This window comes from Cupressus sempervirens, chromosome 10 (assembly GCF_028749045.1).
Source record: "Cupressus sempervirens isolate cs-2001-9-10 chromosome 10, ASM2874904v1, whole genome shotgun sequence".
In the NCBI taxonomy this organism is placed as follows: Eukaryota; Viridiplantae; Streptophyta; class Pinopsida; order Cupressales; family Cupressaceae; genus Cupressus; species Cupressus sempervirens.
In genome coordinates, this window is record NC_143127.1 from 481,412,827 (window position 1) to 481,484,915 (window position 72,089).

Here is a 72,089-nt window from a genome sequence, read left to right on the forward strand (position 1 = left end):
GTGGTGCATCTATCAATTTGAAGAAACTCCCAAGGTACCCAAGTGACAAGTTGGTCCTAATGGAAATATCTTGGTAGATTGAGTCAGCTTATGAGAGGGTCAAAAGGCAACAAAGACCTTGCTAGGATTAGCCTTTTGTAATAGGAGCATATCAAGTGAAGAGAAAGCAGGATATCCTAACTTTTGAGTGGGAATGGGAGAACTACCCTCTTGAAGAGTATAACTCTCCTCCATCATTCTTTGACAATGTTGGTAAAGTGGAAAACTTGGTAAGAAAGGAGTTCTATCATGAGGATGCCATTGAAGATCATTGGGTGAACGCCACAAACAACTACGATGTCCACATCAGAGACTATTGTAGGATGACTTTGTATCTAGCAGAAAAGGCTCTCCATTTGACCTTCCTTGATGAGATAAGGCTACAGGACTCTAAGGAACTACTGGATCCCCTATTCAATGTAGATAAAGTTGTGAGAGAACCAGTCTCAATGTAGAAATTGATAGAGAGGAAGGAGATGATATTAATCATCGAGAAAGACATGTCATTCGAATGAAAAAGAGTTGGATCAAGAAAACCTTTCCACTTTATCTAGTTCCTAATACTGTAATCTTCCATGCACATGCTTTCCTAGAAATGGGTAAGGGAAGGAAAGTCACAGTTCCTATCTTTGTGCTCTAGTCTCCTATCATGCCTAAAATAGTCTACCAGCTTGATCATCCAATGGGATAATACCACCCTTCAAAGAGGAAGGGAAAGAGGAAGAGAGGCTCTCCTCAAAGGTCTCAGATAGAGAATGTTGAAGAATAGGTCCCTTCCTAGAAATAGGAATCAAGTCCCCAAGAGCCCCAAGATGGTGGAGCTTCTCATATCTAGGTTGAATTTCCATTACCTCTTGTTTTCTCAAGTCAAGAAGAAGAGGGAGAAATTCTAGAGACCTCCATTCCTTTGGTACACAAAGAGCCCACTTCTCCTATGGTTCTACCAAAAAAAGAGAGGATCAAGGTTAGAATGAACAAGAGGCAAAGAGTTCATAAAATATTAGTGCCTAATCCATCTATTCCTAAGACCATTCTAGAGGAAGAATCAGATGAGGAAGAAACAAAATTAGATGAGGAGGAGGAACAAGTACCCTTACAAAGTAGAACTTAGTTGGAAAAAGCCACAGAATTGGAGAAAAGGAAGAGTGACACAAATACCCTACCACCCACCCAAGCAGAACCTATAGAACTCTCTTCTTCAGAAGATGAAGTGAAGCGATGGGTGAATGAGCAAAGGGAGCAACATGAAGATATTCTCTCCATCTCAGATTTTGATTTCATGCCTATGGGTATGAAGTTAGTTGGAGATAAGATCAGAGACACCAATATAGGTGAACTTCAACAACAAGACTAGACACAAATGCCACTAGAAACACAAAGTCCTCATCTCACTCCTCCATCTCCACCATAGTTCACAATGGTAGATAAGGGTTCACTAACTCCTCCACCTCCAAATTTAGAAGAGGAACACGTTCAAAAGGAATCATCATTACAAGAGCAGCTAGAACCAAGGGTTACTAATGAGCCATCAAAAGAGGTAGATATAGTAGAATGTGTACAACAACCTTCTCAGTAAGTTGAGGATCAAACTACAAGATCTACAGAGACTAAGACAATAGAAGAAGAGTCCTCATAGCAAGAGACTCTGAGCAAGAGTGATAAAGGGTAGGAGGTAGTTGAACACATCCCCTCACCATCTAGAGCCAAGGCTATACAAAGACATATCCCAAGATGGTTTCAGAAATAAATAATGAGAAGTGCCAAGCATTCGTTCCATGCTTCAAAGGATGACATTTGTGATATTGTAGAGATTTTGAACAAGCTTGAGTCTCCATTACATGATGCAATGCCATTTGTGTTCATCACTACTACATAGAAATAGGACTTATTTGCACAAGAGGCTCACCCTCCTAATGGTACAAATAAAGAAGCTATTAGTCTTGAGGACTATGAAGTGAAACATATTATGTTACTAAAGCCTACATGGGATACATCTCAATAGATGATGACTATGGGAGTCAAAGAGGTTCTTAGCCACATGGAATAGGATGAGATTGAAAATAAAACACTTCAAAGGCAAGTCGAGATCCTAAAGGGATATCTAGCTGAATTTATTGGTCCTCTTGATTTTGAATGCCCTAAGGAGACTTTGAATACCATTCTTAGAGAAGGGGAAGGTGTATGGCTCAATCCATTTTTGAAAGCTTGTCAGGAATGACGGGATAGCCTTGAGGATAAAGGTGTCACTATAATCATAGGAAGTTTGAAGTTGTTGCATGCTACACAAGAGAATGTTGATAAGATCATGGCAATTTTGAGGTAGGACTTTAGTATCATGGATGAGGTATGGGCATGGAGCAAAGATTTACAAACTCTACAAGCCATAAAAGGGCAGAGGTCTACATTTTGATTGATGTATATACCAGAGAAGAGTTAGACATGATAGATGATTGGATAGAGAAGATTGCAGATGGAAATAAAGTGATGAAAACATTGCATGATGAGATACATAGGCTCAAGGACCAAGCCTGAGAGAAAATTTTGGAAGCAAAAAATTTGTACAATGATGCATGCTTGGACATCTTTGAGGATGAAGAACAAGAGAAGCTATTGTCAGTTGAGGTAGTCATGGAGAATTTCAAGAAGAATTTAGAGAAGGCATCTAGTTATGAAGACATCAGGCAAGCCTTCATGAAAAAGGAAGCACTGTTAGAGTTGGACACCAAACTTGGAGATTTTATAGAGACTTGAATTGAGGTGGAAAACTATAGACAGAAGGTCAAGGACAAGTATGAGGCTTTAGATCTTCTAGATGCAGCTAAGATTACTAATATGATAGAAAAATTCAAGGGAAAATATCCAAACATAGCTTTGAGGTGAAGATGAACAAAACCTAGATGCCAAAATTTCAATTTTGACACTTAGTAAAATTTTGAGATTTTGACCTAGTCGAGGTCCATAGGTCCATAGTTTTGTAGGTCCACAACTCCATAATTCAAAGGTGCACTGACAGTTGACTACCAGTTCTAAAAATAACACTTTCCATGCATTGGGAACGTGTTTTGATGGCAAGTTAACTCCAAAACATGTTGAGTGAAGGGCTAGCTTCTATTTTTGGCACATCCATGCACTTCTACTTCAACATATGGCTTCCTCCTACTTTCTTTCTCATGCTTTCATTGTTTTTGACATGTAAAGGGCTCATTCATTTAATTAATGAATAAAAGATGGATGGATTCCCTCTAAGCACCAGTTATATTGTCAGTTTGTATATATTTAGTTTGTTTAAATGTTTTAAAAGCATTTTATTGCATCAAGATATCTCTCACTGTCAACACAAATTGAGGAGATGTTTTTTTATAAATACCCCATTGTAAAATGTAATAAGGGCCACCGTTATTATGCAATAAAATTATGCTTTTGGTGCTAACATTCAGAGTGTAGTTATTCTTGCCTGAATGTGTCATTATTTTGTGTATTTTATTCATGGGATTGTGATTGAGCCAAAGGTTTATTTTGTTGTTTCTAATTGTGTGATCTTTTAGTTCTATTTTTTTCTACAGATATATGAATTCCACTGATGTAATGAGCTTGAGAAGAGATCACCTTATTGTGTCTACATAGCTTTTTGTCTTGCATGAGCACACTTTCCATGGCCTTACAATTTGATGAAGAGTGAAACATCATTCAATTTGTTAAAGATTCTCACAAACAATTGCATCAGTGGATTTTAGGAAGTGTTGCTCCTATTTTCATTAGTTTCCTACCAATTTCTTTGAAGGTTTAAATCGCAGCATGTTGTGTTCCATAGTTTATGTTCGTTTAGGAATTTCAATTTCAAGTTATTTCAATTTCATGATATTTTGAGACAGCAAACAAATTTACTTCAATTCCAAGATAAAAGAGTTTTAGAACTAGCAAAGGCCTCCTTGTGAACACTCACATTTATCTTCTATTGAGAAGATTTTGGTACGTGACAAGAAAAATACTAAACCTTGGAGTGGATCCTTAAAAAGATTTGCTTTTCAAGAGAGGAATTATGCAATGGATTCCTATCGTTGACTTCGTGCAAAATGAATGCCCAACAGATCCTAGTATATATCTTAAATGGAGATCACTAATATGGGAACAGGTAACTAATATCTTTTTAGTCAAGTTAAACATCACAACATTCCTAGCAATACCCCTTTATTACATTATGAGGGTGTGTGTGTTCTAGGGTTAATCCCTTAAGCCATTAGAATATTCCAAAATTATGTTGTCATGATTTAAAAATAATCCATGAATGGAATCATTTATGTTTTGTTGTTGTTATAATCTACATGCATTTTTATTTCTTACAAGAGGAAGTGTTAATTCATCTTTCCTAATTTGGCTAGTGAATCATTCTATGAATCCCTTGATCGAGTCCCTAGCTTGAACATATAGAGTTTTATTTTTATGTGATCTTATCTATTCAAGATAATGTTATTGAATGGGTATTACACTTATAATAGCTAGAATCTGCTTTAGTCTCTAAAATTATCTCATAGATCATTATTAGAAACAAAAAATTCAATCATAACCTAATTAACTCTTAATCATATTTATTTCATCAAGGTCTATAATAGGGTACTAGTGTGGGCCTTACAAATTTCTCTAATTTCCTTCATAATTTGCATCTTATCTTGGAAATAGATCAATATTTCCTTAGTTCCTTAGTTGGGATGATCCTCATTCTCCATTATCTTGATATCAATGCATTTAATGTCATTATACAAGATCTACTTGAGGCACTCCATTTCTTTTAAGATCTCTAATGGCACATTTAAGCCCTATTTAATAACCACATTCCTCCATTCCAAATTGGCCCTTTCCATAAATAGGAAATCAACAATAACACTAACATTTGGTTTTTCCATCAAGAATCTGGCCACACCATACTCTTGAAATTTATTGATATGGATGATAAATTCATCCCATTTGGCTTTCTCTCATTCCTAGACTTTTATATTATGCTCCAATTCAATAATCACCTTGTCTGCATGTGCCTTAAGTTTGGTGAAATTTGAAATACAATTTTCTCCATTGGCCATTACCAAGTATACCTAATTGTTGAATAGCCTAGAAATAAATATTTTTATATTACTTTGATGTAAAAAGCTCTAATTAGTAGGGGATGTGACATCTACTATAGAAGTAGCATTTGACAAGGATAATGCATCAAGATTTTGAAGGGAATGGATGTACTTTTCCATCAATCAGATGCATTACTTTAGGTCCCCCTTATCCTTCATATCTTTCCAAATCATATTTTCAATATTTTGATTGCTAGCATGGAAAAATTTCACATCTACTTCCCTAGTTGTGAGCCTAAGGTTAGTTCTTTTGATTGTATAATGTCATGTCAAGATATCATCCTAGCTCTTGTTACTAGATGACTTGTATACATTGGCCACCAAATATCCATTTTCTCATCTAACTTGAGAATATATTCAACTTTGGTCAATTTACTTTTTGGTGTTTTACCCAAACACTTGTTCACCATTTCTTCTATTAGAATAGTCACATGCACTATTCCACTCTTTTTAATTAATATAAAGGTCAAATAAATTAGGTGTGGTGTGTAATCACCCAAAAATGATGATCTAGACTATGAGCCCCTTTTCTAGAAAATTTTCATAATTTATCTAATGCTTATCCTTGGTCAAATCTCCAAAAATCCATTTATTTGATTTTATCCTATAGTTTGACCACTTTATCTAAGTTCATAATTAATTAAAAGAACATTCCCCCCTTTTAATTAAATAAAATTCCCCACTAATCTCTTAACCTAATTTGCACACACAAAAGTATTTCTCTTATTTAAAAATAAAAGAAAAGACACTTTTTTCCAACATGGGGGACAAAAGACAACTCTTCATCACAATTGTTGGAAATTCTTGTGCACATGGATCACTCCCACTTTCAAACTCAACCCTTGATCACATACATCTTTCCTCTTTAAAAGGGAGATCTCTCCCCTCAGTTCACAACTCTACTCTTTTACTAACATTATGCTATGGGATTGAAGTTCTCATACTTATTTAGCTCCTCTTCTTCTATCTTCTATTCTTCATATTTCATGCTTCTCATTCATTCTAGTTTCTCTCCATGCTTATTTCTTAAATCATCTAGTCTAAATAGAGGTTGTAATACTTATTTTCTAGTTTAGCTTGCATTCTACTTTCTCTCTTTTAGCTTTAATTTGTAGTGCATTCATTCTAGATTCTTGGCTATTGGCACTCTTGCCTCTACTCTTTGAATCTTCCATTCTATGGTGCACCTTGCAATGGTTTTCATAAATAGGTTCACTTGAGAGCCACCATCTCATAGCTTTTTCACATCATAGATAGGAAGATATAATCCACCTCTTGAGATTCTCTCATTCATGGGTATTCTCAAGAATAATAGTTTATATAAGTGTGTCTACATATTTCACACACATTTTTGGTGCCCACCGTGGGGCTAGAACCAATTTTTTAGCTCCATTTTCTCTTTTCATTTTTCATTTATGGTTTTTAATAGTAGCATATTGGATCTAATAAAGTGATTTTACAAGTTTCTCACTTTGGTTTTAATGCTAACCCTTGTGCAAATTCATTTGGAGGCCAAAATTCTAGATTTTTGAAGATTTTATCATATCTCTTAAACCTCTTAGATTTTGATTTTGAATTTTCTTTTGCAAGTTGATGATGCATTTGAGATATCTTAGTCCAATTTTCAGATTAGTTTGAGTTGATTTGCGTTAGTTATGATTTTTTCTTTAGTTTTCATAAAAATTCATTTTTGGTTACAAATCAACAAACTTTTTAGTACACTTTATATTTTTGGAAAGTTTTTAAATTCTACCAGGGCTTTTTTCTATGTGTTTTGAATTTCAAACTCATATTAGGGCTCAACAACTCAATTTATAAAACTTGCTATGTTTTGACAAAATGAGTCCCTAGGGCACAAATGAAGAGATATTGCTGAATTTGTTGCATTTTTGGAAAGCTCTCTAGTTTTTAGTAGGGGTATCTTCTTTTTAGTTTTATTTTTGGAGCTGATATAATATCAAAAAAATAAAATCTTATTGATTAGGTCAAAAACAAAAAGTAAAAAAGAGAGCATTTGTGACGAGCTTACACTATTTTCATATGCTTGATTGGAAGGAAACTTGAATTTTTGAGGCAACTAACCACTTTCTGTTGCAGGTCTTACTTAGTTTTGATGCCCTAACATTTGTTTTTGTAGGGGTTACACACTTAATTGACAAAATAAAACAAAAGAATGTGTGTCAAAACTTCAAATGCAAAAAGGCTACTAATGATTGTTTGCAAGGCTGCCTAAAAGCATAAAAACAAAATAAACAAGTGCAATTTCATTTCTCTTATTCTTTTGTGTGGATATATTACTAGTTCTTTGTTTTTTTAGAAACATAAAACTTCAAATTAGGGTTTTTTGGTAGTAGGAAAGTATGCTCTTTCCCCTTGTGAAATCTTGACCCACCCTTAGATTTTAAAAGTAAGTGGCATAATTGAGCTTCTTGGTGTGTTTGGGAGAAATTATTGGAATAGGAGAGTATGCTCTTCACCCTTGTGATGAATAAAATATATCAACCTCCAAAAGTGGATTTATTTTGTTTAGTCTAGAATCTTTTAGCGGGCCTACTCTTAAGAGATCAAGAGGAACAACCCAAGTGGGGAAAAGTGGACCCAAATCTTCCAACCTACTATAAACTCAATGCTATCAAGGACAAAAAACTTTGGTAGACATAGTGCTTTTCTTCATCTAGTGAGATTACTTGTGGGATTGAGATTGTGAGGAAATCACTAGATAAGAATCTTAATTTACTCTTTTGGTCATGAGGTTCGTTACTTATCATATGATAAGGTGTCCCATAGCTAGAGAAAGAGGAGTGCCATGAATAGAAGCTCTTTCTAAACATCATAGGATAAGAAACTACCCTCTTTTTCCACTCAACACCTTGGTGCAAGGATCGATCCTAGTGGATTACTTAGATCACGCCAATATTTTACACTCACCATTTATGTCCCTTTGGTTGTGTCATTGGAATTTCCATGAAAAATCCAACATCTATTGTGGGAAACCACTTTGTGTACAGCAAGGGGCATCAAGCGTGGGCCAAGTTGTTGAGTAATGAACGATTACCTTATGTAGTTTTTCTTGGAATGTGTCTTCACATGTGAAAAGACCCATGAAAATATCTTGAACATACATATGATGATAGTTCTAGGGCTTTCTTTTGAGACCTCACATATGATTGTATCATGCAATATTTCTTTCTCCCTTGATTGTTTGTTTGAAGAATACTCCATGTATCACTACCTTGCTTGAAAAAAATTCTATGCTATCACTTATTAAAAACTTTGTCAATCAAGTCTAAACATTTTTCTTGTGTTGCTTATTGGGGGATTTTCAACATTTGACTTTGATTTTGATCTATGTCTCTAGTGCTTGAACATGCTTAAAGTGGCTTTTGGTCTTTCCCACCTTCTTCATCTATGTCCTCTTTGTAGGACCCTCTTTTGCTAAAGTTTACCTTGATCTATTGACTACTCTCCTTGATTGGAATTATTTTTCACTTGTTTTTGCTTATCTATATACTTGGCTATTTGGGCTTCTTTCCTAGCTCTTGACTTGAGTCACTAGTGTTGTAATCTTCTTGGAAACTTTGCTTGATAAGTCACTCAATCGTTGCTACCTCTATTTGAAAAGTGAACACTCTACCTCTCTAGTTTGGACATCAAGTTATCTTGTGTCACCTTATTAGCTTCCTCTAGTCTCCTTCATGCTTGATTATCTATCTACCACTATGGCATTCAAATCTTGTGCTACCAAACCACAACCAAATCTAGATGATCATGATATCCTCCTTGCCACTAAATATTTTTGAGATCTATATGTTCAATAAAAAGAACTAGAAGAGACAAATTATCTTTCTTATCTTTATCTCTTTAAGTGCATGATAGAACTAAAGTCTAAAGTTGAGAAAAGGTTAGAAGAGAATATTGCATTCTTAAATTAATATCCCTCAAGAAATTTACATACACATGGGTCATCTTCTTCAAGGTCTACATATTCTACTCCAAGACATCAAATGTCTTCATCTTCTAGATCTTAAGACATCTTTAGAGAACAAACAAGTGATACCTCCTTTGAGCCTATGCCAAGCTTTCATGATGGACCTATCTTTGACCAAGATAGTGATGAAGACATGGATGAATTTTATTCACTTGAGAAACAAAAAAATGATTGTGGATATACTTTTGAACAAACTTTTACTCCATTGGAAAATTCTTGTGATAAAATATTACAAACACTTCTTCATAATGAATCCATCACATTACCAATCAACTCTAGACCTTATGAACCTAAAATCAAACCTCCATGGTGGAGAAATGGTTATTATTATCACTATCATAGAAACAAAGCTCATAAAATTAAAGATTTCATAGAGTTGAAACATAAAATCCAAGATCTTATTGATAATGGGATTTTTGATACCTCTAATGGCTCATATGGCGAGGATTCTTTTCATTAGAAAGAACATATTAATGAACCTATGTCTAGTGATGGTTTCCTTAATACCACCACTTCTTCCAACACTCATGCACCTCCCAAAACTTCAAAGCTTTCTAGCATGACTCCATCAAACAAAGTGCCTAATGATTTCCATATGGACTTTGTGTACCCTCTAGGGCTACCTCTAAATGAAACTCAAGACAACCTTCACTTGGATGCAAACCTTTTCAATGCTACTAAGGCTAAAGATCCTCAACCTTCATGCACTACTATGTCTACTCTGAGCTCTAATCCACTTCCTCTTCATTATCCATTGTCCTTAGAAGTGGCTCCATGTCAAGAGGACTCTCAAAAAGCTAAACCTTAAAGAAAGATCAAGCACCCTTTCATCTCCTTTAGAAGGTCATTCTTCCATATCCTTTATCTTACCACCTTCTAAGTATGATGAAGATACCACTTCTACTACTTCCTTTGAGCTTACTAAAAATCATGATAAAATCAGTATGCCTATGCTATCCAAAGGAACTTGTCAAGATAAAATAATATCCTCTTGTTCTACTTCTCCATACCCACTTCAAAATTGTTCTCAAGATTCAAATCATCCTATCAAATGTGTTTCTCCTATCAAAGCTACTCATGAGTTTATTGATGGCCTTCATCATGTTATTTACTCTAAAGATGTTGATATTTTTGAAAGAGGGAGATTGTTGAAAATATATTGACACAAGTATGATAAATGAGTTTTAATCATTGTTTTGTCAGTAATGTCAAACCTACTTTTTGTTAATAAAACAACTACTTATATGATTTAAGTACTATCAGTTGTTTGATTGATGAAGAGGACTTTATCAAAAATATGTAACAAAAGCACCTAGAGGAAAGGTTGAGTTATGATATAAAAGAGGAGTACAATAATTAGCTAAGACAATGATATCATAGTGCATTGATAGTCTACTTAAGATTGCAAAGGTTGGTTACACTAAGCAAGTTCAGAAGAACAAGTTAAACAAAGTTTGTCTGCCAAGCTTGACTAAATGTATAATAGGTGTCGAGAAAAGTTAGTACAAGCTAAGTAGAAAATTAGTTGGAGTTGAGTAAAAGTTCATTTTAGTATATGCTAAGAAAAATAGTGGATGCCTAGTAAAGTTTAGTAGATGCCAAACACTAGTAAAATTTAGTTCATGCTGAGTATTTTTTAGAGGATGTCGAGGAATGTAGTATATGTCAAGCATTAGAAAAAAGTTAATGTCAAGTGAAATCATTATTAGAAAGATCATGAATTTGATGGATTTGAGTCAAAAAGTTTATTTTCTTGGATTGTATGAACCAAGTGGAAGATAAGATTGATGAGCTGGTGGCATAAAATTCATAGTAAACCATTTTGAGTTGAGTTCAAAGAGGATAGAAAGAGAAGTTTCTAGAAGTGATATGGAATGAGGGGTAGATTCATTGAATCCTACCTAATCTATTCTAACCCTAAATTGGATGATAGAGAATGAACGACAAAAGACCTTCATTCTTTATTTATAGGGATAACTAGTTAGAAGCAAGGGTTGTCATGTGTGAGAATCTAAAGTAGACAAGGATTCAATGGTATTGCTTTATCAAGTGACCTAAGTGAAGATTCTATATTGGTATATTAAGAAAGAAGGCTTAAGGGTATAAATGATTGAAGGGTGAACAAGCTATTAGAGCTGAAATGTGTGAAAGCCAAGTAGAATGAAGAGTTGAAACAAAGATCTATAATCTACAAATGGAGTTATAAGTTGTTATCATATCAAAGCCTTATTATTACTCTATAATAATTATATTAGTCTAGGGTAAATTCTATAGATTAAGGTTGACCTAACAGTCATTTGTAAATCCTTTAATCAAGTGACATTCCAAGTGAATGGTCTAAAGTCCTCTAACAAGGTTCACTCCTAATAGGGTGATTGAAATCCTTTAATAGGGTCACATTTAATAGTGTGTATTGAAATCATTTAGTAGGGTCACATTTAGTAGTGTGTATTGTAACCTTTAATAGGGTTGGCCTTTCATAGGGCATCACTTCAAAAGAGTGAAAAAAAGTAGCATGTTACTAGTGGTTTTTTCCAAATTAGGTTTCCACATAAATTATTATGTCAAATTTATTGTTAAATCTATAATGTTTCATGTTTACATTTCTACAGTTTGATTTGACAGTAACGTACAAGTTTTAAGTGAATGCATAATCTCATCGATGCATGTATGATGACAAATGCATTATGGGTTCACTAAACTATGAATTTTTTTACTTATACATCTAGAACTTGTATAACTAATTCAACCACTCTTAGTTATTCTAAAGAATTTCAACAATTGGTATCTGAGCCAATTTCTGAATAAGACTAGTTTGAAAGTACTAGAAGCACAAAGATCAAGATGTCAAAAAGAGATTTTCCCAAGCTTAATAGAGATAACTTTCCTACATGGAAAATTTTAATGAAGTTATGCCTTGGAGGACTTGGAGATCATGCACAATCTACCATTACTACTGAACATGTTGATCCTATTGGAGCCCTAAATATTGAGGATATGAAAAAGAAGAAAGAACAAAACTGGGCAATGTTGGAGATTGCATCTACCCTAAGCTATGTTAAATTTGATGATATCAAAGGTCTTGATAGTGCAAAGAAAATGTGGGGTGCTTTAAACACTGTCTATGGAGGAGATACTAATCTTATAAGAGCCAAAGTTGAAAGTCTCAAAGGTAAGTTTGATGATATGAGAATGTAAGAAGGTGAAAATGTTGCTCAATATTGCTCAAAGATAAAAGATGTTGTTAATGCAATAAGAGGAGCTCTTGGTACAATAGATGATGATACTATACTAAGCAAATATTTGTTTCTACAATACAAGAACTGAGATGTATACTGGGGAATACTCTATCTCTTAAAGGTTTGGTAGGTAGACTCACTACTTTTGAGCTATCTAACTTTGACAATTACAAACTTGAAAATATTGAATCTGCTTTCAAAGAAAAGTTGTCATTGAAGGAACCTAATGAGAAGAAGAAGAAGAAGAAGACAAAGTATGTGTCCAGTGATAGTGACATAGATGAGAAGGATGTAGAACAACTTGAAGCACTATTGGCATGGAGATTTCATAGAGGTAAAGGCAAGTTTAAAGGAAAATTACCTATCATTCATTTCAATTTTAATGAGGTTGGTCATATTGTAGCTAGATGTCTAGAGAAGAAAAAATACAGAGTTGGTGATAAGTACAAAGGTAGAAGAGATGAAGATATCAAGGATTACAAAGACAAAGGCAACAAGTTTGCTACATTGTTGAAGAGGAAAAAAGAGATGAATTTGATGAACATGATGATGAAGTGGTGTATGTTGCAATGAAGGATGAATCTGATTAAGATGAAAAAACTACACTTATGTCTTGTGTGAACAAGAATGAAAGATGGATTATTGATAGTAGGTGTTCACATCATATGACTAGAGATAAAAGTAAGTTCATTACCTTGAATCATTATGATGGAAATAGTGTAAGATTCGATAATGATGCGCCATGTTTGATAAAAGGAAAAGTTTCTATCAAACTCACAAAAATGATTCTATGTGACAATGCTTACTATGTTGAAGGACTTAACTATAATCTATTGAGTGCATTACAATTAAATAATTTAGGATGTAAGGTTGAGTTTGAAAACAAGATTTCTAAGATATATGATGTTGATAGAAAATTGATTGGAAAAGGTGATGAGACTAGAAGTAATCTATTATATCTTGATATGGAGGATGCTACTTGTCTAATTGTAAAATTTGATGATGCATGGATATGGAACAAGAGGTTATGTCATGTTAATTTTTATAACTTGGTCACTATCAATAACATGAGAAAAGTTAGAAGTTTTCCTAAGTTGAAGAAGCTTGATAATATAATGTGCAAGCAATGTCAGTTAGGCAAAATGAAAAAGTCAAGTTTTAAAAGAAAAACTCATAACTCTAAAGGAATACTAGAAATTATTCATACTAACTTGTGTGGACTAATTGAAGTGCAAAGCTATAAAGGAAATAAGTATATTATACTACTTGTTGATCATTATTATAGAATGATGATATTTATTTTTTTGAAATAGAAATATGATGCTTTCCAAATTTTTAAGTGGTACTTAGCAAGATTTGAGAAAGAAACAAGTAAAAGCCTAAAAATTTTGAGATTTGACAGAGGAGGAAAATTTACACCAAATGGGTTTGAGATGTTTTGTAATGACAAAGAAATCAAAAGATAGACATCTGCTCCTAGAACCCCTCAACAAAATGGAATTGTTGAAAGGAGGAATAGGTCTATAATGGACTATGCCAGGACACTCATGACAGAGAAAAATGTTGCTTTGAAATACTAGAAAGAAGTTGTAAGTACAATTGTCTATACCTTGAACCATGTACAAGTCAAGAAAGGTACTCATTCAACACCTTTTGAACTATGGTATGGATAATCAACTAATGTAAAATATTTTAAGCTATTTGGAATAAAATTATTTATTCTCAAAGATTTCAAGAATGGTAAACTAGATGCAAAAAGTGAAGAAGGTATATTCATAGGTTATTCCATAAGAAGTAAATCTTATAAGTGTTTAAATACTAACGCTAACAAATTTTTGGAAAGTGAAAATGTAAATTTTGATGAATATACAAAAGTTCATGAGGTTGGACCTATAGAAGAAATAGAAGAATACAAATAATTTGTATACTTTTATGAAGGTATGTCTGCTGAAGAAAATGTTGCAAATCAAGCTACAAACCAATAATAAGTTTTAGTGACTGTCGAGTCACATAACATGCATGTTGAGTTACATTCAAAAACCAAGCCACATTTAGATGTTGAGTTACAGAATGAAGTTGAGGCACATTTTGGTTCTGAGATTAGTGTACATGAGAGAGATTTTGAAATTGCTTGAAAAAAATGTACATAGTGACTCTAAAGTAGACAAACCAAATGAAGAATCCAGAGATGAACCAAGATTGTCCAAATATGTCAAGAGACATCATCCTAATACACAAATCATTAGATATAAATATGCTAGACTGGTGACAAGAAAAAAGTTGAAAAATGATACATACTTACTAAGCATAAAAGAGCCTAAATTAGTAAAAGATGACTTAGATGATATGGATTGGAATAAAGCCATGGAATAAGAGATTGAAAAAATTGAGAAAAATAAGACATGGACTCTAGTTCCTAGACCAAAAGACAAAAATGTGATTGGCACCAAGTGGGTATTTAGAAAAAAACTAGATGAAAATGGTGAAGTCACAAGGAACAAGGCAAGATTAGTTTGTAAAGAATATGAACAAGAAGAAGGAATTGACTATGGAGAAACATTTGCTCCTATTGCTAGATTGGAAGGAGTGAGAACTCTGCTTGCTTATTCTACATAAAAAGGTTTCAAAGTTTATCAAATGGATGTTAAATTTGTATTTTTGAATGGTATATTGTAGAAAGAATTTTACATAGAATAGCTAGAAGGATTTGTTGATGTTAACAATAAGAACATGGTATGTAGATTACACAAAGCTCTATATGGTTTGAAAAAAGCACCAAGAGCATGGTATGAAAGACTTCATAATTATCTTGTAAAGATTGGATTTGAAATGATTGATGATAACAACAATATGTACATGAAGATAGAGAAAGAAAAAGGTATTTTGTTATTTGAAATTTTTGTTAATGATATCATATTTGGAGGTCAATATGCTTTATGTAAGGCTTTCACAAATGAAATGAGGAAAGAATTTGAAATGTCTATATTTGGAGAGATCAAGTTCTTTGTGGGTTTGCAAGTATATCAAATGAAATATGGTATATACATCACTCAATCAAATTATGTCAATGAGATGCTAAAAACTTTTGGACTGGATGATTCCAAACCTATAAGTAAATCTATGGTGATAGGACATCATTATCAAAGAATGATGATTTAGTTGAGGTGAATCAAACATTGTACATGTCTATGATTAGAAAATTACAATATGCAGTACATAGCAGACCTAATATTACATTATTTATAGAGATAGTTGCAAGATTCTCTGCTAATCCCAGGGAGAATCATTTGATGGCTATGAAGTGGATTATGAGATATCTAAAAGGAATAGAGGAATATGGTTTGTACAAATAAAAAATGAGAAATTTGAACTAAGTGTCTATATTGATGCTTATTGGGTTGAAAAAATTGATGATAGAAAGAGCACCAGTGGAAGAGCATCTTTCTTAGGCAAGAAGCTAGTTACATGGACTATTAAGAAACAAAATTGCAGTTCACAATCTACTGCTAAAGTTAAATATATTGTTGTTTCTAAAAATTGTACAAACATTGTATGGATCAAATAGCTACTCAAAGGTATGAAGGAAGAGATCATTGAACCAATGACACTTTATTGTGATAATACAAGTGCTATAAATATATCAAAGAATCCTGTGATGTACACAAAGACTAAGCACATTGTAATCAATTATCATTACTCAAGAGACTTAGTTCAAGATGAAGAGGTGAAGATGGAATATGTTAATACAAAAGAACAAATTGTTGATATCTTCACAAAAGCATTACCTAAGGATTCTCAAGATTATCTAAAAGGTAAACTAGGGGTGATACCCCTATCAAAGGCTATATGAGTAACAAAAGAAGTGCCCTACATCAAACAAGTTGATTTCCATATATTACAAATTGATGCAATGGATCTTACTTTAGGAGCTTCCTAACATAATCAATAAGATGAAATTTCAAATCAGTCACAAGCAAAGTGACATAGGTGAAACTAAAGAAGTTCATATCTACATATCAAGATGTTAAGTCTCTGGTATTGTTGTCAAAGAGGGAAAAATACAAGAGTTAAACTAATTCTGAAGGGAGAAATAAAAGAGATTGAAAAAAGAGGGAGAAATCCTAGCACATAGTATGAGGGAGAAAATGTTGACTACTAAGAAAGATAGTATATCTACTGATAACATCTACCTAGTAAGAGGCAAATACTATAGAAGGAAGATATGAAAAGTAATTCAGAGGGAGTTATAATGATGACACAAAATAATTTTGTAACCTATTTAGAAGATGAAAGTTGTTGATAGAGGGAGAAATTTTAGTGCAACAAATCATTTTCTTTTCGGTATCTTGTTGGTCTTGTTAATCAATTTGGTTTGCCATTAATGCCAAAAAGGGAGATTTTTGAAAGAGGGAGATTGTTGAAAAAATAATAATACAAGTATGATAAATGTGTTTCAATCATTATTTTTTCATTGATGGAAAACCTACTTTTTGTTGGTAAGACAACTACCTATATGATTTAAGTACTATCACTTGTTTGATTGATGAAGAGGATTTGATCTAAAAGATGTAACAAAAGCACCTAAAGGAAATTTTGAGTTATGATATGTTGAGTTGTCATTTTGCACGATGCTTAACAGTAGGAATCCTTTCAAACTTCTCTCTTGAAAAGCTAATCTGAGGATCAACTCCAAGGTTCTAGGTGATCTTGTGACCTACTGAAATCCACTCAATTGAAGATAAATGTGAATGTTCACGAGGATGACTTTGATGGTTCTAAAATGATTTGGATAAGATGTATGATTTGATTTCTATCTCAAAAAGAAATAGCCACACAAGAAAGAAATATATTTTTATATTTTTCTATTTTATGATGAATGCAATCTAACAATGCAACTATATGAATTCCTAATTTAAACAAGGGGTTAGTAAAGAAAATACTGAAGATAAGGTGACAAAAAATTTAAGAAAATAACATGAAAGTAAATCCTAATAGACACAAGCCAAAAAAATAATGCATCTATGAGTTAAGCTTTCAAAAAGATCAGTTGGTAACTAATAAAAATAGGAGTAGTGCTTCCTTCACTAATGCAATCGATGACGAGAATTAGTAACTGTAAGATGTTTCACTTTTCATCAAATCACAAGGCCACCAAAAGTGCACTCATGCAAGACAAAAAGCTATGTAGGAACAATATGATGATCTTTGCTCGAACTAAGTACATTAGCAAAATTTGTAAATCTATAACAAACACAAGAACTAAAAGATCGCACAACCAAAAATATTGCAATAAAATTTTGGCTCAATTACATTCCATGAACATACATTCACAAAATATAATACACTTAGGCAAGAATCACTACACTCCAAATGCATGTACCAAAAGCATATATTATTGCAAAATAACGGTGGTCCTAATTACATATCACATTCCTATATTTATAAAAAATCTTCTGCTCAATTTGTGTTGAGAGTGAGATACATTTATTCAATCATATGCTTTTAAAATAATAAAACAAATCTATTTATGTACAAATTAACTACCGAATTGGTGCTAAGTAAGATTCCATCTATTTTATATTATTAATTGGATGCATGAGCCTTTACATGTCATAAAATAAAGAAATCATGAGAGAATAAGAAAGAGAAAGTCTTTAGTTGATGTAGAAGTGTCTAGAAGTGCCAAAAATAGAAGCTCCATCTTTGCTAGGCATCTGGAGGAGTTAAACTGTCATTAGAATGTGTTTCTGATGCATGGAAAGCTCTAATTTAGAACTGGTAGTTAACTTTTGGTTTCACCTTTGAATTCTTTGAAACACTTCCATGACACTACTAAAAAAGTGCACCTAGTGTAGACACCTAGCACACCTAAAAAAAGGCTCCAAAAAACGAAAAATTTCACTAAGTGGTAAAATTGAAATTTTGGCTTCTAGGTTTTGATCCCCTTTATACTAGAGCTATGTCTAGGTCTTTTCTCTTGAATTTCTCACTAATCTCAATGACTTGAGATGCGTCTATCAAATCTAAGGTTGTATATTTGTCTTTCACTTTCTACCTATAGTTGCCAATTTCTATACAAGTCTCTACAAAATCTCTAAGTTTTACATCTAACTCTAATAAAGCCTCTTCCATCCATAAAGCCTACTTGATATCATCATAGTTAGTAGCCTCCTCAAAATTTCTCTAGAATTTCTCCACTACTACCTCTACTAGTATTAACTTGTCTTGTTTAAATCCTCAAAAATATCTAAACAGGCATCACTACAATGCTTCTTAGCTTCCAAAATTTTCTCTGGGGCTTGATCCTTGAGCCTGTGAATCTTCCCATGTAATGTCTCCATTACTTTATTCCCATCTACAATCCTTTCAATCCAATCATCTATCTTCTCTAACTCCTCAGCTATATATACACCCATCAACATCTGATACCTTTGGCCTTTAATTGCCTGTAATGTTTAAAAATCCTTGCCCCAAGTATGTATCTCATCCATTAGACCAAAATATTGATTTAGAATGGCTACTAGTCTACCCATATTCTCTTGCATAATGTGTAATAGCTTCAAATTTCCTTGAATGATTTGTACGCCCTTTTCTCAAAACTTTCTCACCATTGCTAAAAAGCTCTCAAAAATGCATCCAATTGTACCACCCCCTATCTCTTCTTTCTATTGCTATGTTCAAAGTGTCCTCAGGGTTTGTGGGATCCAAGGGGCCAACAACTTTTCTTAAATATCCCTTTAAGATTTCACTTTTCTTCCAAAGTGTTATTAGTTTTGCCCCCATCTTGTTTCAAGCTTTGGAATACCTCCTTCATCCCCGTTGTAACCATTAACTTAACAGTGTCCAAGGTAGGCTTCCCAAGCATGACCTCTTTGATCTGATAATCTTGTGATATCAATTCTTCAATGTTTAAATGCAAAGAAGGGATAGCCACATTTGCAAATAAGTCCTATCTTAATTACTCATGATAAAGGCTAATGCATGTGCATCGTTTGGAGCTGATTCAAGCTCCTTCAACATTTCAATCAATTCCATTCTAACCACCTCCTCAGTGGTGAATTGGTGTTTCTTATTCCTTATTACTTCTTTTCTCAACCACCTTGGGATATGCTCCAACAAAGATTTTCCTTTCAAGGATGAAGGAGTCTACTCAACTATACTATTCCCCTTATCACTCCTTTCAAGAGTCTTCTCCTTCTATGAAAGGTCTGCATTGGGAATCTCTATATCTGTAGAGTCCACCATCCTCACCTTAGTCTCTTGGAAAGTTTGTTGAGGTTGTTCACTTATCTACCCCTATTCTGACACTTTCTTGATAGATTCTTGTTGTGGCTCTTCCTGTTGTTATGCTCAAACTTCTTCTTCTTTTTTATTTGGAGGCAAAGGGGTAGCTAATCCCTTGTCTACATAGAATGTGACTTGTATTAGAAGATAATGGAACTACCTTAGGTCCTTGTGTTTCAAGTGGTAGCTGACTCCAATCCTCCTATTAAGGTGGATTGGTTAGAGTGTCCCTTATCTTATCCCTAACCAATTTAGTACCCACAAGCATAAAATCAAAATTTGACATCTAAAAGATATCAGTTCCCTCCACATCCTACTCATCTATCCATTGTTGCATTTCATCTTCTGATGTTGTAGACTGGATGGATTACTTAGGAATAGATGGAGGTGTGAAAGTGGAGCTTCTTCTCCTTTCCAACTTTGTAGATCTCATAATATAAGTCCTCTAGTTCAAAGTTATATTATCCTCTTCATCCTCATCATCCTCTTTTTCAACCTCTTCTGGAATAGGTTCGGGGATTAATGGGAAAGGAATCACTTTCTTAATCACCTTTTCTCCTTTTCACTAGAGTCTTAATATTTCTTCTCTTCTTAGGTGAAAAGGGGGAGGCTTGTACCTACTACTGAGGTATTTCTTTTATTTCCACTTCATCTCCTCCTTTTCCTTACTTAGCTCGTGGTACTTGAGGATTGTCTTCGGTCTCTATAGTTTCAAAATTTTCTAACTGTTGAACATTTTCTTTTCCTTGCTGTGGAGGTGCCTAAATTTCTCCCTCTTCTAGCTTAGCTTGTTGTGGATAATTTCTCTTCCTTTTGCCCTTACCTTTACCTTTCTGTGCCCAATAATATCCAACTGGTATGTCAAGTTGGTGCACCATTTCTTGTCTTACTAATGACTGGGTTGTAAATGTAGGTATTGTGACCTTTTCTCCTCTACCTTTAGCTAGATGAGCTTGCACATGGAAGATCACTATCTCAAGAATTGGATCAAGTTTGAAAGGTCTCTTGATCCAATCATTTGTCAATTTGATGATGTGTCTTGCCCTAAGATTAAAGTTCTCTTCTTTTTCAATCTCAACATTCATGATAGGCCAACCACCGAACTTATCCCTATTAAACAATAGGTCGAGAAGATCCTTTGTATCTTATTGTACAATCTTCAATGGAATCCTTATCTTCAAAGCCTTCTCTACCAGATATAAAGTCATCCTATAATAATCCCTAATGCAAACATAGTAGTCATTTGTTGCATTCATCTAGTGATATTCAATGGCATCTTCATGGTTAAATGTTTTACTTGCTAAGTATTGCACTCTCCCAATGTTATCAGAATAGGGCCGAGGGGAATTATACTCATCTGAGGGATACTAATCCCATTCAAACTCAAAAGATGAAATATATTTTCTTTGATCCACCCTGAAAGGTCCTATAGTGATGGGCCATGTCCAACATATTTTATGTTGATGTCTAACTCTGTCATATGCAAATAAGAGTTGTTGAGAGATCTCCATGAGAATGAGTATGTCACTAGGATACCTCAGGAGCTTCCTAGGGTTGAGATTTGTACCTGCTACCCTCAAATATGTATATGTTTGAAACTAGATATAGTAAGCTTCAACTTTTGATATCTATGTAGCTACCTTTTAGGATATACTCTTCACATAATCCCCTTCTATAAACTAGATTATTGCAATTATGAAAGAATCATTTACAATCCTATATTCTTTTCTTTTCTCTGAAAGCTTCTTCTTTACTAGCCAAGCATATACAATGTAAGGCCATGCATTTGCATTCGGCATGCTACTTTTCTTATAGAGCTAGGGTAATCCATCACCCTTATGGTTAAAAAGTACACCAAGTATGATGTCATGTAGAATTTTCTATTATTCTTCGTAGCTATTAGTTGCTCTCCCATGTTCTCACTGAGAATGGAGGCCAAGTGAATTGGCATCTTCACTATCTTGATAGTCTTAATGAAATTGACCATCCATATGTTCAAATTCCCTGATGCTAGCAAGCCCATGTCTCTACTCAAAAGAATGATTTAATATCCAATATCATCCTTCATATAGCCTCATGTCATATCCACCTTTCCTACTTTTCACCCAAGAGGAGTCTTCTCAATCAGTTATGAAGATTATAATTTCAGAGGCTTCCTCCACATGTTCCCTATACCATCTCTCAGCTTGGTGATAAATCAATAAAATAAATTGATCCACCCTTGGTATATAAAATACCATCTCTATATTGTTAGGTTGGAGATCCAAGATGATCTCTCTTGTTATGCTCTTGATAACCCTTTCCTTAAGAAAATATTTCTCTGTCAGCATCATGATTAACTCTGAGGACAACATTGAACTAGATGTGACACTACATTGGCAAGCCCTAATTAGATCAATGTGGAAATCATCAAAGACCTTGGCATTGGTTTGTTGCACAGTGTTAAGAATTCTCCCAAATCTGTGTGGCCTAACTAAATATCCCAGATCTTTGAGTACTCATCCTGAAATCTTGATTTTGTTGGCACACCCTAAAACTTGAACACTACAAGCTTTGGAACCATCTTCTTAGCAATGGAGGATGACGAAGACACCATAAAATCTACACAAAAAGCCTATCCATCTATTTGGAATTGAAGAAAAATTGATAAATTACACCCTAGCACTGACATGAACAAAACCTAAAAACTAGACTGCTTAAAAAAATACCAAAAAGCCTTATTTATACCCATAGAATGCAAAAATAAAAATTGGCACACCTAGTGCACCTAATGCACCATCTTTATAAGCAAATTCCATTGTATGGAGTGTGTATTAGTGCACCTAATGGGGTGTGCTGATGCACACCTCATGCTTAGACTTTGGACATTTTAATTGTTTTTAAAGTATGCACAATAGTGTACCTAATTAGGTGTGCTACGGTACACCTTTTATAAGCTTTATGTACATTTGTTTAAGGTTTTAAGGTTTATTAAAAGGTTCCTTGAGCAAAATGAGGTGCACTTCAATGCACCTCACTAGGTGCGTTACTGCACATCTCATTTTGTAGTCTTAACATTGTTCTTTGTTTATGTCTTGTAGGGAGAATGTGGACGATGCACCTCAAAGGTATGGGGGTTGTGGCACGATGGAGCTCATAGAAGAAAAGAAGAAAAAGTGAGGATAGAGGAGTAACCCCTTAGGTTAAATAGCACATGCACCTTTTTTATTGTGCAGCTAGGTAGGTGCACTATTGTGCAGATGCGCATCACCAAGGGGTGATGCACTTCCTTAAGCATTTTGGCACACTAGCACACTTGGGGAGGTGCACTGGCATGCCACCTCATTTTTCCTTTGCAAAATGACTTTTCCTCCCTCAGATGATTTCTAGAATCTAATTCCTGAATTAGGGACCTAGATTGGGTCAAAAAACACTAGATAAACCCTAAAAAAATCTTAGACCTTGGACTAGGGTTCTAGAAAGTCAAAAAAAAAGTAGGGGGTCCCCATTTCTAGTCAAAATGAGGCATGCATTATGAAACCATGACAAATAGCCCTAACAAAAAGGAAGAAATGACAAAGGAATTTCTTCATCAGCAAACTTTCCCCTGATATGTATCAAACACCAACTAAATCCTAAACATATCAAGCATATTTCAAGTCACTTTGTAGTCAAAACTTAAAGAATCTCAAATCTCCAAGTTCATTGTGTGCTCAGTGTATTCATTTCTTTCAACATCTTAGGATGCAGTCTATCAAAAATTCCCATCAACTTGGAAACAATATTCCACCCCCTTTTGGTCCATTCATCGAGAATCTTCATGAAAGTTGTTTGTCAATCCTTTGTCTAACCAGATGAGAGAATCAGTTCTATGGGCTCTTAGCAAGTTTTCACTTCTTTGTTTGAAATCCTAGGTAACTTCTTGAATACATGATTCTTGTAGCTCATAATGTTGCCATTTGATTGTTTGATGAAGAAATCATTTTGATATTGGATAGCTTATTTAGAGAGCATATCTATATAGTTAGATACCTTTCTCAGACTTTGTAGAATCCTTCATTCTTAAAACCATTCCTTTTTCTTTTTTAAGTTTCTTTTTGTATCTTGACCACACTTAGACTATGTAGCCAAGACATTGGTTTCATTTATTGGATTTGATCTTTTGTGAACATCCCTTGCATTCCTCTTTTAAGAACTTTTTAAAACTCTCAAACCAAAAAATGATCTTAGCAAGTCCTTTGAGAAGACCCTTCTATTTGAACTAGTGGGGTTTGGATTATCCCTTACTATCTTCAACCTTAGTTCAACAACACTTGAGATAACTAATCCTTAAATTTGCAAAGTTTTGAGAACTTGTTGATCTATAATTTTGAAGTCAAGATCGAAAGTCCCCTATTACTGCAAGTAACACCCTTTCCTCAGTTGGTATAAGAAACAAAATTATCAAAATGTTTTGACAAAGAAATACCTCTTCCTATAAATTGGAAACAAAAAAATGGTTAGTAAAATATGTCAAGATAAATTCTTAAGTGCACCTAACCCCTAGATTGAGACAACTTTGAAAACAAACACACGATTGAAAGAAAATACACAACTAAAAAGAAACACGCTTGCAAAAATGAAATCTCTCTTCTTTTCTTTTTTTAAGGCCTTAAAGTAATGTTTTAGAAATTTCCCATTGACTAGCAACATAATGAATCCCCCCTATAAGGAAATCAGCCTAAAAGTGTTTTCTCCCAAAATTTCCACGATTTGATAAGGACCAATCCACAAGTGTTGAAAATTTGTGTGGCAGACCAACTTTTCTTTCATCTTGTCCCAAAGTAGAACAAGGTTGAATATCCTAAAGGAAATTATCATGGTCCTCTTATTGAACCACCTCTTGATGAATCCTTGATGTTTTTCCATAAGCTCCAAAGTAGTTGTCCATTTTTTGTCCATCTCTACAAGATTCATCAATCTGATTTCTACTCTATCAACATCTTCAACATACCCACTCATGAACTTCAAAATAAGAATCCTAAAGTTAAGTGGAAATACTGGCTCTTTCCCATAAACAAGCAGATATGGAGATGTCTCCAAAGAATTCTTGACCCTGACTTGGTCTATCCATAATGTATATTTGAGTTGTGTATGCCAATCTTTAGGATTCTTCTTCAACAAACATCTTATTACCATGATCAGGTTCTTATTCATAGATTCAGCTACACCATTGCCTTGTGGATAATAGTTCAAAGAGAACTTGATGATAACCTAATTTTCTAGTGCCTGTTGAGTTAAGAATATTGATGCAAAGGCTGATCCATTATCACACAGTATGGAGAATGACATCCCAAATCTAGTAACAATATGTTATTCCAAGAAGTCTGTAACCACCTTAGCTATGTAGTTTTTGAATGTATCTACTTCTATCTAGTGCATATAGTAATTAATAGCTATGAGAATAAAAGTGTGCCTATTTTAAGACAATGGATTCACTAGGCCAATAAAATCTAGCCCCTACTTTGTGAAGGGGCATAGCTCAAACACTAGTTGTAATGGCATTATAGGGTGTCTTTCTCTATTAACACTAGTCTAACAAATATGACAAGTATGCACATGCTCAAAAGTATCTTTGAATATCATGCTCTAGAAATAACTTGATCTTAAATTCATATGAGCAGTTGCTTTTGTTGAACCATGCCCTATACCATACCTATTGTGAAATTTTTCTAGAACTTCATTTACATCTTCTTACCCCAAAAATTTTAGGTAAATCCCTTCATAGTTCCTCTTGCATAATTTTCTCTCATGTAGCATGTAGGATTTTCACTTCATTTTGAGTCCCCTATGCTATGAACTATTTATCTAACTGGGATACTAATTTTGTAAAAGATAGTAAATGATATCTTAGTACCAAACATCTATTATTACACCTTGACCAATATCAACTTGAGATACTACAATCCTTTTTTGATCATCCATATCTATTGCACCATCAAACAAAAATTTATTTTCATCTTCTATTTGATTATATGCTATCATTTTTTTACAATCCTTGGACTCTTACTAATTTCATGGGTTGGATCTCTAGATCAAATTCTTGAAGTATTACCATCCATTTCCCCTATCTTTAACCATGTTCATTTTGCATCAATAATGTCTTAACTATTGGATCAGGCACAATTGCATATACCTTACTTCTTAGTATATAATGGCAAAACTTCTTTACCACTTTGATTAAAGAAAAAGAGTATTTATCAATGTTGGAATAATTTAATACAACATTTTTTAAAGGGCAACTCATAAAGGCAATATGTCTTTCATCTTCCTTTTCCTTCTTCTATGTTAGAATCCCAACACATGAGTGTTCTGAGGCAAAATATTATATTTTGAAAGGTAGCCCATAGTCAGGACTCACCAATATCGGGGCTATGAAAATGGCCACTTTGATATCCTCAAATGGTTTCTTAATCTCTAGAACCCATTCTATTTTAGCTCCCTTTTTGAGTAAATCATTAAGGGGATGAACTATCTTTGCAAACCCGCTTATGAATTTTTGCACAAAATTTATCTTCCCAAAGAAAGACTTCAATTTTTTTTCTATTGTGGGGAGGCAATAACTATAGAATGGCTTCAACTCTATCAGGATCAATTAATATTTTGTCTTTAGAGATGATATGTCCTAAGTGCTTCTATTTAGTGACCCTGAATGAACATTTCTTGGGATTGAGGGATATGTTGTATTTACAACATCTATTGAACACCTATCTTAGATCAGCAATATGAGTGCTTTGATCCTTTGAAAAGATAGTTAAATCATCCATTTAGATGACAATACACTTATTTATTAATACCTTAAAAGCTTCATCCATGGCTTGTTGAAATGTAGCTCCTACAAATATTTGTCTGAAAGGCATTCTTCTATATGCAAAAGTTCCCCACTTAGTCATTGTCCTTTTGAGATGTGAGGTTCAAATTACAAAATCCATGCAAAGACAAATCTCTCCAATATTTTTTTGTATAGGAACCAAATTGGCCACCCATGTAGAATGGAAAATGGGGAAGATGATCTTGGCATCAAGTAACTTCTTAACTTCCTTCATTATCAGTGGTTCAATGATAGGATTAGCAAGCCTTTGTCTTTGTTAGAAAGGCTTTGCATCATGTTTTAATGGAATTCCATGTGTAATAATCTCAGGATCATATGTATTTAGCTCCTCATAGCTCCAAGAAATGACATCCTTATACTTTTTAAGTAATTTGAGCAGGTGCTCCCTTTCTTGTGCGTTGCATGCCTTTCTGATCCTTACCATTCTAGTATCTTCATTAGTACCCAAATTATATGAATCACATTCTTCAATCCCTTTTTCTTGGACTATTCTTTTGTTAAGTGTTGATTCATCATGAGAAAAAATTTCTTCCAACTCAATCATTCCCTTAGGAATAGTGTTGGTTTTCAAGTTTTGGATCCCATCTTCATCTTTGAGTTCATCATCTTTAGGTTTGTTGTCAAGAATATCATCAATTTCTTGTCCTTTGAAGTGGCCATTGCACATGATAAATTCAAGTATATTTTGATCATCCTAAAAAAATTGGAAGTTCATAATATTCTCTAGGATAGATGGAGTAGCAACCAACTCCACTAAAAATCTTTTCAATTTTGTTCTCTTGACTCATTGTAATGCACTTGCTAAAATAGTGAGAGCATTTTCTACCATGTTTTTCCTTCTTGGAATAGATTTTATATTCAAAGCTTCAAAATCATCCATTAAATCCCATACTCTCTTCCTATATGGAGTAAGCTCTTATCATTGCAAGAATATAGCAACTTTACTTGTCTTATAGCCTATTGAGAATTTCCCTTGACTATGAGAGCTATTATTCCTTTATCCAATGTGAAAAGGATTCATCACACCAATGCTTTGTACTCTATAACATTATTAGTACATCTAAACTATAATCAATATGCTACATAGAAAGACTTACCTTTTGGGTTGATCAACTCAATACCTATGCCAACTCCTAATTTACATTTGGAACCATCAAAGCAAAGTGTCCAAATCAGATCTTCTTTAGGTTTCCTAACCTTATGCTTATTCATCCTTAGCTTTTCTTTTACTTGGGCTTGAAAGGATTATTTCTTGGGAACCCATTTTAATCTTTTGTGAAGTGGACTTAATGATTCTCCACTATTTCTCCTTGACATGGGAAGTGTATGTTTTTCTTGTTTATCCTAGATTTTTCCTATCAATTCTATAATTTCATCCACTTTAGGTTGAATGACTACTGAAGTCCATCCTTGACCTTTCACATACCATCTTCTTCTTTGAACTTTGATCATTCTAGGTGGAGGAGAAGACAAAGCCCCACCATTTGAAGAGGTATCACTATATGATGCATTTAGATCTTTAATTTCCTCTTCAACCTTTTTCGTAGATTCAAATATGTTTATATAATTTTGATGCTCTATGGGTTCATCTTTTGGACCATCGCTATTTTCTAGTCTCATCATCTATGTCAATACCTTAGTGACTACTTCTTGGCAAGATGAACATTCAAACTCTAAATGACTGACTTTACGCAAATGAAAAAATCCTAGAAGAAGGATACTGAGGTTAGCTTCTTCTCCTAGACATTGTAAATTAGCCATCTTGTTGTCTATAAATTGTGTTACGATCTCATCTTTTGGGATTGAAATCCTGGATTTTACATCTTGATTATCTGATATTTTAATCAAAGTTGTATCAAAAGCCATCACCTTGTAAGAGCCCAAATTTGTTTGTAAGAATGCTACCTCATTCAGAGCATTGTATTCTATAATCATCATTTTTAAGTTTGGCTTTGCATCTATCTTGATTTGATTTTTCAACCCTTTCCATAGTAACCAAAGCTGAGTAAAATCTATGGAAAACCATCCTCTTGGGCATTTTCTCCATTCTCTACTTAGTAGTAGTCCATATGTTTCTAGGAACATGTATATTGATGATGTCCTAAATTTGGGGATCTACCATCAACTATATTTGAACATCTTTCAACACACCAATGACTTTCACCTCTATTTTATCCAATTGGATCACTATTCAGTTGGAAGGTTGAGGATTGACTCCTAACCTTTGTGATATTGATAGTGGCATAACTTTACAAGAGGCTCCTAAATCAATTAGGAAATTGTGAAGATTCTTCCCATATATCCTTATGCTAAGTAAAAATAGGGGTACCTCAACCTTGTCTTTAAACATAGTTGGCATTGCTTCCAAAGCATTGACTCATTGAGATATTGTCTTTTGAGAGACAATATTCATGTTATGGGGTGCCTTTGTATGATCAAGAGTCTTCATTAGTGCTTCTCATTGATGAGGATAGTTCTGTAGCATGTCAAACATGGACATGTTGGCTTTTATTCATTTCAAATCTTCCACTACATTATACTTTTCAATAGACCAAACTAGATTTGTCAAGATTTTTGGCACAGTTACTTGGTTTTGATTTCTTTGTCCTCCACAAGGTGGTCTGATTAGTACCATTTCATTACTCACTCTTGGATCAAGAGGAGTTAGTTGTAATGCTGGTAGAATTCCATCTATCATAGGTTCTTTCCAACTTCATGATTTGTACATATTTCAATTGTCATTTTGAAAGGAAAACATCTCTTCCAATTGAATTTCTAGTCTAGTTACTAACTGAATAGAAAAGAGAATTCTTCAATGGTTGGCTAGTCCACCTATGTGTTCTATGCAAAAGCATAAGATTCTAGTAGCATACCATTAAACTATACAAGAGGCACTTTGTCATTAACTTGTGGATTTTGATTTATATCTTGATTTCCATTGTAGTACAAACCATCATTGTTAGATGTATTTTGACCATCATCATACTGATTAATGTCTACATACTGAACATTGTTGTTGTTGTTGTCTACAAGGATGCTCCCATTGTTTGGATGAGTGTTCCATTGTATATTCTATCTCTAGAAGCCATTGTTATGATCAAGAGGATTGGAATTGTTTCCTCCATTGTTATTCCTAGCATTGTTGTTTCTAATATTTGTGTTTCCAACATTGTTGTCTTCTAGCATAATCCAACAAAATTCCTATTGTAGTTCTAATTCTAATTCTTATTGTAAGGAGTAACATTATTTCTTTGAAAGTTATAATTCTATCCTTGTGGCAACCTTAAATGAGTTAGTTCATTGTTCATTTGTGACATGGTTTTATTCATTTGACCAAACTTGAAGGCAAAACTATTGTCTACCTCAATAAAAGCTGTTGCCTTTTTCTCAAAGAAAGCAACTTTTGGAGGATCATACTATGGATATGTTAAAGTGGGGTTTTTCTGAGTGAGTGCATGTTGTAATGGAATTAGATTCATAGGTATGAATTGGCTAGGCATCGCAGGTGCTCCGACAAGATATGTTGGCATTATTGTAATAGCTTGAGCTAGAAGCATCAATCCTCCTCTATTAGGATTGACTTGCTTAGTGAAGGTAATTTCTTCTACAAAGACTTTGTCCAATGTGTTGATATCTATTGTAGGAAGTCTTCTTAGAAAAATAGCAATAAGATGGTCCATAGAATTTAGATAAATTTGAATAGTAGCTTCAACTATTAAAGTGTATGGCATTTCTAACTTGTGATATGCCATGTGAAAGTGGTGGTTGAAGTGCAAAACTATCTCAGCATGATCCTTTTTGATTGATATGAATTGTTGATGTATTACGGTTGGATTAATAAAAATTTTGAATTGTTCCAAGAATAATTTTTTGAAAGTACCCCAGACTCCAATACATTCAGGTGGCAAATTAACATACCAATTGAAGGAAACTTCCCTGAAAGAGTAGGGGAATAAGAGAAGAACCACATTATCATTAGCAATCTACTTTTGGTTGTAAATATCCTTGAATACCTTAATGCAATCTTCAACAATTCGTGTCTCTCCATAGATGAACCTTTTGAAAATTTTCTTAGGATTCTTAGGAATATCATTGAGTACTCATGTCAAGTTAATTGGTGAATCTACATCATTTGCCAAAAAAGCCATCAGAGGGTTAGGTAAAATGTTGAGTGGTTGTTGTGGAAGTGGAACGATAGATGATGACAAAATGTTGAATGAAAGTGGTAGAATTTAGGGAATTCCTTTGTCACTATGAGGCTTATGAAAATGGCTAAGCTTGAGGAACTTGTGTGCACTTGGTAAATAACTTAAAGCTCATTGAAATGGGGACTCTGGATCAAAAACTTCTAGTTTGCATCAACTCTAGAAAAAATACACCTCTGTAGAAGTACACTTTCTCACAAATAAGGTGCACCTTGGAATTGGTGTACTTGCACACCTAGCACACTTGTGAAACTCAAAAATCTAGAAACTTAGAAAATTTTGTGAACTTGTGAAAAAAATGTATATTTTTTATGTTTTGCAATTTTCTTCTATTCCAAATGTTAAGGCCCTCCTAGTGCCACTTCAGTTGAGTAGTTGTTTTGCACAATGCTTAATGGTAGAAATCCTTTTGAACTCCTCTCTTGAAAAGCTAATCCAAGGATCAACTCCAAGGTTCCAAGTTATCTTGCAACCTACTAGAATTTTCTCAATTGAAGATAATGTGAATGTTCACAAGGAGGCCTTTGTTGGTTCTAAAATGATTCAGATAAGATGTATGATTTGTTTGTTGTGTCAAAATGAAATAACCATACAAGAAAGAAATGTATTTTTCTATTTTTTCTATTTTATGATGAATGCAATCTAAGAATGCAACTATATGAATTCCTAATTTGACCAAGGGGTTAGTAAAGAAAATAATGAAGATAAGGTGACAAGAATTTTAAGAAAATAACATGAAAGTAAATCCTAACAGACATAAGCCAAGGAAAAAATGCATCTTTGAGTTAAGCTTTCAAAAAGATCGGTGGGTAACCAATGAAAATAGGAGCAACACTTCCTTAATTCCACTGATGCAATCGTCAATGGGAATTCATTGATTATAAGATGTTTCAATTTTCATCAAATAACAAAGCCATGGAAAGTGTGCTCATGTGAGACAAAAACCTATGTAGGAACAATATGATGATCTCTTTTTGAACTAAGTAAATCAGCAAAATTTGTAAACACATAGAAAACACCAAAAATAAAAGATCACATAACTAGAAATAACACAATAAATTTTTGTCTCAATTACATTCCATGAACATACATTCACAAAATATAACACACTTAGGAAAGAATCACTACACTCCAAATGCGAGTACCAAAAGCATATATTATTGTAAAATAATGGTGGCCCTAATTACATATTACATTCTCATATTTATAAGAAATATTATCCTTATATATGTTGAGAGTGAGAGATATCTTTATGCAATCATATGCTTCTATACTAATAAAACAAATCTATTTATGTACAAACTAACTACCTAAATGGTGCTAAGTAGGACTGCATCTAGTTTATATCATTAATTTGATGCATGAGCCTTTACATGTCATAAAATAAAGAAAGCATGAGAGAATAAGAAAGAGAAATTCTTTAGTTGATGTAGAAGTGTCTGGAAGTCCCAAAAATAGAAGCTCCATCTTCACTAGGCATCCATAGGAGTTAAACTACCATCAAAATGTGTTTTAGATGCATGGAAAGCTCTAAATTTAGAGTTGGCAATTAACTATTGGTGCACCTCTAAATTCCTCAAAAAACTTCCATGACACTACTAAAAAAGTGAACCAATGCACCAACATACCTAGTGCACCTTAGAAATAAGCTACAAAAAATGAAAAATTTCACTAAGTGTCAAAATTGAAATTCTTGGATTCAGCAATTGGATTACGAGACTCTCCCATTTAGGTGCACAGTCTGCCATGAGTATGCTCATCTACTGCTTCCAATGGACCTATTGACAGTGAGGGTTTTACATAGGTTAAATATCGAAACAAGGGCAAAGGTAAGAAGAGAGCCTAGATGGATAGGCGGATGGAGGACACTTTTAACAGGTTTGATGCTCTCGGTAGAATGGCCCAAGAGGAAGGTATCCCAGTTGAGCCCTCTTCTGAGGCCAATATTCAGCAGGAGATTCATGAAGATGTAATGTAGAGAGAGGATCAGCATCTTAATACAGGTGACCTACAGGCCGAGCAATTAGATATGGATGTGCCTCATCCTGCTCAGATTATTGGGGATCTTTATGGAGCATAGGGATCAAAGGGACCAGCAGGGGTGTCCAAGGACTCTCATTGGCCTAAGGGGGCATCTGGCTCTGGTAAAGGCAATAAGTCTCCTCTTGCTTTAGGCATCCATCAGAAGCCCTTCAAAAAGGGGCCTCTAGATAAGCCGATAAAGAGTGGTAGAAAGATTGATCAAGAGAAAGTGAAGATAATGGGTGAAAATTTGGTGGAGTTTGGGTCAGTGCAGCCCATTGATTCACATTTCTCTCACCCCCATAAATGATTGTGATATCATGGAATGTAAGGGGGTTGAACAACATCCCCAAGAAAAAGGTTGTTCGTAGATTAATTGAATCTCAGTCTCCTAATATGGTTTTTATTCAAGAACTAAACTTTCTTTGGATGGTTTGGCCAAGTGTGTAGCGTATATCTAGCCTCATGGTGCTTGGCAGGGGGTGGGTGCTCTGAATAGTTCTAGAGGGGTGGCCTGCTTCTGGGACCCAAGGAAAGTCTCCCCATTATGGTGGTTATCTAGTCGGTCTTCCATTTCTTTGATTGCCATTAGCTTTGAGAATGGAGAAAGGTGTTTCTTATCCAACATTTATGCTCCAACAAACTTTGCAGGAAAAGTTTTTTTATGGACCCATATTAGATTCATTCGGTCCCTGGAACCTTTTCTTCCATGGATTATGGTAGGAGATTTCAATGCGGTCATTAGCCTTGAGGAAAAGAGAGGCAGGCTTGCTAAGCTAGAGCAATAGTCTAATCTTCTCAGAGAAATGATTGGCTCTTTATTTCTCATTGATGTGAAACCAAATAATGGAATCTTTACATGGAATAACCGGAGATGTGGTGGTGAGGCTATCTCGGAAAGGCTTAATAGATTTTTAGTTTCCTGCTACTAGATGGACAACAGGTGGACTACCAACTCTGAAATTCTTGACTGGAGGGGATCGGATCACTGGCCTATTAAGCTTTCCATCACTTCATAACGGGTCACCAAGAATCCCTCTTTCAAATTTTAGTTGATGTGGCTAAGAGACTTGTCTTTACCCAATCTAATGGTCAATTGGTGGTATGAAGGGATTTCGGATCATGGTACAGCTATGTATACTTTCAACAAGAGACTTCAACATGTGAAATATAGGCTTAAGGGATGGAACAAACAATATTTCAATTATCTACATGTTCAGAAGAAGGCTGCCCAAACCAAGCTAGATAACATCACCCACCAGATTCAAGACCTTGGGTTGAGTTTTGAGAGGAGTGAAGCTGAGGGTCTTTCCCTCAAGGAGCTCGATGAATGGGAACTTTGAGAGGAGATTTTTTGGAAGAAAAAATCTCGTATTGATTGGCTTCAGGAGGGGGATAAGAATACTGCTTTTTTCCACAACTCTGTTAAGGCATGACGGCATGGGAATTCTCTATCCTCTGTTGTATGATTAGATGGATCCCAGATCTTTTCCCATGATGCTTTCTCTAGGGAGGCAGTAAAGTACTTCTCTGCTCTCTTTTCTAGGGAGGAGCCTAGAGCTAGGCCTGAGGAGTAGGACATCTTGGAGTGTATACCTCATCTTGTTTCTGTGGATATGAACGAAACCCTGCTAAATCCTATCTTGCTTCCTGAATTGGAGAAAATTGTGTTTAATATGAAGAAAGGTAAGGCCCCTAGTCTAAATGGGTTTCTGATTGAATTTTTCCAAGAATTATGGGAGATAATAAAGTATGATCTTCTAGATGTGGTCCAAGAATCGTATAGGAATAAACAGATGTTGAGGTCTCTGAACTCCACCTTCTTGGCTCTCATACCTAAGAAGGAAGGAGCTGATAGGTTGGATCACTTCAGACCCATAGCATTATGTAATGTGGTATATAAGATCATCACCAAGCTAATTGTAGAAAGGCTCAAGCCATTCCTTGGCTCTCTGATTTCTGTGGAACAAGGTGGCTTTGTAGATGGAAGACAAATTTTGGATGGAGTTGTGATAGCAACAGAGGCAATACACTCTATGGATAATTCTAGGAAGAAAGCTATGTTTATAAAACTTGACATGGCCAAGGCTTATGATGAGGTGAGTTGGGAATTCTTAAAAAAAATCTTTTGACTTTTGGGTTTGTGATGGAATGGGTCGAATGGGTTCTTAGCTGTGTGACCTCGGCCTCTTTCTCTGTACTCATTAATGGAGAACCTTCTAAGTTGTTTGGGGCCTCTTGAGGACTTCGGCAAGGTGACCCTTTATCTCCCTACTTATTCATTATTATGGCAAAAGGGCTTGGCAAATTTTTAAAAGCTTAGGTTTAGCAGGGTACTATCCATGGATGGAGTTGGAGTAATAACCTTCCTTCTTGCTCTCATCTTTAGTTTGTTGATGATACTAGTCTTATGGGCATGGCTACAACTAGTGAGGCAATTAATTTTAGGAAAGCTTTGGATATCTATCTAAAAGCCTCAGGTCAGAAAATTAATGAGGATAAGTCTTCTATTTATTTCTTTAACACTCCTCAGATTATTCAGAATAGGATTGCTAGAATTCTTAGATTCTAGATTGGATCACTCCCCCTGATGTATCTTGGGATCCCTTTGGCCTCGGGTGCTTAGCGGAAGGATTATTGGTAGGGGATTTTGGATAAATTTAGAAGGTTAGTCATTGGACATATAGATGGTTATCTTCTACTGGGAGATTGGTTCTGCTTAAGACTATGGTGCAGTCCCTTCCCATTTACAGGTGTTGTGTCCAGGTTCCTCCAGCTAGTTTTGTGAGAGATTTTGATGCTATTTCTTGGCAATTCCTCTGGTCTAGTAATCTGCTTTCCTCCAAGTGGAGTCTGGTTAAGTGGGAATCTGTGTGTAGGCCAAAGCATGCGAGTGGCCTCGGGCTTTGATCAATGACTCTTGTTGTCACTGTGTTGGTTGCCAAACTATATTGGCATTGGTGTAATAGCCAAGATCAAGAGTGGGCCAAGATTCTTTTCCATAAGTACCTTCTTGGTGCAGACTGTTCTGAGGTACCACAACTTCCTTTGATGGGGATAGGCTCCTACATTTGGAATACTCTTAAGAGGGGAGCTCAACTTGTTAAGGAGGGGCTCTTCTGGATTTGTAATAGCGGTTCAGATTCTTTGTTTTGGCAGGACTCATGGGATGGCCATCCTCCTATTCTTTCCAACTTTCCCCAACTTCTTCCTCTTGCCCAATCTTTTTTTGATGTTGGTTCATTTAAGGTGGAGGATTTTAAGACTGTTAAATGCTTGGGCAATGTTGAGATAACTATTTGGAAGGATCCCCAAGAGTGGCCGATGGGTGGATCTGTTGAGGATCAGGCTCTCCTTTCTCGTATTTTGGAGGACAGGTTGTGTAGCTCACTCAGTGGGAGGGACAACCTAGCTTGGAGTCCAAGTCTAAGGGGTAAATTTACTGTGGCTCAAGGTTATGCTATTCTGGATAGGAACCTTCATGGTTTAGCTAAAGTGTACTGGTGGAAGAAAGTTTGGAGCAGCTATTCGTGGCCCAAGTGTAACTTTTTCTTATGGTTGTTAGCTCAGAGGAAATGCCTTACTTGGGAGAATTTGCACAAATGAGGTTTTCAGGGTCCCTCAATTTGTGTTCTTTGTTTGCAAGATGAGGAGTGTATCTCACACTTGTTTTTTCTCTGCCCCTTCTCGAGAGAGATATGGCATAGATGGTGGGAGGCTTGGGGTCATGGTTGTATTCATGCTAATTCCCTTATCAATTTTTGGGAGAGCTTGGGCCGACCTCCAGCGAAGACTTCTTTCCTACAGGTGGCCTAGTTGGTTGGCCCAGTCTTTATTCTATGGAATCTTTGGCTAGAAAGGAATCATAGGGTTTTCTATGATGTCAAAACTGGCAACTCCCAATTGTGGTTGTTGATTCTTAATAGGCTCCAGGAGACGATATATGCAAAGTGTGATATGGCAGTTAATATTGATTTTGGGGATCAAGGTATTGTGAGGAATTTGCATCTGAATGATAGCTGGTGGGGAGGTAGTCCAAGAAAACAACCGAGCCATGGTAAGCAGCAGGTGTGTAGAGATGGGAGATGGTCCCCTCCCCCGATAGGTTTCTTGAAGATCAATACAGATGGGTCTTCTAGGGGGAATCCTAGGCATGCCGGTATTGGGGCTATTGGTAGAGGCAATCATGGTGGTGCAGTGTTTCTGTTCTCTACTTACAAGGGTCAACATTCTAATAATTTGATGGAGGCCCTGGCTATTAAGGTTGCTATTGAGTGTGGCATCTCGTTAGGGTGGAAGAAGATCATCTGTGACTCTGACTCACAGATTGTTGTGGATATGTTGCACAACCAAAGAGTGGAAGATGTTAGTTGGAAAATTGCCTCTGTAGCCAGACAAATTTTGGATCTTTGTTAGTCCCTGGAATCTGTTTCCTTCTGTCATATCCCTCGAGAATGGAACAGAGTGGCGGATTGTCTGGCTAAATGGGCATCTAAGAATGAGGGTAAATGGGATATTAATAGTAGGGAAGTGCTACCCACTGAGTACCATGAGATTATCGATCAGTTGCTCCTAGAGGAAAGCTGTTTTTAGTGTTGTGATGGCCCGTTTGGCCTTTGCCTTGTATCTTGATTTTGATTGAATAAATTTTTACCCCTCTTTTTCAAAAAAAAAATTTGAAATTCTGGCTTTTGGGTTTTGTTCCCCTTTATACTAGAGCTATATCTAGCTATTTGCCCTTAAATTTTCTCAATGATCTCAGTGATTTGAGTTGCATCTGGAAAATCTAAGGCTACATATTTGTCTTTTACTTTCTACCTATAGTTACTAACTTTGATACAAGTCTCTACAAAATCTCTAAGTTTTAAGTCTAACTCTAAGAAAATGTCTTTCATCCTAAAAGCCTATCTAATATCATCATCATTAGTAGCCTCCTCAAAAATTCTCTAGAATTTCTCCACTACCACCTCTACTAGTATTAACTTTTCCCATGTATCATCCACAAAAATATCTAAACAAGCATCACTATAATTCTTCTCAGCTTTCAAAATTTGCTCTTGGGCTTGATCCTTAAGCCTATCCACATGTAATGTCTCCATTATTTTATTCCCATCTAAAATCTCTTCAATCCATTCATCTATCTTGTCTAGCTCCTAAGCTATGTATACACCCATCAACATCCGATATCTTTGGCCTTTAATTGCCTATAATGCTTGCAAATCCTTGCCCTAGGTATGTATCTCATCTATTAGACCAAAATATTTATTCAAAATGGCTACTAGTCTATCCACATTCTCCTACATAACATATAATAGCTTTATATTTCCTTGAATAGTCTATATAACCTTTTCCTCAAAAATTTCTCACCATTGCTGACAAGCTCTCAAAAATGGGTCCAACTATACTAACCCCTTATCTTCTTTCAATTGTTGTATTCAAAGTGTCCTCAGGGTTTGTGGGATCCAAGAGACTAACAACTTTACTTAAATATCCCTTTAGGATTTCATTTTTTTGTTGAAGTGTTATTAGTTCTGCCCCATTTTCTTCCAAGCTCCTGAATACCTCCTTCATCCCTATTGCAACCATTAACTTAATGGTATCCAAGGTAGGCTTCCCAAGCATGACCTACTTGATTTGATAATCCTATGGCATCAATTGTTCAATGTTTGAATGTAGAGGAGGGATAACCACATGTGCAAATAAGTTGTCTTTGATCACTCATGATAAAGGCTAATGCATGTGTATCTTTTGAAGGTGATTCAGGCTTTGTCACCATTTCAATCAATTCTATTCTATCCTCCTCTTCAATGGTAAATTATTGTTTCTTATACCTTATTACTTCTTTTCTCAACCACCTTAGGATATGCTCCAATAGAGATTTTCCTTTTGAGGACAAAGGAGTTTTCTCAGCTATACTCTTCCCCTTATCACTCCTTTTTTGAAGTCTTCTCCTTCTATGAAAGATCTACACTAGGAATCTCTATATCTATAGAGTCCACCATCCTCACCTTGGTGTCTTGGGAAGTTTGCTAAGGCTATTCACTTATTTGCCCTTCTTCCAACACTTCCTCGATAGATACTTTTTGTGGCTCTTCCTATTGTTCTTCTTCATTATTTGGAGGCAAAGGGGTAGTTGATCCCATGAATATATAGAATGTGACTTGTACTGAAGATGATGGAACTGCCTTAGGTCCTTGTGGTTCAAGTGGTAGCTAACTCTAATCCTCCTATTGAGGTCAATTTTTTGGAGTGTCCCTTATCTTATCCCTCACCAATTTAGTCCCCATGAGAATGAAATCAAAATCTAATATCTGAAAGACATTAGTGCCCTCCACATCCTACTCATCTATCCATTGTTGCATTTCATCTTTTGATGTTGTATTCTTGATGGGTTTCTTAGGAAAAGATGGAGGTGTGATGGTGGAGCTCCTTCTCCTTTCTAACTCTATAGCTCTCATGAGATGAATCCTCTAGTTCAAAGGTATATTGTCCTCTTCATTGTTGTCATCCTCTTTTTCTTCTTCTTTTGGAATAGGTTTGGGGACTGATGGGAAAGGAATCACCTTTTCTCTCCTTTCCACTGGAGTCTTAATCTTTCTTCTCTTCTTAGGCATGGTGGAGGAGGATTGTACCTACTATTGAGGTATTTCCTATATTTCCACTTCATCTCCTCCTTGTCCTTACTTAGTTGGTGGTACTTGAGGATTGTCTTGGGTCTTTGTAGTTTCAAAAAATTTTGACCCTTGTATATTTTCTTCTCCCTACTATAGAGGTACTTGAATTTCTCCCTATTTTATCTCAGCTTGTTGAGGACAATTTCTCTTCCTTTTGCCCTTAACTTTAGCTTTTTGCACCTAATAATACCTGACTAGTCTATCAAGTTGTGCACCATTTCTAGTCTTACTGGTGACTCAACTATAAATGTAGGTATTGTGACTTTTTCTCCTGTACCTTCAGCTGGATGGGCTTGTGCATGGAAGATCATTTCTCAAGAATTGGATCAAGTTTGAAAGGTTTCTTGATCCAATCATTTGTCAATTTGATGACATGTCTTGCCCTATGATTAATGCCTAAGTTCTCTTCTTTGTTAAATCTGATAAGATTAATAACCTAGAAAACTAGTGCAAAGAGTAAATATCTAAACTATGAATGCAAATGATACAAAATCAAAATAGAATCATAGAGTTAGTCTCCAAGAGAATAATGCAAATGCTAGAAGAAAAATAGCATTAGGAGGATGCAAAAACAAGATATGCAAATACAAGCTAGGTAGCATGCTTATATAGGCTAGGAAGAGGGAGGAGGTGGCAACACCAACCAATTAGGAGCAACCATCTATCAGACTAAAGATAGCAAAGTATCTTCCCAAGATAGCTATGGATGCTCACATGTAGGAAGGTGACACCTCACAACCATTCACCTAATAAGACATGCTTTATTAACCTAAGTGAGATTATTAAAAGTGTAGGAAAAACCTAGCAAAATAGGCAAAATAAAAAACTACACTAACACCCCCCCATAAGTGAAGCTTAGGTGGATGTAGAAATGGAACTCGACAAGTCAAGCCTGATGAGGTACCCATGTACATAAAATTTCCCCAAAAAAGAGAGAAAAGAGACTCCCCAAAGAAAATTAGGACTCCAAGTGAGAGGAAGCAACCACCCCAAAAGATGAAGCATCCCATACCCCCAGCAAAGCTTGCAAATTTTGTTCAGTAGATCCACTTACATCGAAAAATTTTTCTTCCCTCAGAAAAAGGGACAAGATCCCAAGTGTGGTTCCTCATCAAGGAACTATACTCTTCCTACATAGCTGTATCCCACTCAGAAATACCAGAAGCCTCATGAAAGGACTATGGATTTGAGGCAGTAGCAATGAAGATATGTAGAGCATCCTGAAATTGTGAATGAGTCCTCTTGGTGTCTAATAGATCTCCAACCCAATCACTTACAAACTGCAAGGTCTGTCTAGCCCAAACTAGACCAAAAGATGGAGAATCTAGAAGAGAATCATCAACCTTTGAATGATGACTAGGAGAGGAAGGAGGTGAGTCCTTTGAATCACTCTCTGCATCAAAAGTGGAGGTAGAAGACTGCTTAAGTGAATCTGACCCATCAGAAGATCTATAATGTATTCCAAGTGACTCTAATGTCAAAGTAGAAGGAAACCCTGTAACAATGCTCTACTAGTTAAGTTGATGCAAGTAGTGAAAGTTAAGATGGCCAAACCACTCATGCCATAATCTGCTCACATCATTAAAGTGAGTGAGCAAAACAGTCAAAGGAGGATTAGAAACAAAGTGAGAAAACATATAGAGTCATGACTGATGATCTATTCTCCCAACTACAACTATAGAATAATTATGCAACTCACGTGTCTCCACTGAATTAGGAGTGAACTCAACCTGCTTGCCTAAACCTGTGTGAGTGATCTAGTGTACCGATAGGAATGTGCCATCCCCCACATCAACAGACCCTCTCCCACACACCTCAACAAGAGTGTTATCACCCATCAAAATAGAAGGCATAGTACATGGGTCCAAGGATGCAAGTTCTTCCTTAGATGAATCCATGTGGTGTGAAGCACCCGAATCAAGAACCCAAGTGGATGGTGAGGAAGAAACTACAAAAAGGGCCTTGCCCTTTCCTTTCCCCTTGCTATTTTCTTTTTCTTTGTTAGACCCTTCATTAGAACTTTGTTTGATAGACTCAGGAACACTGATATTATTCTTCTCAAGAATGTATGTTAAGTGATCAAGTTGTTTCTGCAAACATTTATGTTCATCATGACCAGGTCTTTTACAATAGGCACATTTGACCTTTTCTTTCTTAGGCTTATCACCCTTGGAAGATGGTGTATCAATAGTTGCTTTTGAAGAAACCAACATATAATCCTTCTTCTCCTCACTATTCTTTTGTTTCTTGTCCTTACTATTGTTGTTACTACTTTGTCCTTGTTGTTATTTTGTGCCTTGGTTGGCAGCCAAGGCATGTGACTTAGAGGACTTAAGAATGCCCATCTGGATTAGCTTGTCCTATTCTCGAGTGAGATTGATAGCAAAATCATCTAAAGATGGCATTGTGAATTCAGCACCAAGTGCACCCTTAGTAGCATAGATGGTAGAGACAAACATAGAATATTCTAAACTTAGCTTAGAGAGAATACTAAGAATCAGTTGTTCATCTTTCTTTTCAGTTCCACATTGTTTTAACTGCAGCCTTAGTGATTTCACTTTGGTGAAGAAATCTTGGATTGTGTTGAAATTGGTTGGACTCAAACTAATTAATTCATTTTTCAACATATGACCCCTCATTGAATCTTGTGTGCCAAACAGTGTTTCTAGCTTTGTCCATACTTTATTTGGTGTATCCAAAGACTCAATGTGAAATAGCAAGTCAAGAGAAATAGACAAACACAATGTTCCAAATGCCTCATCACATTTGTTAAACCACTTATGCTTATCTTCATCTTTAGTAGGTTTAGTTTCAAGTCCCATAGTTATCCTATTTAATCTAGCTTTCCTTAAGTGAATTTTCATGCATGATTTCCACTCAAAGTAATTTTATAGAGTTAGGATGGGCATATTTGTTTGATTCATGATGAAGAAATGCAGAGAAGAAATGCTAGAAAGAAGAGAACCCAGCCACGACAATGCGCCCCCCCCCCCCCCCCCCCCCCCCAAAGAAATATGATTTGGCACTTTATTTTAGTGTGTTTACAACTACCACTAGAAAGAAATACTTAGTGGTCTTGATTTTAATGCGTTACATACCCTCATGAAGAGCATGTGCTAAAACTGAAACTTGGGCACAATAATCAAGAAAAGTAGTTGAATCTATCTAGGGGATTCATTCCATTCCCTTCATTTTCAACTCCCTTTTCTCTTTAATCTATTCCTTATTCTTATACTAACAAAAATATTTCTTGCATGGAGATCACTTTCCTTTGGCTTTCCACAAGATATTTGGATATAGGGAAGACTTCAACATGTTCTACAAATCTTGGATCAATTACTTATTTGTCCTCAACCTCTTCAATCTCAAAAATCTCCATTCGTAACTTGAACTCTATAATTTTTTTCAAAGTATATTTGGACCACCACCACTTTCTTACTTCCTATTAATTTTAATAATCTTTTCAATACTCTTCCATTTGAGGTTCATGGATGAATAAGGAGCCTAGTTCAAATTGAGACTAAGAAAAGCCTTTCCTACCAAATCTAGGCCAGGCTAAGTAGGGCTTCAAGTTCATATTTTTTAATTCAAAATTTAGTTTAAAAGAACCTTGGAATTCTTTTGAATCACTAGTGAGACAATTCAATTGAAAGAAAAATATGGAACCTCTCTTGACTTTACAATTTTTGTCCACATCAATAACTTGTTGATATGTCACAATTAGCACATATGTGTCTAAACAATACCTAGGTAACTTTAATGGTTTCCCTCAAAACCCACCAACCATTAAATATGTGATTTTAGGAAAATGGACAAAGAAATTTCCATAAATTGTAATTAGCTAAAAAAACTTTGTTAGATAACCTTCTATTCCTCTTCCTATGCAATTCAAAAACTAGTCTAACCCAAAATCTATCATATACCCTCCAGAACTCTTCATGGTTTCTTTTCATGTGTAGTAGAGGATAGTAGTCATAGATAGTTATGTTATTAGCCAAGACTTGGTGAGGTATTCCCTCCAACTCTATAGAATGGGCTAGAATGTAAAATAGATAAGATGATGTATAAAAGCTAGTGGTTTAGATCTATGAAAGATCCTCATAAGCCTATCTACAATAATATCTACATATTCATTGTACGTACCTTCCCCTTAAATAGTCTGAATGAAGAAATATATCCAATATTCCCACATAAAATCATGTTGATTTACCTTTATCCTTATCAAGAAAATGAGAATATCCCTGATTGTTGAAATCATGTGCTCTCTAGTTAAAGGTTATGACTGGAAAGAATCACCCTTTTATGACTTCAACAACTAATTCTAGGTAATGAAACTATTAAATTTTTAGTATTTGTAGTAAGCCAAGAATGTGATAGGATTATTATCCAATCCTCTTACATATCCTTGGGTATAATTATTAAGGTTTCCATGAGAATGATGCAATTCATATGCACTAGAGCCTCACCATGGTGAGTCCTAATACATCTCTTAGTGAAGTCATTTTTATCCCTGCATTTGAGAACTAGTACTAGACAAAGAATAGCTTCAAGAAACCAACCATCTTGTACTAACCCACTTGCAGATACTTTTTTTTGTACAGAACCAAGTTGAGTTTTCTTAAATCAAGATATTAGCTTCTCAATTTCCTCATCAACCAATGTGGTATCCCCTAATTATGGTAGAAAACTCATCAAGGGAACATGTTTGTTTTCCTTGGGCATTTTTGGACATGAAGAAACCATGGGGAAATTAAAAGTTTTCATTTTTCAACAATGAAAAGGGTATGGGAAATGAAACCAAATGAATTTCTAACTACTAAAAGAGAGAAAAAATAGAGGATCTAGGTAAAAGATATAGACTCACCATGTTCAAATCCGGGAAAATCTTTTGATGTAAACACTACTTTGTCACCTCCTTTCAACTCCAAAAAGACATGATGAGCTTACCTCATTTGTAAAATCATGATAACTATACTAGAAAAGAAATTTATGATAGCTCAAGTCTAGGGAACATGCTTGGTGAATGATAGGGGAAAGTACCAATTTGATAGGGTGCCATTATCTTTAATGAGGACATTAACCTTTACACATACTAAATCTCATTTTGCCATCACCTTTTTCAATCACCATTTAATACATGTATTTCATCTTTTTCAAAATAAATTGAGTATTTTTGTAACAACATGTGTTTATGGGAAAATAAGAATAAGATTGTGAACTTTGAACCATGAAATAATTAGGGCAGAGTTCAAGTTCCATTTTCCAATGATATTGGGACATGGAACTCAACAAATATGACTCATATGACTTTAACTAAATTTTACCTTATTAAACTTTGAACTCTAACTACAAGACATAAGGAATGAAGTTGATCTTCATTTAAGAGCATTGAGGTCCATTACTATTTATGATACTTCATGTCAAGCATATAACCATAAAAGGATGAACCATTGAACTTTGAGCCTTGAACCAAGAGGCTCAACACTTCAAGTTCAAAGTAGAGAAACTCAACATGAGGAATTTTTTTTTTTAAACATTTGAACAATGAATCTAAAAGGTTAAATTTAAAGGTTTTGGACTCCTTTGAGGGTCTTTTGTGTTGGAATACTTTCAGAATAACTTGGAGGGGGGGGGGTGTGAATCAGTTATCCAAGGTCGAGATGTATAAACAAAACTTTCCATAGCTTAGCAAACCCATAAAACCTTTATCTTCATGCATGCATCCATAAGATTATGCAATCACTTAAAACTTGTAGGTTACAATCAAATATACTTGCAAAAATGTAAACATGAAACATAACAGATTCATCAACATGCTCGACACAATGATTTATGTGGAAACTTAATTTGGAAAAACCACCAATAACATGCTAGTCTTTTTCACTCTTCTGAAGTGATGTCCTGTGAAAGGCCAACCCTGTTAAAGGTTACAATACACACTATTAAATGTGACCCCGTTAAAGGATTTAAATCACCCTATTAGGAGTGAGCCTTGTTAGAGGACTTTAGACCATTCACTTGGAATGTCACCTGGTTAAAAAATTTACAAATGACTATTAAGTCAACCTTAATCCAAAGGATTTACCCTAGACTGATACAATTGTTAGAGAGTAATAGTAAGGCTTGATCTAATAACAACTTACAAATTCATTTGTAGATTATAGATCATTGTTTCAATCCTTAATTCTACTTGGCCTTCTTACTTTTTAGCTCTAATAGTTTGTTCACCCTTTAAGCATTCATATCCTTAAGCCTTCTTGCTTAACATGCCAATGCAGTCTCTTTTGTTAGGTCACTTGATGAATCAAAAAATCTCGACTCCTTTTTTTTCTTATGTTCTTGCACTTAATCACCTTTGTTTCTAACCATCCATTCCTATAAATAGGAAATTAAGATCTTTAGCAACTCATTCTCCATCATCTAAATTAAGTTTAGGATGGATTAGGTAGGATACAATGAATCTATTCCACATTCCATATCTCTTCTAAAAACTTCTACTTCAATCCTCTTTGAATTCACCTAAAAATGGTTTACCTTGAATTCTATGCCACCAGCTCATCAATCTTATATTCCACCTGGTTCAAAAATTCCAAGAAAATAAACTTGTTGGCTTACATTCATTAAATTCATGATCTTTTAAATAATACATCCACTCGACATTATCTGGCTTCTGATGCTTAGCACATACTTTGTTGCTTGGCATCCTCACTCAACATGAACTCAAGTTCACTATTTCTTGGAATCAACTAAACTTTACTTGGCATCCACTATTCTAATTGGCATACACTAGAATGAAATTTTACTCAACTCAGACTAATTTTCTTCTTGGCTTATACTAACTTTTCTTGGCACCTACTCTCCACTTGGTCAAGCTTGGCAGACAACCTTTGTGTAACTTGTTTTTCTAAACTTTCTTAGTGTAACCAACCTTGGTAATGTTAAGTAGATTATCCATACATCATGTTATCACTGTCTTAACTAATTCTTGTACTTATTTACATAATCATAACTCAACCTTTCTTCTAGGTGCTATTGTTACATTTTTTGATCAAATCCTCTTCGTCAATCAACTAAGTGATAGTACTTAAATCATATAAGTATTTTTCTTACTAGCAAATAGTAGTTTTGACATCAATGACAAAAAAATTATTGAAATATGTAATTTTCTTCAACAATATTCTTCTTGTAATCTAATCGCAACAATCTCCCTCAATAATGATCTTTTTCAATCTGATCTCAATATTTTGTTCTCAACAATGTTTTTGAAAAAGCCAAGGTAAATCATGGGTAATTACTAGCTCTAATTGGGGATTAGGACTACGAAAGACTAAAATGGAATTCAACATCTCTTTTTTCACAACCTAACTAAATGAAAGGGGACCAAAAACATGAAAATAACCTAAGACAATAAGAAAAACCTAAGACATAATAAAATACTATATGCAAGCAGAGAGAAATTTCTTACAGTTGCTAGAGCTTAAGATTTATGCTATTATAGGATAGCGGCATTTTTGTTCCATCTAGATATTTAAATTTGAAGGAGTTTAATCAAACCACCTTTCTAATTTCAAAGGGACCTTTTCATAATGATTCAAACTTCCCATGAATTCTTCATAGTTCCATTTACTCCTCTCGAAGTAGAACTCTATCATTTTACATAAAATTCTTAGTCCTAGCCCTTCAGTCAAAAATATTTATCCACCACATTTTCCCTTTCTTCCTAACTTTTTGCTAGGTAGATGATTGTCTTTTCTAGGGCACTTCAAAAAAATTCATCTTCAATTACTTTCTGGAGTTTGGTTGTAGCTAGTCCAAGTGTCAAGGATATTTGAGCTTCAATTCCATATACCAATTCAAAGGGAGTCATTCCAATAGCCCTCTTAGGTAATATCTAGTCATCCCATAATGCCTTGATCAACCTTTTATGCTAATCCTTTATGTTCTCATTGAAAAACTTCCTCATGATACAAATGCAATTCTTATTGGTGAACTAGGCTTGGTCATTCCCCTATGGAAATTAATATGAGGAATTTCATAATATAAAATTTTCAACTTAGTTGAAGAAAGGTTGTGTGCATTGTCAACCACTATTTTTTTCAAAAATACAAATCTAAAGTTTTCTTTTAGAAAATTAAACATTATTTCAGAGGTAGTTTTCTTGAGTGGGACAACTTTGATCCATTTGGTGAAGTAGTCGGTAGCTATCAAGATATGGGTGTGCCCTATACTGTATGGTGGGTTTAGGGCTCCTATGAAGTCTAAAATTCACTACCTAAAGGGCCCTTCTAAAATTTTAGACCTTAGAGAGAGTGCTACCAACTGAAGTTTCCCCATAAATAGTTTACATTTTTCACATTGGTCTACCAACTTATAAGTATCCCTAAACATACTTGGCCAATAGTAGTAAAACCTAAGGATTTTGAACATTATAATAGTAGATAAATAGTGATCCTCACATGGTTTTTTTAAAATGAATACTAATGATATTCCTATGGGGGATTATTCTAGAATTTCTAGAACAATGGGGAGATGGTTAACATGACTATGTGTTACATTCATGAAAATGGTTGCTATTGATGTCATCATACTGTGAAGAATGACAAAGTAGGAGAAAGAGAACAAGGTTGTATAGATCATATATTGATGATGAGTTCAAGAAAAGTTGAGTATATGTTCTATAGTGTGTCCTAATGATGTGGAAAAATGTGCATGCTAGAAGTCAAAGATATGTGAGAATAATTTGTGATTTACAAAAGACAATGTGCAGATAGAGTACTTGAGAAGTGGTTTTGGTGTTTGAATTGTATCTCCTGATAGAAATAGAATCATGATGAGAAAAGTTGGATAATGATAGTAGACAACCTAATAATATGTTAGCAAGTGCATAAGGTCTAAGGTTGCATGTGTGAAAAGTTGTAAAGACTATGAGCCAAAAGTGCTTAATAATTGTGAAAAGATCTAATCAATTATGCTACCTTAATGAGGTCCTATTGTAATTAATTGTGAAAAACTCAAGGTTAGCTCAATGAATTATTTTGAGGACATGGTATAAAGGAATGGTATTTTCCTTGTAATGTGTATGTATGAGTTGTAAGAAAATTGTATTGGATATATAAATTTGGTAAGTGATCAAGAAGATCATTGTGATGAAAAATTGGAGATCTGGTATTGAGATCGAAGAAGTGTTAAGTTTTCAAATTCTAGGGTAGAAAAGAGGTATAGTGAAATAGTGGTGAATAATCACTTGCACATTATGTTTTGGTATGTTCCTTATTCACCACCTAACACATATAATATATATATATGAGATGAAGAGATGTGTCTTCCAAAAGTCATGACATTTCAAATGTGGCCAATTAAGCTTTTCCACTTAATTGAATTATCATATAATAAAATAATATATTTCATATTATTATTATTATATTACCATTAAATATGTAGAAACTCTTGGCATACATTTTCCTATTTAATTATTTATTGTTGATCTTTGCCATAAAAGCCACAAACATTAACACTCCCTCTTGGACTTGAGAAGAAGATCAACCAATAAATCTCAAGTCTATAAAAGACCTCAACTTCTCTATCTTCATAATTGGTAGAGGTACCAAAAGAATAACTTCAATAGATCTCAATTTTATTATATCTCTCATACATCATCTCATGATGTAAAAATCATATAGATCTCAAAGTCATCATCATATGCTCTTAAGTATTAGTCTCTTGAATTTACTCAACCAATATCAAATCCATGATATCAAAAGCATTGGCCGAATATCAATTCCATGATGTTACCATGTACTCAACTTGTGGATCCAAGATCCATGAGTCACAAGGACCCAATTGACATAAAATCCATGATGTCACATGTACTGGTATTCATACATTAAGTCCACCAAGTACTAAATCTAACATAAAATCCATAATGTCACCTGTATTGGTATCTATTGGGGGTTCATTTTGCATGAGGTCAATGGCAGGAATCCATAGTGTAATTCCTCTCTTGAAAAGAAAATCCTTTTAAAGATACACTCCAAGGTTCAGTGTTTGTCTTGCGATCTACCAAAATCCGCTCAATAGAAGATAAATGTGAATGTTTATGAGGAGGCCTTTGCTAGTTCCAAAAACTCTTTTACCTTGGAATCAAATAAAATCTATTCGCTATCTCAAAATATCACACCAAAAGAACAATATTTTTTGTATTTTCTATTTTTTTTAATGAATGCAACTCTAACAATGCAGCTAGTATGAAGTCCTAATCTAACAGGGGGGTTAGCAAAGAAAATAATGAAACTGAAAGAAAATAACATGAAATCAAATAAATTGAAATTGAAATTCCTAAATGGACATAAGCTACAGAACACAACATGCTGTGAGTTAAACCTTTGAAGAAATCGGTAGGAAACCAATGAAAACAGGAGCAGTGCTTCCTAGAATCCACTAATGCAATCATCGGTGAGAATCTATAACAAATCAAATGATGTTTCACTCTTCATCAAATTGCAAGGCCATAGAAAGTGCGCTCATGTGAGACAAAAAGCTATGTAGATACAATCGGGTGATCTCTTCTCAAGCTCATTACGTCAACGAAATTCACATATCTGTAGCAAACACCAAAACTAAAAGATCGCACAACCAGAAAAAATGCAATAAACCTTTGGCTCAATCAAAATCTCATGAATAAATCCACAAAACAATGACAGATTCAGGAAAGAATAACTACACTCCAAATGCTAGCACCAAAAGCATAACTTTATTGCATAATAATGGTGGCCCTTTTTACATTTTACAATGGGGTATTTATAAGAAATCATCTCCTCAATTTGTGTTGAGAGTGAGAGATATCTTGATGCAATAAAATGCTTTTAAAACATTAAAACAAACTAAATATATACAAACTGGTAATCTAACTAGTGCTTAGAGGAACTCCATCCATATTTTATTGATTAATTGGATGCATGAGCCCTTTACATGTCAAAAATAATGAAAGCATGAGAGAGAAAGTAGGAGGAAGCCATCAGTCAAAGTAGAAGTGCATGGAGACACCAAAAATAGAAGCTACCCTTTCACTTGATGTGTGTTGAAGTTATCTTTTCATCAAAATGCATTTCCAATGCATGGAAAGTGCTATTTTTGAAACTGGCAGTCAATTGTCAGCACACCTTTGAATTGCGGAGCTGCGGACCTACGGAGCTGCAGACCTATAGAGCTTGACTAAGTCAAAAATCTCAAAAAATTTCTAAGTGTCAAAATTGAAATTCTTGTATCTTGGTTTTGTTCATCTTCATCCTAAAGATATGTTTGTGGATATTTTCCCTTGAATTTCTCTATAATGTCAGTAATCTTAGCAACATCGGGGAGATCCAAAGCCTCATACTTATCTTTGACCTTCTGTCTATAGTTGTCCACCTCAATTCAAGTTTTTGCAAAATCCCCAAGTCTGGTATCCAACTCTAAGAATGCTTCTTCTATCCTGAAGGCTTTTCTGATGTCATCATCACTGGATGCTTCCTCTAAAGTCTTTTTGAAGTTTTTTACAACTATTTCGACTGGTAAATGCTTCTCTCATTCTTCATCTTCAAAAATATCCAAGCATGCATCACTATATAACTTTTCTACTTCCAAAATTTGCTCTCGAGCTTGGTCCTTGAGCCTATGTATCTCATCATGCAATTTTTCCATCACTTTATTTCCCTCTACAATCTTTTCTATCCAATCATCTATCATGTCTAGCTCTTCACCAATGTATACATTAATCAGAATGCGGTACCTTTGTCCTTTTATGGCCTGTGGAATTTGAAAATCCTTGCTCCAAACCCATACCTCATCCATAATGCTAAAGTCCTACTCAAAATTGTCATGATCTTATCAACATTATCTTGTGTAGCATGCAATAATTTCAGACTTCCTGTAATTATAGTGATACCCCTATCCTCAAGGTTGTCTTGCCAATCCTAACAAGCTCTCAAAAATGGATTGAACCGTACACCTTCCCCTTCTTTAAGAATGGTAGTCAAAGTCTCCTCGGGGCATTCAAAATCAAGAGGACCAATAACTTCAACTAGATATCCTTTCAAGATCTCAACTTGCCTTCAAAGTGCTCTGATTTCAATCTCACCATGTTCCATATGGTTAAGAACCTATTTGACTCCCATAGTCATCATTTGTCAAGAAGTATCTAGTGTAGGTTTCCCTAACATGGTATCCTTTACTTCATAGTCCTAAAGGCTAACAACTTCTTCATCTATATCTTTCGGGGTATGAGCCACTTGTGCAAATAAGTCCTGATTCTAAGTAGTGGTAATGAATGCGAATGGTGTTTCATCCTATAATGGAGAGTCAGGCTTGTTCAAAATCTCTACAATGTCACAAATATCATCCTCTGAAGCAAGGAACTGATGCTTAGCACTTCTCATTATTTCTTTCCAGAACCATCTCGAGATGTGTCTTTCTTTAACCTTGGCTCTAGATGATGAAGGGATGTGTTCAGCTACCTCCTTCCCTCTGTCACATTTTCTTGGAGTTTCCTATTGTGAGGGTTCTTCTTCTATAGTCTCAGTTTCTGTAGATCCTATAGTTTCATCCTCAACTTCCTAGGAAGGCTATTGTATACATTCCATTACCTATGCCTCTTTTGGTGGCTCATTCATAGTCCTTGGTTCTGGTTCTCCTTGTAATGATGATCCTTTCTGAACATGTTCCTCTGAACTCAAAGGTGGAGGTGTCACTAAAACCTTATCTACCATCATAGCTTGAGGTGAAGATGGGGGCATTAGATGAGGACCTTGTGTCTCAGGTGGCATTTGCGTCCAATCTTGCTATTAAAATTCACCTGTAGGAGTATCTCTAATCTTATCTCCAACCAATTTTATACCCACTGGCATGAAATCAAAATTTGGAATGGAGAGAATATCATCACCTAGTTCTCTTTGCTCATTCACCCATTGTTGTACTTCATCTTCCAAAGAAGAGAGTTCTACTATTTCAGCTTGGGTGAGTGGTGGGGTATTTGTGACATTCTTCTTTCTTTCCAATTCTGTGGCTTTGGCAAATCGAGTTCTCCCTTGTAAAGGCACTTTTCCTTCCTCCCCATCTAACTCTGTTTCATCCTCATCTGATTCTTCCTCGGGAATGGTTTTAGGAACAGATGGATTAGGCACTAATCTTTTACAAACTCTCTACCTCTTGTTTATTCTAACCTTAACCCTCCTTTTCTTCTGTGGAACCATAGGAGAAGTGGGTTCTTCATGCATCGGATGAATGGATGTCTCTGGAATCTCTCCTTCTTCTTGTTGGCTTGAAAAAATAAGAGGCAATGGAAAATCAACTTGGATATGAGAAATTGCAGGTTCTCGGGGGTCTTGGGAAGTAGATTGATGCTACTGCACAGGGGCCTGTTCTTCAACATGCTCTATCTGGATCCTCTGAGGAGAGGCTCTCTTCCTCTTCTCTTTCTTCTTCTCTAAAGGATGGTAGTATCCGACTGGATGATCAAGCTGGTAGACTATTTTTGGCCTAATAGGAGACTGGAGCACAAAGATAGGAACTATGACCTTCCTCCCCTTTACCCTTTTTGGGTGAGCATGTGCATGGAATATCACTGTGTCCAAAATCAGATCAAGTGGAAAGGGTTTCTTGATCTAACTCTTTGTCATTTTGATGACATGTCTTGCTCGATGATTAATATCATCTCCTTCCTCCCTATCAACTTCTGCATTTAGAATGGGCCTCTCGCCAACCTTATTTGTATTGAATAAGGGATCCAGTAGCTCTTGCAAATCTTGTAGCCTTATCTCATCTGGGATGGCCAAATGGAGAGCCTTCTCTACTAAATATAAAGTCATTCTACAATAGTCCCTGATATGGACATCATAGTCATTTGTGGCATTCATCCAATGATCTTCAATGGTGTCCTTGTGGTAGAACTCTTTTCCTACCAGATTTTCCACTTTACCAACATTGTCAAAGAATGACCGGGGAGAGTTATATTCTTCGAGGGGATAGTTCTCCCATTCGCACTCGAAAGTCAGGATATCCTACTTCCTCGTTACTTGGTATGCTCCTATTACAAATGGCCAATCCCAACAAGGTCTTCATTGTTTCTTGATCCTCTCATAAGCTAACTCAATTTGCCGATAAATTTCCATTAGAACCAACTTGTCACTTGGGTACCTTGGGAGTTTCTTTGGATGGATAGATGCACCACCAACCCGAATGTATGTGAATGTCCAAAACTGGATAAAATACGCACTGAGAGCTGTGATCTGTGCCTTGGCCTCATCAGACAATCTCTTTTCATAATCACCTTCAATGAATCAAATGATGGCAAAGATAAAAGCATCATTCACAATCTTGTACTCTTTTCTTTGTGGCAAGAGCTTCTTCTTAACTAGCTGAGGATAAACTATATATGGCCATGTGTTAGGGTCCTGCATACTACCCTTTTTGTACAATCTAAGATAGTCATTGGCTCTTGTTGCAAGTAGATATACCACATAAGAAGTCATATAAAACTTCTTCTTATCCTTTACTATCCGCAACTGATCACACACATTCTCACTAAGTGTGGTGGCCCAATCCAATGGCATTTTTGCATGTCTGATGGTTTCAATGAAGTTAACCATGAATGGAGCGAGATGACCTGCTGCAGGAAATCCCATAACTCTACTCAAAAGAATGATTGAATATCCAATGTCATCCTTCATGTATCCTCGCGCCATATCTACTTTGCTGATTGTCTTTCCCTGAGATGGCTTCTCAATGAAGTATGAGGAATATATGATGTCCAAGGCCTCTTGGTGATGATCCTTATGCCACCTCTCAGCTACTTCATATGAAAGTCTAATAAACTGATTAGCTCTAGGTAAGTGAAAAACTCTCTCAATATTATTAGGTCATAGATCTAAGACCACTTCCCCAGTGACGCTCTTTACCACCCTTTCCTCAGGAACAAAATGTCGAGATAAGGTCAAAATCGATTCAGCTAACTGAATGGTTCCAGGATGTGATGCTGCATTTACTAATCCAGACTAGATTAAGGTGGATCTCAAAGAAGATCTTTTAGTTGGGTTGTTAGAAACCCTCAAAAATTCTCCCAAGTCTGCGTGTCCAAGTTCTATGTCTTTGATCTCAGAGTGTTCATTGTGCAATCGTGACTTCGAGGTTACGCCTTAGAACTTGTACACAACTGGCTTTTCTATTGATCCAAATGTGGACACCATTTGATTATATTACCTGTACATCACAAAGAAAAAGAACGATTAATCACTGAATATATATAAAACATTAAAAAATCAAAAAATGATATTCTAGAATTTATTTTACTTCTTGTGATTTTTATTTTTATTTTATTTTTAATTTTTTAATTTTTTTTTAAATCTGTTTTCTTTTTTTGGATTTTTTGAGATCATAAATAAAAATTTTTTAAAAATTTTTTTAAAAAAAATGTTTTTTTTTAAAAATGAAGTTGGGGTTTGAAAACATGGCGGCGCACACACCAAGAGGGGTGTGGCGGTGGACGTGCACTACCCAGAAGGCGCATGCCGGAGTGATCGCGCGTGGCCCTAAAGGCGCACATGTGCAGCCCACTGCCGCGCACCCAAAAGGGCACTGCAGGCATAGCGGCTAGGCACGGCGGGCACAAGGGCTGGGCACGGCCTTGAAGGCGCATGTGTGCGACATGTCGTCACATAGCCCTGAAGGAGAGCATGTGGCATTGCCAAAAAGTGCATGGTGTTTGCGACCACCATGCAGCCCAGAAGGTGCGTTGTGGTGTGCCACTGCGCATCCAAAAAAGGGCACACCGATAGCGGCCACTACACGGCCTAGAAGAGTGTCGCAATAGCGCGGCCCAGAAGGGTGGCACGGCGGCACAGCGTGCATGTACATCCTTAAGGGCATGCACAGTGCCACGCCATGTGCTTTCTCTTCTAGTCACACGTGCGTGAGTGCTAAGTCGACATGCAAGGTGGAGGGGGGAAGGTTTCCATACCTTTCCCTCCTCAACTCTACCTCTTCAATATCAAAAAATAAAAAAAAGAAGGGGGGAGGGGGCATTTTATAACTTCCCTCTCCTCTTTTCTTTGCATGCACATGTGCCTCAGTATGTGCACGTGCGCAATTTGTTTTTTCTTTTTTTTTAAATTTTTATTTTATTTTATTTTTTAGGCTTTCAATTTTTTTGATTTTTTTGTGATTTTCAATTTTTTGATTTTTTTTTTTCTAATTGATTTAATCAAGACTTTCTCCTTCTTCCAATTCTCGAACTATGGGTTCGGGAGTCAGAAGAAAGTAGGGGGTCCCCATTTGTAGTGAGGAATGGGGCGTGTGTTGTGGATACCACAACAGTATCCAGACATTAAGTCCACTAAGTACTAAATCCAACATCAAATCCATGATGACACCTGCACTGGTATTTGAATATCAAATACATGATATTCACCAAGTGCTTTGATACTCGTATCTAGACATTAAGTCTACCAAATACTCAATCCTTGAGTTAAGAAGACTCAAACCATGGATTGCCACTATCAAAAAATCATAAAAATATAATCAAATAGATAAATTTAGCCACATGTGCATACAAACAATATAGTCTATGCTATATTCAAATATTAAATAAATGATCATGCAAAATATCCAAATATCTCAATTATAGACTCAACTATATAAAAGAGGTTTAGTCTTTGCTATAACATAGACGATGGTCATAACAAATGCAACTAATAATGTAGCCTTGGATAAATGTAGTCTTGGCTAAATACATAACCCATAAAAAAAAAGTATAAAAGAAATGCTTATAGATATGAATCCCCAAAGGAGGAGTTTATAATGCAAAACTAGATGAAAGTAGGCCCATATATGAACTCACTCTTAAGTTCGAGCATCTCAAAGGTGGATTCAATCCACATATGAAAGTTCTTCATTTATCCATGATTCTTTTAAGTCAAACCAAATTGATGTAACTAGGGTCTATGACACTTAATGTGATCTACTCCCTTAGTGAAGAGTTTATAAGTTTCCTATCTACTACCTTTGAAGTTTAGGTTTAACTACTTTTGGTAGGACTCCCTCTCAATGTGAACACTGTAAGGTTCCCTCCTATTATCTAGCCAAATTTTATGGATAAATTCTCAAGGGGTTATGAGTCATTATCAAACCATGAGAATTTTTTGTTTTTCACTTAATCCATATTTATCTTAGAATTAATGGTTTAACTAGTTTTAATTCTTTAACTTATACTCAAAAATTAATATAATGTAATATCCCTATTGACATTCAACCTTAAATAGAAAAATATTCTACTATGTTTAGAGTGCACCTGGAAATGTTTGAATGCTCTTGGAAATGATTCCCTTTGACATTTGGTGGCTTCCTCTATGCACTTTAATATCAATCCTTCTTTTCCTACAAGAACATTCTCAAAGGAAAAGATCAAGGGACATAGTTGTTATGTATTGAAATACAATAAATATAAGAGAGGTTTATTACATTAGGAATACAATACTTAGAATGTTTATGTTATTTATTTAATAAAAAATATATGTATTTTCTTTATATATATAATATCAGGAGAGAACTCTTTATTTTACATGTATTCAATAATTCTCCATCTTATATACATAAATGTAATAAATCAAAATAATAAATATGAACTAACCTCATTATGTCTTACTTTGAGTATGCTCCCCAATCTTAATAAGATATTAATAAATAATTGTTCATACCTCTTGACACAACTTTGACTAGTGGGGCATGATCTTTATGAATTGGATACTCCATTCAGCTTCTACAATTTAAATAAATATTTGACTCCTCAAACATATTTTAATGCCCATACATTTTAGGCACAAATAAATTTATGACTTGGGCCCCCACAAGCGACATGACCCATGGAATGTTTGTTAGATCACACAGTCCTTCTCTTACAAGGTGTTGCACAATCCTTATCTTATGAGGCAATTTGTAAATAAATTGATTCATTTAATTATCCTTACTCGATAATTGCACTTAGTTTAATCTCCAATATACATCATTTACCTTTGTTAATTTTCTAAGTCAACAAAGATATGCATGGTGTATATGTGCAGTGAGCCATCAGTTTAGGGATTAATAGAGGCCTTACATGTTCAAACTATATGTTCACCTTATTATTCAAAATATTTATTACTATCATCAGCACCTAAAGCATGCATAGGTCCCCTACTTATTTGCACAACATTGATAATTTGTAATTGTATAGTGTACATCATTATTTTGGTATTGTAGGGTATATTCTAGTATCAAAGTCATTGTTTGGAGGTCATTCATGATGTCCCTCATTAAACACAACAAAACATACAAGCATCATTTGGGGATTGTCCAAATATTTCCAAGTGTTGTGTATTGTGTATAGGTTGCATGTGGATGCCAATAATGTTAACAAACTCCTCATGTTGGTTGTATGTGTCATCCCAAAATACAAAGAAAAAACACACCAACATATTTTTATTTTTTATTTTAAAATATAATTAATTCACTGTAAAAATGCATGCTACATAGAAGAACCTTATGGAAAGTTTGATCAATGGATTAAAGTGAGTTTCAAATACATATCATTAAGATGCTAAGATGTCATCTCCACATACTGTATAGGTTCGAACCCCTAAAATCCTAACACTACAGGAACACTTAGTTTTGGTTGAATGAGTCAATCGATCAAATATTAGGTTCAAATTGCAAAGGTACAACATCAAGTTCAAAATGCATTTTAGGGATTCTATGTTCTTAAGTCGACTATGATGCTAACCCTTTTAACATTATATTAGATCAATCCTACGAAGAATCTTATTCTGTATTTAAAGGTTAATCTATCATAACATACTAATACTTACTCCACATATTACCATAGCTTATTTTGAACTAATTAAAATATTAAAACATTTATCATAAACTATTTACAACATCTAACTCATCTTCTATCTTAATCTGACCCATCATATTTTGTTACCTAGTTAAATTTGGGTTATAACACTTCCTGAAATTCAAATGCAAAATTTCCCAATACTTTAATCATCACATAATTTTAAATCCTATCAAAAGACCAATAACATAAAATTTCCAATTAATCCATTTTCCATCTTATCCTTCACTTCGCTATAGAGAATGTTATCTAACAATAACTAACACCATCATAATGACTCTAACCCTTAAAAAAACTTTGATATCCTACACCAAAATAAATATTTAACTATTATTTTCAAAATAATAATAATAATTATTCACTAACATTAGTATAATCTAAAGTAACATTACTTCCCTAATCACGTTCTACTTCCAATCCTTTCAAATCTTCATTTAACAATATATTAATTTTAAATTAAAATAACTAAACAATACTACATAAATACTAATTCTATTTACAAAAGTAAGTTAAATAATACCAACTTTAACTTCTTACTATACTACTAAAATAAACCTTACTAATTTACTAACATCTACAGCAAAATAAATAAAACTTACTCATCTTAACATCTAACATATTTACAGTTAACTTGCACTTACTACTTCAATATTTAACAATAAATCCTAACTCTAAATTTTAACATAATCTCACAAATTAAAACAAACTAATTCTAATCATTAGCTCTACCTACTAATAAAATTTACTAAAATCAAATTTCAAAAACACTAACTACCCCCTACATCTAACCTTACCTCAAACTCCATCTAAATGTATCCCCACTCTCCCTTTAATCCCTACCAACCACCCCACTTGGCAAGTGGCTGCCATACATGGTGCTCCCCAAGGATATGGCATGCTATCCAAGCAACCCAAAGCACCTACAACCATCTCCTTTGTTTTGGATGCCTACCAAGGAAGACTTTAAGGAGTGAGGGTGATGTCATGAGGTGGACCAAAGGTTTATGCATTTAATACATGTGTTTTTTTCTTTGAAAGGCCATTACTCCATTTTCCTCCTCACCTTCAAACTGATGCCTAGGGATGTACTTTATAGGGGCACTAATGTGTGGGATTTCCTATGCAATTGGAGACTTGGACCCAAGTGAGAAGGGGTAGATGAAGACTTAGGGGGAGGGATAGTTATGTTTAAAGTTTAGTGGGTGGGGACTAAGGATAGAAATAGGATAAGATAGGAAAAGGAAAAAAAAAATTAAATTAAATTCAAATTTTAATGTTAATACATTTATAATTTAAATAAGTTCCCTTTAAAATGGTATCAAAGAGAAAATCAAAGGGAATATTCTCTGTGCAAAGAAAATTTATAATTTTCCCATACAAAGGGCAAAGAGCTGAATTGCTCTAAGGAGATAAATTTTCTCAAGTCCCATATTTTTTTTCTAAGTGTTGAATTTTTTAAATGCAATTACATTTACATAACAAGGGGGATTTTATTTTTTCTAGTTAGATTATAACATAGATTTGAGTGTTATATTTATTTATCCACATAGGACTATTTCTCGTTTCAACATTTATGAAATACAAGATGAACTACCATTCATACAATCAAAATTTCTTAACATAGTCGAAATCAAATTGCATAACTTTTTATATAAAACCATTTTGTCTAATTACCATTAATCATATGAATAAAAATTTGAACTATAAGAATTCCACAAGAAAGGTAAAACATCATTGCATCCATTTTCCAATTAACATATGCATATAAATTGAATTACAAGAAATATCATATGCAAGGATAACACTCAATTTTTATCAACATACATGGGCTAGCCACTTCTCATTTATTTTATTGAATCTCCTGATTCAAAGGCTCCATTAGGAAAGAACTAGGGAAGAAAGCCTAACGTCATGGCCATTTCAAAAATAAGTTTAACATAAAATATTTTGCATAGGATCATTATCCTGAGGAGAAATCTCCCAACATATTTGACTTAAAACATCAACTTTGAATTCCTACTTGGCTCCATAACAAGGTATGCACTACAAAATATGAAATTTCATCAAGGTAACCATGGAGAAAATGAAACTAACTGGGAGACAAATATAATTAACATGAAGACACATTCAACCCATCTACTCTCATCCCAGGTTTGCACAATAGGCTCATCATTGAACCAGACTAGGGAGAAGGTGGATTTTTCTAGACAAGAGATGTTGGTCACAATACCATGATAGATTCCCTTTCAAGGCTAATATCACATGGACTTTCATTCTTTCATAGATGCCCTTTTGAGGCTAATATCACAAGAACTTTCATTCTTTCATTTCTCAATTTTTCCAAAACACAAACATGGTTTGTACTGATGAGTAGGTGCCCATAACACCCTACTCTCTCCCTCTCCTCATCATGAGGAGAGACTCTACACTATCAGAGTCCAACTAAAGCCCTCCTCATGTACATGACCACTTTTTTCCTATCCATGGGTGAGTAATCCCAACACAATCCTTACCATTTTCTCTCAAAAATCCAAATGTAAAACACAAAGAAAAATATTTAAAGAAAACCCATTACAATCTCATCCCTAACATGTTCAACATACACATGAGCAGACATATGCAATATCTACTTTAAGAAATGAAACACAACATGAAGACACGGGCTTGAAGGATTCCTACCCTCACAAATGATTATGGAAAATTAAAATTTGAGAAGAGCTATCCTTCCTTCACCTTAAATCTTGACTTTTCTCTCTAAATCTAGAGGTTGGGTGAACACTCTTCCACCCTCAAATTTTCCATTAAATACGCTCCCAACTTAACCACCTATAAAATGCAATAACTCCCCCACTTGACTAAAGACTTCTAGAAATCTTTTCATTAAGGCAATCTTCAAGGTGGAGTAAAAACTTGTTCAACTCATGTTGAAGTTATAATCTTCGCAATAAAGCAAAAATGGGATATTTGGGTGGTCACCAAAGTTAATGAAAGGGGCTAGAGGGGTGGAAAATGCCCCCAACCCATACATATACCCCCTAGGTACTTATTTTTTAGAATTTTTGGCCTCCGAGATAACTTAATGACCTGATAAAATGATTGAAATATTTAGACTTTCTAAAAAAAACCTAAGAATGCAAATTTATCATTAAACCCTGATTAGGGCAATTAATCTCAATTACTAACTAATTAGTATTAGGTTGCTAACCTAATTCAACTTAGATTTTAGGTTACTTGGTTAAACCTATCTATCATGTTGAAATGCATATGTGAATCACAAGTGTCAAGTGACACTATAAAATCATTGTTACAAAATATTAACACTTAATGATTATAGAATGATACACACATTCAATTTATAATGATATAAAAGAAATATGAAATAACAGGGTTTGCATCTTTCATTAGACTTAACCTTAGTTTTCACAAATGGTACATAGGGTCCATTTCTAATTCTTCATTACATTTCTTGGCTAATAATCCTACACACTTTAGTTCACACATCAGTAGCTCAAAAAAATTCACATGCATATATATAAAACTTATCTAGATAATCACATAAATCAAAACTTCAATCTTTCATATAAATAACTATTTATCTCATTTCTACTTACATTTAATCATCAATAATTTCATAATCAATATAACCTAACCTAGTCATTATTTCAAATTAAAATACTAGAATAATCATCATTAGGCATGCATATATTTAAACATCATAAACATCGGTGGTAGGGCATACTAAAATATATGAATGCATATAACCTAATAATTAAGGTACCATAATCAACCTCATCATCATAATGTGAAACACCTCATTTTATTGTTAGTGAAAATTTAATGTTTAACCAGTCGAGATAATGTAGTAGCTCTCGAATCACTGAGTTTTTTTTTTTTTTAAATAAATGAATGTATCAGCTGATCTCAATTAATATTAAGACATTTATACCATAAAACATTACTTCATATCCATTCTAATCTCCTATAACAAATTTAACATAGATATTTATATTTAATAAGTACATATGAGGAGGGACCTTACAATATGTAAAATTCCCATCATCAAAAGTTGAGAACTTATAAGCTCTGCAATCTTCTTACATTTGCTACTAGAAACATATGAAGGGTCAAAAATTTCTAGCCTCCCCTATTTATATGGTTCTAAGTAATATTTGATGCCATCGTGCTTCTTACAAACTAAGTGAAGTTGTTGTAATTCAGAGTCTTTCACTCCATTAACATAAGTTGTGTGTCCCATGTTATTATTAGGTGAGTGTGCATTGTGATAAGTTTTATTTGAATCATGGTGATAGAAGGGAGTTTGTCTATCATTTTAATGCCAACTATTCAAAGCTTGGATCAATTGTCAATGATTTCCATTAGAGACTCTATGCACTAGCCTAAATTCCATAGCTTCCTACAATTATAGATAGAGGGAGTGACTGATATCAAAAGCATCATGTTAGGAGATACTGCCATGGCTATCTACATCCTCTTTGTCACTATTCAATTCTTCCCATGAACCTTTAATGGATCTACCTTCAACTAGTTAAGTTTCCCACAAAGGAACCCTCTTTAATACCATATTAAGTTTTCAGATTTTAGGGTAGAGAAGAGGTATAGTGCAATAGTGGTGAATAATTACTTGCACATTATGTTTTGGTGTTTTCCTTATTCACCACCCAACACATATAATATATATATATATATGAGATGAAGAGGTGCGTCTTCCAAAAGACATGACACTTCAAATGGGGACAATTAAACTTTCCCACTTAATTGAATTATCATATAATAAAATAATATATCTTATATTATTATATTATCATTAAATATATAGCCACTCTTGGCTTAGATTTTCCTATTTAATTATTTATTTTTGATCTTTTTTTGTAAAGGCCACAAATATTAACAAAAAGTAGATGGTGCAGTATTGGCATAGTAAGAGGATGACATTTAAATATTAATCAAATCCTACAAGGATGACATGTTTGGTTGGAAAATTTGATAAAATTTGGTTATGGCATAGAAGGTTTTGTCATATAAATTTTGATAATATTGTGAAGGCAAGTAGTACGTTTTCTATTAGAGATTTGCCAAAAATTGTGAAGCCTACTAATGTTGTGTGCAAGGAATATGCTATGGCTAAGAAAAATAAAATCTTTTTTCCTAGAAAGAAGTTAATTACAATAGAAAAATTGGAGATTGTTCATATAGATTTGAGCAGTCCCACTAATTCAAGAGGATTCTATAGTGAAAGTTACTTCATGATTATTATTGATGACTTACTAGGATGATGTGGGTATCTTTCCTTAAAGAAAAGTCTAAAGTGTTTGAGAATTTTAAGTTATTTCATAATAGATTTGTGAATGATCTTGATAAAAGGATTAAATGTTTAAGATATGATATAGGTGGAGAATTTATACCTTGATTGAGTTTAACACTTTCTGTAAGGTGAATGGTATTAAGAGGAAGCTATTAGCTCCTAAGACTCCTAAGAATAATGGAATGGTTGAGTAAATAAAAAGGCATGTAACATAACCAAAAAGAGCTATATTATTTGAGAATGATGTATCAAAGAAAATTTGGAGAGAACTAGTTAATACAATAGTATATACAATAAACATAGTGTAGATAAGAAAAGGTACAAACAAGACACCTAATTAACTATGGTTTGGACATGCACCATCAATGAAATATTTTAGAATTTTTGGAAGAAAGTGTTATGTCAAAAGAAAAGATGACATTTACATTTGATGCAAGAAGTGTTGAAGGTATATTCATTGGTTATTCATTGGAAAATAAAGCTTATAGATATTTTAATCAGAGAATGAAGACTATTTTTGAGAGCACAAATCTAAAAGTAAATAAGAAGTTTGGAGTTAAAAAAAGAATGCTTCATTATAATTATGATGATGAAGAAGCCAATCTTATGCTTATCCATTAAAATTTTGAAACTTTCTACGAGACTAAAAATGACTTGCAGAATGACATTCAAGTTGTGGAACAAAGAGAAGAACAAATATTTGAACCTAGAAAAGAAGTAATAATTGAGTCAGTGACACCAACACCAAACACAAATTTGACAAGGGATCACCCTATTGAACATATTGTTGGAAGCAAAGATAGAGGAGTTATAATAAGACATAGAGTTCATGAAGAATTATCTTTGATTTCTCAATTTGAACAAAAGAGTACAAATAAAGCATGGAAGTATGATCATTGGATTCAAGCAATGAAGAAATAACTAGATGAGATTGTGAAGAATAAAACATGGGAATTGGTCCCTAAACCTAAAGATAACAATGTTATAGGAGCTAAGTGGGTTTTTAGAAACAAGATGAATGAACAAGGTGAGGTTGTGAGAAAAAAAGAAAGATTGGTATAGAAAGGATACTTATAGTAAGAAGTTATAGACTATGAAGAGGCATTTGCACTGGTTTCCAAAATTGAAGTAGTAATGACATTCTTGGCATATGTGGGAAAGAAGAAGCTCAAAGTGTATTAGATGGATGTGAAGTCAGCATTTCTAAATAGAGAACTTGAAAAAGAAATCTACATTGAGAATCCTAAAGGATTTCCTTTAAATGAAGAAGAAGACATGGTTTACAAGTTTAAGAAATCATTTTATAGACTAAAGCAAACACCTAGAACCTAGTATGTGAGGCTAGACAAGTATTTGGAAAAAATGAGATTTATGAAAGGTACTATAGATAGTAATTTATATTTGAAATAAATTGAGAATGGCTTGTTGATTATTGTGATATTTGTGGATGACATAATATTTGGAGGAAATGATGAAGAAAGTAACAAGTTTTCTGATAAAATTAAGAATGAATTTGAGATGAGCATGATTGGTGAGATGATATATTTATTAGGTTTACAAAATTTTTAGAATAGTGATGTTATTTTCCTATCACAAACTAATTATTTGAAAGACTTTTCAAAGATATTTGGCTTGGAAAGTGATGGTATTTTCCTATCACAAACTAAGTATTTGAAAGACTTTTCAAAGAGATTTGTCTTGGAAAGTTGCGAGTTTGTTGATACACCTTTGATAATGGGTCATAAGTTAGATAGCAAATATAAGACACCTATAGCTGAGAAGAAGTACAAATCCATGATTAGAGGTTTGCAATATCTTTCTTGCACAAGACTAGATATACAAAATGTAGTTAGTATAGTAGAAATATTTTAAGAAAACCCTAAGGAATCAAACTATACAATAGTAAAAATAATACCCATATATTTGAAGGGTACACCTAATTTTGATTTGTGGTATGATAGATCAAATAGCTTTACTCTATGTTCATATACTAATGCAAACTGGGAAGGTAGTATAGATGATAGAAATAATATAGTTGGTGGAGAATTTTTCCTTAGAGGAATATTGGTTTCTTGGCTAAGAAAGAAACAGGATTGTATTTCCTAGAGCACAATAGAAGAAGATTTATGTATAGCAGCAAAAAAGAATTGCAATCAGATCATGTGGATAAAACAAATATTGAAGGATATTGGGATAGAGTTTTTAGAACCTATTATCATACATTGTGATAACACAAGTATAGAGAGTATGTCAAAAAATATTGTGTTACATTCTAAGACAAAGGATATATCTATTAAGTATAGATCAAGAGTTTGAGTTTGGATAATGGGTCCATCTCTCTTCTAAAACTCCTAATAGGGTTGGAATCTCCTCATACAGATTCAAAGTCTCCTAATAGAGATTGATATATACTAAATTTATTTCATTGGCTCCTAATAAAGTCCATCCTCTTACTAGGAAATTATTTATTAGTAAATGATTTTTTCAGTGCCATCTCCACTAGGGTTTTCCCTCTAATCAAGGGTTTCCTTAGTTAACATATCTAGTGTTATTGTGTGTGTATCTTCTTATGGTTTCTAATTATATTGATCACATGTTTAAGGTTTAATAATGTTGATAAAATTTGTATTGATTTGATAACTAATTCACCCCCCCCCCCCCCGTCCCCCTCCCTCTCATTTATCTTGGTGGACTTTACTTTCTAACAACTTCATTGTAAAAAGCTTACAACAACTTCTTCTATTGGTCACCATCAACACACCTAAGAAATAATCCATCCAAGCCTTTCTTAAATAATACATCATAAACTATTACATAATTTGTGGCCTTCATCCTTAGAGTTCTTTTCTCCTTACTAGTTAGATTATTAGGGCATTAATATGTTATTTTCAAGAACCAAATATCCTTCAATCATACCAAAAACACCAATGATTCCTTCTCCTAAAAAATTCCTTTGTTTTCTATCATTAGTTTACATAAACCTTGACCTCTTACAAGATTTATTGGTTTAATTTATAGATCAAATTCTAGCACTCATACCACCCATTTTGCTCAATTATTCACAACCACTACTTGTTGGGTGAGAATGCTCTTGACTGCAGCATTAGGAACAAAAATTATGGAGCGAGAGTTCAAGATCTAATAATGAAACTACTTCACTACCTTCACCACTAAGAATATCTTATTTTTAGTAAGTGAGTACCTCATTTCATACTACTTCAAAGACACACTCATGAAGGAAATTGGGACCTCTTCACCTTCACTAGTATAGTGATAAATCACAAAATCTTGTTAGAAATACATAATACTGAGAGGGGGTGGTGAATTAGTATTCTACAAACTTTTTCCCACAACTCTATATTTTTAATTAATTTATAAATTACATATGAAAGTAAACCAACAATGCTGAAACTATGCACATAGATAACTCATAACACCATTATTTATTAACTAGGGAAACCTTGGCCAAGGAAAAACCCTAGTAAGGATGATATCCACTAGACAATTCACTAAACAATAGGATCCTATTAAGGATATTGACCCTATTAGGAGTCTATGAGGTACATATAGTGTCTTGAGTCCCTGTTAGGAGACTAGGCCTTGTTAGAAGTCTCAACCCTATTAGGAGTTGGTAGATCAAATACAATTTATGCAAGAAGAGCCCATTTCCCTAACATGCAATAATAAATTTCAGTTCTTCACAAGAATATATATACATATAATACTTGATGTCTGCTCTACTTTTTAGTTGTTCTAATCATACATTATAATTCACATTACATAAGGCTCATATAATAGTTCACATCCGATCTATAATATCTCATGACTTCACAATAATTGTGCAATATAAGATCTTTACTTATACTAAAGATTTTTTCTTTGTACTACTACAAACTGTCTAACACTTAGACAATTTTCTATCTATAAATGCATAAATAAAATGTTGAATGTATGTTGGCATAAATGAAAAACATCAAGACCTCTATCTAACCATATTTTCAATAATATCCCCATTTAGCATTGATGGAAACATTTGGGAAAATTGACTAAGACAATTTTCTATCTCTAAATGCATAAATAAAATGTTGAATGTATGTTGGCATAAATGAAAAACATCAAGGCATCTATCTAACCATATTTTCAATAATATCCCCATTTAGCATTGATGGAAACATTTGGGAAAATCAACTAAGTCTCAAAATGATGTCATAATAAAAACACATAAAAGTAACTGCAAAACTTGCCTTCAAAATATAATAATTTTATTCATGTTTTAGTGGATCATTATATTCCTTATCACTCCTTTACATTGATAGATACATAAGCTCCCCCTTACATATACATTTACATCTATACAATTTTCTACATAATACTCCACCTTTGACATCAATGACAAAGGTGTTAGAAAAACTATATCACAAAACTTTTTGCTTGCTAATGATCAGTTCATCATTCTTGATATACAATCTACAAAATTAATCTTTAGCCTATCTAAGTACTTCTTCCTATTGCATTTTACTATATCTAATATACTAATGTGTGTGCAAAGTACATAAGATGCCACTTCAATTGTGCTAAAGTTGGTATAGGAAAAAGTTTCATAGGAATTCTTTGCTATAAGACATTCCTCCAACTACATTTGCAAAATGACAACTTTAGGTGACAAATATTCTCTAAGAATAGAGAATCTCCTTAATACATTATCCTTGTTAGATTCAATGCCTTTGATATCATTATGGATCTTCTTAATTTTAGTTTCAGAATCTTCAATTTTGCAATCTTGTAATCTTGTAATTTTAGTTTTAGAATCTTGCAATCTTCTAGTGAGTAACTAAAGCTTACTCAAATGGCCTTTGATATTTTTTATCAAAATCTAATAAGTAATTATAATAAATTTCACAATATCCATACAACTTCTCACCTTCATCAATATATTGTCTTAGTTCCTTGATGTTTCTATCAAGTACCTTCAAATCACTACGCACATTGGTGCACACTATGTTAAATGGAACTACATCATGTGTAACTTGGGTTTGTGCTAAAGCTACCTTAACTAAAGTTGTGAATTCCTTAACAAAGGTCATCACCAACTCTTTTGCCTTAACTTGCAAGTCTAGATTTACTATAATTGTGGAAACTATCTTCTACATCCACTCCAAGACTTCAACAAGTCTTCTCTATAAACTTTACAGACTTATTTTTCTCAAACAATTTTCTTAAGGTACCCATTGTCTCTTTTTTATCTTCATCATCATATGGATAGGTACTATTGCTAATGTTCCATCTATTGATACTTCTAATCTTATTGTAGCCTTTATCTTCTTTTCCTCTTCTTTCTTCCTTTTGTCTTCTTCTTCCTTCTTCTTTTGTTCTCCATCTTCTTTCTTCTTCTTCTCTTTTGCTCTCTTTTCTTCCTCTTCTTTTCTTTGTCTTATTTTTATTTCCTCTCCTCTTCTTCTTTCTTATTCTTCTCCTCTTCTTCTTTTTTTCATCTTCTCTCTATTTCTTTACCTCTATTTATTTTCTTTTCTTTTGCTTCGTATTTCTTCATTTCTTATTCTTCCTTCTTCTTCCTATCTTCTTTCTCTTCATCTGAGCTACTATATGTAGTGATATTTCCGATATTAGATTGGCCAAATTCTACAAAGGGATTTTCTTTGACATCTACTATTATGTGTGTACTATCCACTTGCATGGATTTAGTACCTTTAACAATGTGAGGTGGTGAAAGTGCCCATTGTGTCTCTTCTTCATCTTCTTCTACCTGTACATATAATGGACTAACATCTCTGATCTATGTACTCACCTTAGCTACTAAGGAAATATATTTTACTATAGTCTCCTTTGTCTCTTGCCTAACTTCCTTATCATTTCCTCCCATTAGAAGAATTGCTCTTCTTTTTTTCCTTAGCAAGGGCTCAATACCCTTAAAAACTTTTTCTAACTCCTCTTTTGATCCAACATCACATAACTTGTTTATTGATGCGATCCTCGTGTTTAGATCTTCTTCTAATACCCTTTCTTCTTATTAACCAATGTATTGTATAGGCCTTCAAGAATATTATTTTGTATAATCTCAAATATTTTATTCTTCAAAATCATATTTCTTATAACATAATTCTATAACTATCCTCTATCCATACTACTATACATACTATAATATTTATTTAATTGAACAAAATCATCATCATTTATAATCTACATATTCAGATTTTCTACCTTTGGTTTCCATGCTTTCTTGCCTGTTGCAGTCCTTGCTTCCTGTACATCTTGTTCAACAAGTCCATCTTTATTATAATCCTCTAAACTCTTAGAGGTACTTATTTGCATGGTATTTCTCCTCTTTCATGGTCTTTTGGCTCTCTACTTGACCTTTTTCTTTACTTGTGGTGTAGGTTCTTGTTTAACCTTTACCAATCTTCATGATTTCCTCTACGTAGTAGGTGCTTCTACCTCTAGCTTCCTCCTAGTTTGTTCATGTTCAACTCTTACTAGTTTCACTTGCATAAGGTTCAATAGGAGCTTTCACATAAGGTTGTGCCATTATTACTCCTTCTGAAGGTCTTGCCACAACAATGGATGTTTCTACCAACACTTCATTTTGACCACCATCCTTCAATCTCCAGCATAATTCCTTTAATCTCATTAAACTCTTCCCTTGTCATGCCATATTCCTTGAGGATGGAATCTATATCCTTTTCAACCTTTTTATTTCTCAATTTACTATATAGTTCAAACTAAACTATTCTTGATCTCTCCTCATAGGTTCTCGATCTAGGGCACTCTATGTCCTACTCAAATTCAAGTATGGTCTATGTATACCCTTCAATTAGCTCTATGCTGATCTCATTTTCTATAGGCTTAATGAATTTCACTTTGGGAATGACTACTTCTATTCAAGTGTGATCTATTTCCACCATGAAGCATAAATCATCCTTGTACTTTCCCACCATAGAAGGTGGTATCATATACCTTAGTTTCATCTCAAATTGGAAACTCTTCAAAATTATATCTATGTTATTATCTCTAAAATTCTTAGACTTTGATCTGTAGCATTGAGTTATTAATACATAATGCACTCATTACTATCCCAATTTAATAATCTGAGAGACTTCCTTGAAGCACAAAAGAATATGTGAGTTAATAAAGACTCAAATATGAGTACTACATACTTAGTTTTCTTCAATCTTGAAATGTTATCCAACAATTGCATTCTAATGATCACACATAGGTTGACCTTTCTTCCTTCAACTGTCATTGTGTATATTGCATGAAGAAATCCAGTCAGTACTGAGTTGACCCTTGATCCATGGTTCAACTTACACCCCAATATCTTATTTAACAACTTAACTCCTTTAATTTGAATAGGTTCAACCTTCATATTTCTTTTGTTGAACTTTTTTTTCATATTTGTCTCAACCATTTTCCTTACGTTTTTCTCATTAATAGGATTACAACCTTCATTGCTTAATCTTGTGACCTTGTGAATTAGGTCATTATCAATGACAACTTGTGCATCATCTAACCAAAACATATCATCATGTACCCTACTTAATATGATTTGGGTCTATTCATGATTGTCAAATTTTGTATAAAATATATACTTCACTAAATTCAATTCATCCAAGTGTGCATACTCATATTTTGGGGATAAATCACTATTAAAAATATCACCTAAATCTTTGTAAATCTCATCATGACCAATGCTCTCAATCTTGCATTATATATAACTTTTGATATCTTCTACATGTGACACATTTTATGGAACTTGCAAAAATGCTCCTAATAGATCGTCCAATAAAGAAACAAATGGGTGTTTCTTGAACTCATACCTTGGTCTATCACTAACATCATGCACTCTCCGACTAGCTATTACTTTGTAACCTATAAATAATGAAGTAAATTGGATTCAATACTTCATAAAATACCTCAAATTTGCAATCTAGGGCTTCTATGACTCTCGACTTCTCAAACTTTGTTTCACACTTTAATTTTGTCATGCCCAGACTATGAGGGAAAAAACACACACAACTTTTTTTTTTTTTATATATATAATTAATAAATAAACATGCTCTAAGTTTGATATGATTGAGATAGAAGTTTTAGTACAGGTTCTTTACATTACATCCTAAGATTTTAAACATGAGGACGATAACATCGTTAAAATTTTAAAACTTTTGTTATTAGATTAATATCGATAAAATTATGATATTACATTAACTTATAATGATATGCAATAAAAATTACTTAAATAATAATGTACATGAATTCGGATCTAAAATTACTTGCAATATCAAATCAATCAAACCTAAATTAAAACTTATTTAAATAGCCAATTAATCGATAAATTTAATCTACCTAATGGTTAAAACAATTAGAGTACATTTAAATTAAAACTAACTAAATTAGTATTTACAAATTTAAACATAACTAAGTAACAAACAAAAAAA